The following is a 70,530-nucleotide window of genomic DNA, read 5'->3' as shown; positions in this document are numbered from 1 at the left end:
GTAACTAGGAAAATTGACAAGGGAGAGTCAGTGGATGTGGTGTACCTCGACTTTCAGAAAGCCTTCGACAAGGTCCCACATAGGAGATTAGTGGGCAAAATTAGGGCACATGGTATTGGGGGTAGGGTACTGACATGGATAGAAAATTGGTTGACAGACAGAAAGCAAAGAGTGGGGATAAATGGGTCCCTTTCGGAATGGCAGGCAGTGACCAGTGGGGTACCGCAAGGTTCGGTGCTGGGACCCCAGCTATTTACGATATACATTAATGACTTAGACGAAGGGATTAAAAGTACCATTAGCAAATTTGCAGATGATACTAAGTTGGGGGGTAGTGTGAATTGTGAGGAAGATGCAATAAGGCTGCAGGGTGACTTGGACAGGTTGTGTGAGTGGGCGGATACATGGCAGATGCAGTTTAATGTAGATAAGTGTGAGGTTATTCACTTTGGAAGTAAGAATAGAAAGGCAGATTATTATCTGAATGGTGTCAAGTTAGGAGGAGGGGGAGTTCAACGAGATCTGGGTGTCCTAGTGCATCAGTCAATGAAAGGAAGCATGCAGGTACAGCAGGCAGTGAAGAAAGCCAATGGAATGTTGGCCTTCGTAACAAGAGGAGTTGAGTATAGGAGCAAAGAGGTCCTTCTACAGTTGTACCGGGCCCTGGTGAGACCGCACCTGGAGTACTGTGTGCAGTTTTGGTCTCCAAATTTGAGGAAGGATATTCTTGCTATGGAGGGCGTGCAGCGTAGGTTCACTAGGTTAATTCCCGGAATGGCGGGACTGTCGTATGTTGAAAGGCTGGAGCGATTGGGCTTGTATACACTGGAATTTAGAAGGATGAGGGGGGATCTTATTGAAACATATAAGATAATTAGGGGATTGGACACATTAGAGGCAGATAACATGTTCCCAATGTTAGGGGAGTCCAGAACAAGGGGCCACAGTTTGAGAATAAGGGGTAGGCCATTTAGAACGGAGATGAGGAAGAACTTTTTCAGTCAGAGGGTGGTGAAGGTGTGGAATTCTCTGCCTCAGAAGGCAGTGGAGGCCAGTTCGTTGGATGCTTTCAAGAGAGAGCTGGATAGAGCTCTTGAGGATAGCGGAGTGAGGGGGTATGGGGAGAAGGCAGGAACGGGGGTACTGATTGAGTGATCAGCCATGATCGCATTGAATGGCGGTGCTGGCTCGAAGGGCTGAATGGCCTACTCCTGCACCTATTGTCTATTGTCTATTGTCTATTGTCTATAAATGGCCTACCCCTTATTCTTAAACTGTGGCCCCTTGTTCTGGACTCCCCCAACATTGGGAACATGTTTCCTGCCTCTAACGTGTCCAACTCCTTAATAATCTTATACGTTTCGATAAGATCTCCTCTCATCCTTCTAAATTCCAGTGTATACAAGCCTAGTCGCTCCAGCCTTTCAACATACGACAGTCAATAGACAATAGACAATAGACAATAGGTGCAGGAGTAGGCCATTCAGCCCTTCGAGCCAGCACCGCCATTCAATGCGATCATGGCTGATCACTATCAATCAGTACCCCGTTCCTGCCTTCTCCCCATACCCCCTCACTCCGCTATCCTTAAGAGCTCTATCCAGCTCTCTCTTGAAAGCATCCAACGAACTGGCCTCCACTGCCTTCTGAGGCAGAGAATTCCACACCTTCACCACCCTCTGACTGAAAAAGTTCTTCCTCATCTCCGTTCTAAATGGCCTACCCCTTATTCTCAAACTGTGGCCCCTTGTTCTGGACTCCCCCAACATTGGGAACATGTTATCTGCCTCTAATGTGTCCAATCCCCTAATTATCTTATATGTTTCAATAAGATCCCCCCTCATCCTTCTAAATTCCAGTGTATACAAGCCCAATCGCTCCAGCCTTTCAACATACGACAGTCCCGCCATTCCGGGAATTAATCTAGTGAACCTACGCTGCACGCCCTCCATAGCAAGAATATCCTTCCTCAAATTTGGAGACCAAAACTGCACACAGTACTCCAGGTGCGGTCTCACCAGGGCCCGGTACAACTGTAGAAGGACCTCTTTGCTCCTATACTCAACTCCTCTTGTTACGAAGGCCAACATTCCATTGGCTTTCTTCACTGCCTGCTGAACCTGCATGCTTCCTTTCATTGACTGATGCACTAGGACACCCAGATCTCGTTGAACTCCCCCTCCTCCTAACTTGACACCATTCAGATAATAATCTGCCTTTCTATTCTTACTTCCAAAGTGAATAACCTCACACTTATCTACATTAAACTGCATCTGCCATGTATCCGCCCACTCACACAACCTGTCCAGGTCACCCTGCAGCCTTATTGCATCTTCCTCACAATTCACACTACCCCCCAACTTAGTATCATCTGCAAATTTGCTAATGGTACTTTTAATCCCTTCGTCTAAGTCATTAATGACAGTCCCGGCATTCCGGGAATTAACCTAGTAAACCTACGCTGCACGCCCTCAATAGCAAGAATGTCCTTCCTCAAATTTGGAGACCAAAACTGCACACAGTACTCCAGGTGCGGTCTCACTAGGGCCCTGTACAACTGCTGAATGTTCCTTCAGACCGAGAGTCAGGGGAGGAGGGAGACGAGAGATACTGTATAGACAGGGAGTGGAGAGAGAGACAGAGAACAAAGGGATGAACAAGTAACAATGGTAAGGGAGACAGGCCATTGTTCCCTCTGTGGTCAAGGTGAAAACGAGTCACAGACAACGAGACTCAACAGGACGACTTTGAAGGTAGCGTGACGACTTGGGTGGGCGAGGGATGGAGAGAGAGAGAGGGGATGCAGGGGTTACCTGAAGTCAGAGTAATCAATATTCATACCACTGGCTTGTAAGCTGCCTTTTAAAGTTTTATCGTAGTATGCATCTCCCAGAAGATAAGTCTAATACGGGACAAAGGGTGACGTCACCGCCCCGCGCCCCATGTGACCTCACCCAGCCAGCGGCCACGTGCTCCCGCTCCACCAATGGCGGCCGCTGGTTGGGCGAGGTCACGTAGGGCGCGGGGCAGTGACGTCACCCTTTGTCCCTTATTTGGGAGTGAGGAAGTTGGCAACCCTACTGATACGGGACAAGGGGAACGAACCAATTCAGCCCAAAATACCGGATGTCCCGGCTAATACGGAGCAGTTGGAAAACCCTAAATCACACCCGCCAACAGACTCCATTGCCAGGACAATATCAGGAATGACAAAGTTCACATCGAAAGCCAGAACCGATTTGGTTTAATTTTTTTTAAAATTGTTTGTGAAACCAGTTTAAGAATGGGATATTGTTCGATGGGATGGTTCAGATAATTGTTCAGATCGGGTAGATGCACAGAGAAGGTGAATCGAGGACCAGAGGACATCAGTTCAAGGTGAAGGGGGAAAGATTTAACAGGAATCCGAGGGGTAACTTTTCCACACAAAGGGTGGTGGGTGTATGGAACGAGCTGCCGGAGGGGGTAGTGGAGGCAGGGACTATCGCAACATTTAAGAGACAGTTAGACAGGTACATGGATAGGACAGGTTTGGAGGGATATGGACCAAACGCAGGCAGGTGGGACTAGTGTAGCTGGGACATTGTTGGCCGGTGTGGGCAAGTTGGGCCGAAGGGCCTGTTTCCACACTGTATCGCTCTTTGACTCTAACTGCAAAAGGAGAATTGTTTTAACAGTGTTGGAATCTTTACAGTTTGGTAACTTTTATTGTTATGGTATGCAGCATGGTAATCTTGAGCTGAATGTCCATTTTGCGCTGTGCCTTGTTTTGCTCATCAATTGTAATGGGAGACCATCTTTACATTGATCGTTGTATGCCACTGGACAAGATTCAATTGGCTCACAACTTAATTTCTACAGCTAGCATGAAATGAAAGGGACACAAAATGCTGGGGTCACTCAGCGGGTCAGGCAGCATCTCGGGAGACGAGGAATGGGTGACTTTCCGGGCCTCGCGAGACCTTCAGACCTTCAGATTGGCTCTATGCAGCTTTATAGGATCATGATTAGGCCAAATTTGGAGTATTCCCTCTAGTTCTGGTCGCCTCGTTACAGGAAGGGTGTGGAGGCTTTGGAGAGGGCGAAGAAGGTTGCCGAGACCCTTCTTCTGAACAAAGGTGTCAGCCATTCCTTCTCTCCAGAGATGCTGCCTGTCCCGCTGAGTTACTCCACCATTTTGTGTCTACCTATCGTGTGCAAATCAAATCATATAATACACCATTACTATCAAGTCATACGCAAGTACAACGGATTGTGCAAAGTGCTAAATACAGTGCAGAATATAGTGTTACAGCATTGCAGTGTGACTTTCCCAGAGGAAAAAGTGCAAGGTCTGCAATGTGGTAGGTTGGAAGATTGGGACTACACCCTAGCTTATGGGTTTTTTCAGTAGTTCACTAGTCTATTAACAGAGGGGAAATAGCTGGAGAGGGGAATGTTATCTATTGTGACCCAGTTGATGCATTTTGAACCTTGAAAAGATCTTTGTTATTTGAAATTCTGATCGAAGAAACCAAGGTCAGAGTTCCCATATTATGAAGATGGACACAAAATGCTGGAGTTACTCAGCGGGTCGGGCAGCATCTCGGGAGACGAGGAATGGGTGACTTTCCGGGCCGAGACCCTTCTTCGGACCGATGTCAGGGGAGGGGGCGGGACAAAGATAGGATGTAGTCGGAGACAGGAAGACTAGTGGGAGAACTGGGAATGGGGAGGGGATGGAGAGGGAGAAGTCAATGTTCATACCGCTGGGGTGTAAGCTGCCCAAGCGAAATATGAGGTGCTGTTCCTCTAATTTGCGCTGGGCCTCACTCTGGCAGTGGAGGAGGACAGAAAGGTCAGACTGGGAGTGGGAGGGGGGAGTTGAAGTGCTGAGCCACCGGGAGATCAGGCTGGTTATTGATTTAACCAGCATCTGCAGTTTCTTGCTACACGTGATATGGAAAGGGCTGCTTACTGTGGGGCATGGACTCGATGGGCCGAAGGGCCTGTATCTCTAAAGTAAACCCCTTTGAGCAGTTGTGAAGTGTCCACCAGCATAACGATCATCCCTAATCTTTCTAAAATCCAGGGGGTATTCCTGAAGCCAGTCGGCAGCTGACAACCTTAAATACGATCCAAATAACATAGCTAGTATCCCCTTACTTAACTTCATTATCATGTTTCAAATGCCTGGATAACAGAACGCCTTCAGGGGCCTTTGTGCTCATTAGTGCTATAAATATGTATTGGCTTCAGGGGATAGACACAGAACGTTGGAGTAACTCAGAGGGTCAGGCAGCATCTCTGGAGAAAAAGGAATAGGTGACTGGAATTTAGAAGGATGAGGGGGGGATCTTATTGAAACATATAAGATAATTAGGGGATTGGACACATTAGAGGCAGGAAACATGTTCCCAATGTTGGGGGAGTCCAGAACAAGGGGCCACAGTTTAAGAATAAGGGGTAGGCCATTTAGAACGGAGATGAGGAAGAACTTTTTCAGTCAGAGAGTGGTGAAGGTGTGGAATTCTCTGCCTCAGAAGGCAGTGGAGGCCAGTTCGTTGGATGCTTTCAAGAGAGAGCTGGATAGAGCTCTTAAGGATAGTGGAGTGAGGGGGTATGGGGAGAAGGCAGGAAGGGGTACTGATTGAGAGTGATCAGCCATGATCGCATTGAATGGCGGTGCTGGCTCGAAGGGCTGAATGGCCTACTCCTGCACCTATTGTCTATTGTCTATTGTGACGTTTCGGGTCGAGACCCTTCCTCAGACTGTAGAGTTTGTCTTGTTGCAGGTGTAGGAAGGAACTGCAGATGCTGGTTTCAATCGAAGGTAGTTGCAAAAGGTAGGTCTGAGGAAGGATCTCGCTTGAAAGTAGGCATGCAGGTGCAGCAGGCAGTGAAGAAAGCGAATGGTATGTTAGCATTCATAGCGAGAGGATTTGAGTATAGGAGCAGGGAGGTTCTGCTGCAGTTGTACAGGGCCTTGGTGAGACCGCACCTGGAGTATTGTGTACAGTTTTGGTCTCCTAATCTGAGGAAAGACATCCTAGCCTTAGAGGGAGTACAGAGAAGGTTCACCAGATTGATCCCTGGGATGGCAGGACTTTCATATGAAGAAAGACTGGATAGACTCGGCTTATACTCGCTGGAATTTAGAAGACTGAGGGGGGATCTTATTGAAACGTATAAAATTCTTAAGGGGTTGGAGAGGCTAGATGCGGGAAGATTGTTCCCGATGTTGGGAAAGTCCAGAACCAGGGGTCACAGCTTAAGGATAAGGGGGAAGTCTTTTAGGACCGAGATGAGAAAACATTTCTTCACACAGAGAGTGGTGAGTCTGTGGAATTCTCTGCCACAGAAGGTAGTTGAGGCCAGTTCATTGGCTATATTTAAGAGGGAGTTAGATGTGGCCCTTGTGGCTAAAGGGATCAGGGGGTATGGAGAGAAGGCAGGTACAGGTTACTGAGCTGGATGATCAGCCATGATCATATTGAATGGCGGTGCAGGCTCGAAGGGCCGAATGGCCTACTCCTGCACCTATTTTCTATGTTTCTATGTTTCTATGAAACGTCACCCATTCCTTCTCTCCAGAGATGCTACCTGACCCGCTGAGTCCCTCCAGCACTTTGTGTCTATCTTGTCATGTTTAACTTCTGCCGTTGGGCACCAAGCTAACCTAATGTAGGAGAATGGAGTAATGCAGCGGGACAGGCAGCATCTCCGGAGAGAAAGGATAGACAATAGACAATAGGTGCAGGAGGAAGCCATTCGGCCCTACGAGCCAGCACCGCCATTCAATGTGATCATGGCTGATCATTCTCAATCAGTACCCCGTTCCTGCCTTCTCCCCATACCCCCTGACTCCACTATCCTTAAGAGCTCTATCCAGCTCTCTCTTGAATGCATTCAGAGAATCGGCCTCCGCTGCCTTCTGAGGCAGAGAATTCCACAGATTCACAACTCTCTGACTGAAAAAGTTTTTCCTCATCTCAGTTCTAAACGGCCGACCCCTTATTCTTAAACTGTGGCCCCTTGTTCTGGACTTCCCCCAACATTGGGAACATGTTTCCCAATGGGTGATGTTTCGGGTCGGGACACCCTTCCTCAGACTGAAAGTAGAGGGGAGGGGACTGGAGGTAGGAAAAGGCCGGAATGTAGCAGGGCCGGCAACAGATGACCAAGGGAGGGTGGAGCCCACAATGGCCCATTGTTGGCAGGGGAAGTGGGTGATAACAAAGGGAAACCATCCTTTGTGTAGCAAGGAACTGCAGATGCTGGTTTACACCAAAGACAGACGCAAAATGCTGGAGTGACCCAGCAGGACAGGCAGGAGAGAATCTCTGGAGAGAAGGAATGGGTGACGTTTTGGGTCAAGACCCTTCAGATTGGCTCTATGCAGCTTTATAGGATCTTGATTAGGCCAAATTTGGAGTATACCCTCTAGTTCTGGTCGCCCCGTTACAGGAAGGGTGTGGAGGCTTTGGAGAGGGTGAAGAAGGTTGCCGAGACCCTTCTTCTGACGAAAGGTGTCAGCCATTCCTTCTCTCCAGAGATGCTGCCTGTCCCGCTGAGTTACTCCACCATTTTGTGTCTACCTATCGTGTGCAAATCAAATCATATAATACACCATTACTATCAAGTCATACGCAAGTACAACGGATTGTGCAAAGTGCTAAATACAGTGCAGAATATAGTGTTACAGCATTGCAGCGTGACTTTCCCAGAGGAAAAAGTGCAAGGTCGGCAATGTGGTAGGTTGGAAGATTGGGACTACACCCTAGCTTATGGGTTTTTTCAGTAGTTCAGTAGTCTATTAACAGAGGGGAAATAGCTGGAGAGGGAAATGATATCTATTGTGACCCAGTTGATGCACCTTGAACCTTGAAAACTTCTTTGTTATTTGGAATTCTGATCCAAGAAACCAAGGTCAGAGTTCCCATATTATGAAGATGGACACAAAATGCTGGAGTTACTCAGCGGGTCGGGCAGCATCTCAGCAGAAAGTGGAGAGGCGATGTTCTGGGTTGGGACCCTTCTTTAGACTGAGGAACTGAAGAAGGGCCTCGACCCAAAACGTCACCCATTCCTTCTCTCCAGAGATGCTGCCCGTCCCACTGAGTTACTCCAGCATTTTGTGTCTATCATTGGTGAAAGCCAGCATCTGCAGTTCCTGCCCACACATTTTGTGTGCTGGGTAGTAAAACTGCCCAAGCAAAATATGAGGTGCAGTTCATAATATGATATAATTTATGTAGTATGTAATTATTTATAATAATATACTATATATTAGAAATGAATATATTATTATATTATAAATTATTATTATAATTATAATATTATAAATTATTATAAAATATTATATATCATTGTATATTAATATATATTAATATTAATTGTATATTAATATATATTATATGTTATATACGGTCTATCTACACACATATATTATATATTATACGTTATATGTTATATGTTATATGGTATGTGGCACGGTAGCGCAGCGGTAGAGTTGCTGCTTTACAGCGAATGCAGCGCCGGAGACTCAGGTTCGATCCTGACTACGGGTGCTGCACTGTAAGGAGTTTGTACGTTCTCCCCGTGACCTGCGTGGGTTTTCTCCGAGATCTTCGGTTTCCTCCCACACTCCAAAGACGTACAGGTATGTAGGTTAATTGGCTGGGTAAATGTAAAAATTGTCCCCAGTGGGTGTAGGATAGTGTTAATGTACGGGGATCGCTGGGCGGCACGGACTTGGAGGGCCGAAAAGGCCTGTTTCCGGCTGTATATATATGATGATATGATTATATGGTGTATAGTATATATACACACACACACACACACACAAACACACACATATCTATATATATATATATATATATATGTTTGTGTGTGTGTGTGTATATATATATATATATACTATACATCATATAATATATGCCACATACCATATAACATATAACATATAACGTAATAATAATGTATAATATAATAATATATTCGTTTCTAATATATAATATATTATTATAAATAATTACATACTACATAAATGATATCATATATATATATATATACACACACACACACACACACATATATATATATATGTATATGTATATTATATATTATATATTAAAATATAATTTAGAAGGATGAGAGCGGGGGATCTCATAGAAACGTATAAAATTATAAAAGGCCTGGACAAGCTAGATGCAGGAAAAATGTTCCTAATTTTGGGCGAGTCCAGAACCAGGGGCCACACAGTCTAAGAACAAAGGGGAGGCCATTTAAAACTGAGGTGAGAAAAAACATTTTCCACCCAGAGGGTTGTGAATTTGTGGAGTTCTCTGCCACAGAGGGCAGTGGAGACCAATTCACTGGATGGATTTCAAAGAGAGTTAGATAGAGCTCTAGGGGCTAGCGGGATCAAGGGATATGGGGAGAAGGCAGGCACGGGTTACTGATTGTGGATGATCAGCCGTGATCACAATGAATGGCGGTGCTGGCTCGAAGGGCCGAATGGCCTCCTCCTGCACCTATTTTCTCTGTTTCTATGTTTACATCATTGTGTTTTATAGATGTTCTTTATAATAATATAATGTTTAACATACGGGAGGCCAACGTGAGTTTGCGCGCGGCCTCGTGCTGGCAATGGAGGAGGCTCTGGACAGAGAGGTCAGTGTGTAGGGGTGGGGGAACTTGGCGCGTCCCCTGCCAACATCCACTCGTTCCGCGAGTCACGGCGCCAGGCGGAAGAGGGCTCTGCCCGAGTCGGCCGCCTGCCGCTTTTCCGGGGTTACGTCCGTCCGCGCCCGGTTGGCGTTGGAGAGGGACCGCGCGCTGACCACGGGGGGGGGTTTCCGTGACCGCTGGGCACCGCGTGGGATTTTGGATGCACCCTGGACAGGGATTGTAACAGAGTTGTATAGTATGTTTGTTTGTTGTGTATTCTGGTGGTCGGTTCCGTTGTGTTTTATTGCATTTGTAAATATTGCTTTTAAATAATCGAATACGTTTTTTGATAAAGAACCCCCCCCCCCCCACACGTCCACTTGTGTCGCCGTGTGCAGCTGTTGTGGACGTGGCTGTGGTATTCACCAAATGCTTCGGAGGCTGGCATTAGGCCCAGTAATCTCCTGACAAAGCCAGAGTAACAAGGCAGCGCAATTAAACATCGCAACGACCCGAAACGCCAGCCATTCCTTCTCTCCAGAGATGCTGCCTGTCCCGCTGAGTTACTCCAGCATTCTGTGACTATCTTTGGTTTAAACCAGCGTCTGCAGTTCCTTTCTACAACATGCTGCCTGCCCCGCTGAGTTACCCCAGCTTTTTGTGTCCAACTTCACACTAATTTCCACATAGAAATTGCTTAATATATATATAGTGTTTAATTATATCAATATATATATATAATACTAGACCAAGTGGACCCATTGGGCCCTAACCTCTCCCACATTGGCACAGCACCCTCTCCTCCCTTCCTCCCCCTCCCCCTCCTCCTCCCTCCCCCTCCCTCCCCATCCCCATCCCCCCTCCCCTCCCTCACTCCTCCTTTCCCCCTCCCTTCCCCTCCCTCACCCTCCCCACCCCTTCCTCCCCTTCCCTCTCCCCTTCCCCTCTCCCTCCTCCCCCCCTCCCTACCCCTCCCCCTCCCCCTCCCTCCCCCTCCCCACCCTTCCTCCCCTTCCCTCTCCCCTTCCCCTCTCCCTCCTCCCCCTCCCTACCCCTCCCCCTCCCCCTCCCTCCACCCCCCACCCCTCCCTCCACCTCCCTCCTCCCCCTCCCATCCCCCCCAACCCCCCATATCCTCCCCCTCCCTCCACCCCCTCCCCCATCCCCCCCACCCCTCCCCTCCCTCCCCCTCCCTCCACCCCTCCCCTCCCTCCACCTCCCCCCACCCCCTCCCCCTTCCCCTCCCCCCATTCCATCCCCCTCAACCCCCCTTATCCTCCCCCCCCTCCCTCCCCCTCCCTCCCCCTTCCCCACCCTCCACCCCTCCCCTCACCCCCACCCACTCCCCGCATTCCATCCCCCTCAACCCCCCCTCCCTCCCCCCCTCCCTCCCCCTTCCCCACCCTCCACCCCCCACCCCCTCCCCCTCCCCACCCCCCCCATTCCATCCCCCTCAACCCCCCCTCAACCCCCCCTCAGGAGAGAAGGAATGGGTGACGTTTCGGGTCGAGACCCTTCTTCAGACTGATGATGTATCATATCATCATATCATATATATACAGCCGGAAACAGGCCTTTTCGGCCCTCCAAGTCCGTGCCGCCCAGTGATCCCCGTACATTAACATTATCCTACACCCACTAGGGACAATTTTTACATTTACCCAGCCAATTAACCTACATACCTGTACGTCTTTGGATATATATTAATATCCGCTTAAAATCTGATATTAATCTGATATCCTGCACCATATTAATTTCTGGTATTAATCCTATCCATCAACAGCCCCCAAGATGCATATGACAGATGTACTTGCTGCTGAAGACATCAAAAAAGCCCTCAATGCTTTCCAGGGTGAGTTCAGCTCGTGATTCATTGATTCAAGGGATGTGAACAAACAGTGACAGGCAAGGAGAGGACGACAATGTTTCACGGCAGGCCATACCTGTGAAGGAGGAGATACAGGGTTATCCGTGGAGCGCAGGAGGATGAGGGGTGATCTCATTAGAGCTGTACAAGATCTTGAGAGGAATAGACAATAGACAATAGGTGCAGGAGTAGCCATTCGATCCTTCGAGCCAGCACCGCCATTCAATGTGATCATGGCTGATCATTCTCAATCAGTACCCCGTTCCTGCCTTCTCCCCATACCCCCTGACTCCGCTATCTTTAAGAGCTCTATCCAGCTCTCTCTTGAAAGCATTCAGAGAATTGGCCTCCACTGCCTTCTGAGGCAGAGAATTCCACAGATTCACAACTCTCTGACTGAAAAGGTTTTTCCTCATCTCCGTTCTAAATGGCCTACCCCGTATTCTTAAACTGTGGCACCTGGTTCTGAACCCTGGATCTACCGAACAGATCGGGTAGACGCACAGAGTCTTTTACCCAGAGTATGGGTATCGAGAACCAAGGGACGTACGTTCAAGGTGAGGGGCGAAAGATTGAATAGGAAACGGAACGGTGTAACTTTTTCCACACAGAGGGTGGTGGGTGTGTGGAACGAGCTGCCAGAGGAGGTAGTTGAGGCAGGGACTATTGCAACGTTTAAGAAACATTTAGACAGGTACATGGATAGGACAGGTTTGGATGGATTTGGGGCCAAATGCAGGCCGGTGGGACTAGTGTAGCTGGGGCATGTTGGTCGGCGTGGGCAAGTTGGGCCGAAGGGCCTGTTTCCATGCTGTATCACTCAATGACTTTTGCATTGGCACATGGATATGCAGAGAAAGAAGGGATATGGATTATGTGCATGAAGAGGAAGGAACTGCAGATGCTGATTTACACTGAAAAGAGACACAAAATGCTGGAGTAACTCAGCGGTACAGGCAGAGAGAAGGAAAGGGTGACGTTTCGGATCAGAAGAAGGGTCTTGACCGGAAACGTCACCCGTTCCTTCTCTCCAGAGATGCTGCCCGTCCCACTGAGTCACTCCACCATTTTCTATGTTCTCTGTGCCCTGTGTTCTATGTTCCATCTTGTTCCATCTTGCTGGAGCGATTGGGCTTGTATACACTGGAATTTAGAAGGATGAGGGGGGATCTTATTGAAACATATAAGATAATTAGGGGATTGGACACATTAGAGGCAGGAAACATGTTCCCAATGTTGGGGGAGTCCAGAACAAGGGGCCACAGTTTAAGAATAAGGGGTAGGCCATTTAGAACGGAGATGAGGAAGAACTTTTTCAGTCAGAGAGTGGTGAAGGTGTGGAATTCTCTGCCTCAGAAGGCAGTGGAGGCCAGTTCGTTGGATGCTTTCAAGAGAGAGCTGGATAGAGCTCTTAAGGATAGCGGAGTGAGGGGGTATGGGGAGAAGGCAGGAACGGGGTACTGATTGAGAGTGATCAGCCATGATCGCATTGAATGGCGGTGCTGGCTCGAAGGGCTGAATGGCCTCCTCCTGCACCTATTGTCTATTGTCTATTGTCTATTGTTCAACGCAAAGTTTGCAAGTGTAGTTATTGGCCTCACGACGCCACCTCTTTCACTCACTGTCCAGATCCCGGCAGCTTCAACCATAAGAAGTTCTTCGCGATGGTAGGCTTAAAGAAGAAGACTGAAAAAGAGATGGAACAAGTCTTCCATATTCTCGACCAAGATCAGAGCGGCTTCATTGAAGAGGATGAGCTCAAGTAAGACCCAGCATCACAAGACACACAACTGGACCAGGGGGTTCAGTATTGAAGCATTTTAGTTCAGTTTAGAGATACAGCGTGGAAACAGGCCCTTCGGCCCACCGGGTTCTTGCCGACCAGCGATCCCCACACACGAACACTACCCTACACACGCTAGGGACAATTTTTTTTTAAATTGCCATTTAACAGCGCCGTAGACCCGGGTTCGATCCTGACCACGGGTGCTGTCTGTACGGAGTTTGTACGTTCTCCCCGTGACCTGCGTGGGTTTTCTCCGGGTGTTCCGGTTTCCGCCCACACTCCAATGACGTGCGGGTTTGTGGGTTAATTGGCTTCCGTACACAGTCCCTAGTGAGCGGAATAGAACTAATCTGCAGGGATCGCTGGTCGGCATGGACTGGGAGGGCCGAAGGGCCTGTTTCCACGCAGAAGAAGGGTCTCGACATGAAACGTCACCAATTCCTTCTCCCCAGAGATGCTGCCCGTCCCGCTGAGTTAAGTTTAGTTTAGCTTAGAGATGCAGCGCAGAAACAGGCCCTTCGGCCCGCCGGGTCCGCGCCGACCAGCGATCCCCGCACACTAACGCCATCCTACGCCCACTAGGGACAATTTTTACATTTGCCATGCCAATTAACCTACAAACCCGCACGTCTTTGGAGTGTGGGAGGAAGCCGAAGATCTCGGAGAAAACCCACGCAGGTCACGGGGAGAACGTACAAACTCCGTACAGGCAGCGCCCGTGGTCGGGATGGAACCCGGGTCTCCGGCGCTGCATTCGCTGTAAGGCAGCAGCTCTACCGCTGCGCCACCGTGACCGCCCAACGTTACTCCAGCATTGTGGGTCGATCTTCGGTGGTAAACCAGCATCGGCAGTTCCTTCCTGAACTGAACTATTGCTCTCCTTTCCACAGATTTCTATTAAAGGGCTTTGCAGCAGAGGGCAGGGACTTGTCTGATAGTGAAACCAAGGCAATGCTTGAGGCTGGAGATGAGGATCACGATGGCAAGATCGGAAAATCAGGTTAGTGTCTTTTTAGTTCAGTTTAGTTTAGTTTAGTTTGGAGATACAGCCCGGAAACAGGCCCCTTCGGCCCACCGAGTCCGCACCGACCAGCGATCCCCGCACACTAACACTATCCCACACGCACAAGGGACAATTTACACAGTCACCAAGCCAATTGACCGACAAACCTGAGATAGACACAAAATGATGGAGTAACTCAGACAACATCTCTGGAGAGAAGGAATGGGTGACGTTTCGGGTCGAGACCCTTCTTCAGACCCTTCTCAGTCTCGTGCTGAAACGTCACCCATTCCTTCTCTCCAGAGATGCCGCCTGTCCCGCGGAGTTACTCCAGCATGTTATGTCCTTCTTCGGTGTAAACTAGCACTTGCACTTCCTTCCTCCACAGGTTTGCAGGTTAATTGGCTTCGGTAAAAAAAGCTGTCAATTGTTCCTAGTGTGTGTGTGTGTGTGTGTGTGTGTGTGTGTGTGTGTGTGTGTGTGTGTGTGTGTGTGTGTGTGTGTGTGGTGTGTGTGTGTGTGTGTGTGTGTGTGTGTGTGTGTGTGTGTGTGTGTGTGTGTGTGTGTGTGAGTGTGTGTGTGTAGGACAGTGCTAGTATACGGGGTGATCGCTGGGCAGTGCGGACTCGGGGGGCCGAAGGGCCTGTTTCCGCGCTGTGTCTCGAAACTAAACTCTAAATGTAAGCAGATTCTCGACCCGAAACGTCACCCATCCCTTCTCTCCAGAGATGCTGCCCGCCCCGCTGAGTTACTCCAGCATTTTGTGTCTCTCTTAAGCGAAACTGAGGTTGGGTTTAGGAGGCAGAATGTGGATTAATCGAGGTAAAACCGGCAGGTTTTCCGAGTCTGTGTCCGGTAACGAAGGAGGCATGGGAGGACCGCCGTGGTGGGGGGGGGGGGAAGAACGAAGGTGGACCTGGAGCGGAATACTTTGCAAATCTGTCAGCGCCCTTTATGTGGTGACCGTTTGCATACCTTGGGTGTGCAAGCAAAGAATTGTCACAGAGAGCTAAAGCGTGATACAGTGTTGAAACAGGCCCTTCGGCCCAACTTACCCACACCGGCCAACATGTCCCAGCTACACTAGTCCCACCTGCCTGCGCTTGGTCCATAACCCTCCAAACCTGTCCTATCCATGTGCCTGTCTGACTGTTTCTTAAACTACCTCAACTACCTCCTCCGGCAGCTCGTTCCACACACCACACCCCCCCCCCCCCCACCGCTTCGTGTGGGAAAAGTGACCCCCTCAGATTCCTACGAAATCTTTTCCCCTTCGCCTTGAACCTATGTCCTCTGGTCCTCGATTCGCCTACTCTGGGCAAGAGACTCTGTGCGTCTAACATTGTCACGGTGCGGCAACAGAGTATTCGTCCATTCATTCATTCGTCTGAAAACATCACTGCGCCGACTGACTGCGTTTAATCGCCTCTGTTCTACCCCCGTTTGTAGAGTTTACCAATCTCGTGAGACAAACTTGAAAGGCCTAAATCACTCCAACAGTTCACTGGGCCTCATCGCCCGGTCAAGAATAGCGCCCCCCGCTGGGGAACACCGCAGATGCCGACATGTCCGCCTCTAGCCCCTTTTATTTATTTGTAGATTTTATACTTGTGTGTTGTGCCAGAAGATGCTGTCAAACAAATAAATGTCAAAGGATAATTTGGTCCCACAAAACGTGGGCCTCTGTGTTGTTTAAGTTTATTTTTACGATACTTCTTGGTTACATCAGTGGGTCAAATGTACCGTACACCCTTTCTACCAAGTAGACAAGTTTAGTTTAGGGATATAGCGCGGAAGCAGGCCCTTCGGCCCACCGAATCCGTGCCGGCCAGCGATCCCCGCACATTAACACTATCCTACACACACTAGGGACAATTTTACACATGTACCAAGCCAATGAACCGACATACCTGCACGTCTTTGGAGGGTGGGAGGAAACCGAAGATCTCGGAGAAAACCCACGCGGGTCACGGGGAGAACGTACAAACTCCGTACAGACGGCGCCCGTAGTCAGGATCGAACCTGCGTCTCAGGTGCTGCATTCGCTGTAAGGCAGCAACTCTACCGCTGCGCCACCGTGCCGTATTCTTAAACTGTGGCCCCCTGGTTCTGGACTCCCCCAACATTGGGAACATGTTTCCTGCCTCTAACGTGTCCAACCCCTTAATAATCTTATATGTTTCAACAACAGTTCAACAGTTCAACAGAGCTTTATTTGTCATTCGGTACCAAGGTACCGAACGAAACTACATGGCAGTCACACAAAAAAGAACTCAAGACACATGACCCCAACACAAACGTCCATCACAGTGACTCCAAACACCCCCTCACTGTGATGGAGGCAACAAAACTTCCACTCTCTTCCCCACGCCCACGGACAGACAGCTCGTCCCCGACCGACCCGCACAGTCCCCGCAAGGGGATGGAAGTCCCCGCGGCCGAGTCGCACCGGGCGCTGAGACGTCTCGCGGCCAAACCGGGCTATGGAAGGCCCCGCGACCGAGCCGTGCGCAGCTAAGTCCCGCGGCCGAGCCGCGCCGGGCGATGTTAGGTCCCGCGGCCGAGCCGCACCGGGCGATGGAAGGCCCCGCGGCCGAGCCGCACCCCGCGCCGTGAGGAAGAGGCCTAAAAGAGAAAGGTTTCCCCCGTCCCCCCACCCACACCACCACCCCCCACACACACCACCACCCCCCACACATACACAACCAAAAAAAACAAAAAAACATCCAACACCGACACACAACAAAAAAAAAAGGAAAAAAGACGAACAGACTGCTAGCGAGCCGCTGCCGTTAGGCGCCGCCACTTCCGCTTTATCGATAAGATCCCCTCTCATCCTTCTAAATTCCAGTGTATTATTCCAGTCCAGTCGCTCCAGTCTTTCAACATATGACGTGCGGGTTTGCAGGGTAATTCGCTTGGTGTAAATGTAACATTGTCCCGAGTGTGTTAGAGTGTGGGGATCGCTGGTCGGCACGGACTCAGTGGGCCGAAGGGCCTGTTTCCGCGCTGTGTCTCTAAACTAAACGAAAAAAACTAAAACCTCCGTATAAAAAACAACTTCCACGGCACATCTCCTTTCAACTTTGCCCCTCTCACCTTAAAGCTCTGACCTTTTAGTATTTGATATCTGCATCCTGGGAAATAGATTCTGGTTGTCCACCCCTATCTGCGCCTCTCATCATTTGATCTACTTCTGTCAGGGCTTCCCACAATCTCCAGCGCCCCAGAGAAAACTATTCAAGGCTAGTCCAACCTCTCCCCACAGCGAATACACCGATCAGCCAAAACATTATGACCACCTGCCTAACATGCTGTTGGTCCTCCGTGTGCAGCCCCATACGCAGCAGGGTGCGATGCGCTGTGTATTGTGACACATTCCTCCCGTGACCACCATTAACATTTTTCTGTGACTTGTGCCACAGTCGACCTTCTGTCGGTTCGGACCAGACGGGATTGCCTTTGTTGCCCTCGCGCATCGATGAGCCTTGGGCGCCCAACACCCTGACTGTCGCCGGTTTGTGGTTTGTCCCTCCTCGGACCACTGTCGGTCGGTACTCACCACTGCTGACCGGGAGCACCCCACAAGCCTTGCCGTCTCAGAGATGCTCTGACCCAGTCGTCTGGCCATAACAATTTGGCCCCTTGTCAAAGTCGCTCAGGTCTTTACTCCTGCCCATGCCTCCTGCATCCAACACGTCAACTTCAAGAACTGACTGTTCACTTGATGCCTAATATATCCCACCCCTTGACAGGTGCCATTGTAACAAGATGACCAATGCTATTCACTTCGCCTGTCAGTGGTCGTAATGTTTTGGCTGATCGGTGTATAATCCAGGTACCATTGCGGTAAAGCTAAACGGAGGCTCAACAGGTGAAAGCTCCCGGTCACACGGCCAATGCGCATCTCTGGTGTACGAGACTCTCACCTCCCAGGCACGTGTCTCACCTTGCGGTAGAGGTCGGGGATGGAGCCAAGGAACAGCCAGGGTGAAGGGCCGGGGAGGCCGAGCTCCTTGAAGGTGCTGTAGGCCAGTAGGCGTGCCTGTACCGAGAGGTCGGCAATGCTTCACGTTAGGGGCGGCGCGGCGCGGCGGTAGAGATGCTGCCTCGCGGCGCCAGAAACACGGGTTCCATCCCCACTACGGGTGCTGTCCGTACGGAGTTCGCACATTCTCCCCGTGACCCACCTGAGTGTTTTCTCCGAGACTTCCCCCACACACTCCAAACACGTGCAGGTTTGTAGGTTAATTGGCTTGGTGCAATGTGTTAATTGGCCCTAGCATGTGCAGGGCAGTGTTAGTGCGCGGGGATCGCTGGTCGGCGCGGACACGGTGGGCCGAAGGGCCTGTGAACGCGTGGTATCTCTAAGCTAAACTAAAGAGGTATTGGAACAGGGGGCTGCAGCCTCACACACTTCCAGCAGTGGCAGGCGGCTGGCAGGTCTGTGAACCGTGAGAGGAACAGGGATTGCTGGTTGGCATGGACTAGGGATCACAGCGCCAGAGACCCGGGTTCAATTCGGACTACGGGTGCTGTCTGTACGGAGTTTACACGTTCTCCCCGTGACCTGCGTGGGTTTTCTCCGGGTGCTCCGGTTTCCTCCCACACTCCAAAGACGTCCATGTTTGTAGGTTAATTGGCTTCTGTGAAAATTGTAAATTATTCCTTGTGCGTGTGGGATAGTGTAAGTGTGTGGGGATCGCTGGTCAGCATGGACCCGGTGGGCCGAAGGGCCTGTTTCCACTCTGTATCTCTAAACTAAACTAAATAAACGTACAAAAGATATGGATCAAGCTAGAGTAACTTAGCAGGTCAAACAGCATCCCTTCAGTCTGAAGAAGGGTCTTGACCCAAAACGTCACCCATTCCTTCTCTCCAGAGATGCTGCCTGTCCTGCTGAGTTACTCCAGCACTTTGTGTCTATCCTCGGTTTAAACCAGCATCTGCAGTTCCTTCCTACACAAATAAACATACATACATACATGTTGTTATTTAATTGCAAAATACACTGTACATTAACACATGTTTCAATAGCCAAACATTTATTCTAAGTGGTGGATGTAAATGTAAATCCAAGCCCGGTAGGAATGGTATTTTTGATGAGACATTCTTTGTATTACTGCAAGTTCCTAATCACATAATATCATAATTAATAATTGGTAGCCAGTTCCATCGATGACTGTGGGTTCTGAGGTGCAGCCCGGTGGTGTGGCTGGTCGAGCCACTGCCTCACAGCACCAGAGATCCCGGTTCAATCCTGACCATCAACTCTAGCGCGAGGAAACTTTAGACTGTACGGGGAGCACGTACAAACTCCCTACAGACAGCACCCGTGGTCAGGATCGAACCGGGGTCTCTGGCGCTGTAAGGCAGCAACTCCCCATGTTCCTAGTAAACCTTTCCCCTCTCGCCTGAACCTATGTCCTCTGGTTCTTGATTTCCACTTCCGTGGGTAAAAGACTCTGGGCATCCACTTATCGATTCCTCTCATGATCTTACACGCTCCTGGCAACTATTTGATAGTGGGCGGCACGGTGGCGCAGCGGTAGAGTCGCTACCTCACGGCGCCAGACACCCAGGTCCCGGGTTCGATCCCGACTATGGGAGCTTGTCTGTACGGAGTTTGTACGTTCTCCCCGTGACCCACGTGGGTTTTCTCCAGGTGCTCCGGTTTCCTCCCACACTCCAAAAACGTGCGGGTTTGTAGGTGAATTGGTTTGGTATATTTCATTTAATGTTAAATTGTCCCTACTGTGTGTAGGATCGGGATAGTGCGCGGGGACCGCTGGTCGGTATGGACTTGGTGGGCCGAAGGGCCTGTTTGCTATCTTCAATTGGACTTTATCTTGCACTCAGTATCTGAGCACTGTGGGCAGCTTGATTGTAATCATGTATAGTCTTTTCGCTGAAGTCTTAATTCACAACCTCGCCAACCTGAGAATTTGATTTATTTCATTGATTGATTGATTGAAAGACACAGCATGGAAACAGGCCCTTCAGCCCGCCAAGTCCACGATCACCCGTTCACACTAGTTTCGATGTTACCTCTCAATTTCACATCCACTCCTGACACATTGGGGGTCAATTTACAGAGAGGACAATTGACCCACAAACCCGCACGTCTTTGGGATGTGTGAGGAAACCGGAGCGCCCGGAGGAAACCCACGCTGTCCCAGGGTGGACGTGCAAACTCCACACCGACAGTCAGGATGGAACCCGGGTGGGTCTCTGGCGCCGTGAGGCAGCAACTCTACCGCTGCGCCACCGTGATTGGATCTTTGAGATCCAAATACAACATTACTCCCAGAAATCGGTAAAAGGAAATACGATACCGATCACGGAGACAACAGGAACCGAAGACGACGGAATCTCAAACAAAAAACGCAAAGTGCTGGAGGAACTCGGCAGCATCTGCGGGGGGGGGGGGGGGGTGGACAGACGGCGTTTCGGGTCGGGACGCCCATCCTTTCCCTCCACAGACGCTGCCTGACCCGCTGAGTTCCTCCAGCACCGTGTGTGATATGGGTCGCGCTCTCTCCCCCTCTCCCCATGGGCGTGGGGTGCAGCAGGATTAGCGCCCGGTCCTATCGGCAGCCCCCGCTCTGACGGATATGCGGGGTCGAGCGATCGTTGGTAACGGTTGGCCTCAGTTTCACAGTGGCAAAAGGATTGGTTCCCCTAAACGACATAAAACAGAACAACAGAGAATTAATGACCACTCCCGTCCGTCCCTCCCTCCCTCCCTCCCTCTCTCCCTTCCTCCCTCCCTCCCTCCCTCTCTCCCTCTCTTCCTCCCTCCATCTCTCCCTCCCTCCCTCCCTCTCTCCCTTCCTCCCTCCCTCCCTCTCTCCCTTCCTCCCTCCCTCCCTCTCTCCCTCTCTTCCTCCCTCCATCTCTCCCTCCCTCTCTCCCTCTCTTCCTCCCTCCATCTCTCCCTCCCTCTCTCCCTCTCTCTCCCTCCCCGTCCGAGGAGTCCATATCACTGTCACGTTAGAGTTGCCGCCTCACAGCGCCAGAGACCCGGGTTCCATCCCGACTACGGGCGCTGTCTGTACGGAGTTTGAACGTTCTCCCCGTGGGTTTTCTCCGAGATCTTCGGTTTCCTCCCGCAGGTTTGTAGGTTAAGTGGCTTGGTAAATGTAACAATTGTCCCTAGTGTGTGTGGGATAGTGTTAATGTGCGGATCCGGTGGGCCGAAGGGCCTGTTTCTGCCCTGTATCCCTAAACTAAACCTTCATAAATGATGGGAGCAGAATTAAGCCATTCGGCCCATCATGTCTCAGAGAGTTGTGAATCTGTGGAATTCTCTGCCTCAGAAGGCAGTGGAGGGCAATTCTCTGGATGCTCTCAAGAGAGAGTTAGATGGAGCTCTTAACGATAGCAGAGACAGGGGGTATGGAGAGAAGGCAGGAACGGGGCACTGACTGTGAATGATCAGCCATGATCACATTGAATGGCGGTGCTGGCTCGAAGGGCCGAATGGCCTCCTCCTGCGTCTATTGTCCATTGTCTACTCCGCCCTCCTAAACCCATTCACCCGTAGTCAGGATCGAACCGGGTCTCTGGCGCTGTGAGGCAGCAACTCTACCGCTACGCCAATGTGCTGGTGATGGTGTGTCGGACTTAGTTCAACCCTCTTTGCCTCCTTGCTCTGCTGAAAGGCGTTGTCTGCTCTTTCCTCGGCCCCTCATTTGGACTTTGGTTCCAGCACCGTAAACAGCCGAAGGTCCCACAAGGTCATACGTGATAGGAGCAGAATTAGGCCATTCGGCCCATCGAGTCTACTCCGCCATTCAATCGTGGCTGACCTATCTCTCCCTCCCAACCCCATTCTCCTGCCTTCTCCCCGTAACCCCTGACACCCGCACTGATCAAGAATCTATCTATCTCCGCCTTAAATACATCCACTGACTTGGCCTCCACAGCCGTCTGTGGCAAAGAATTCCACAGATTCACCGCCCTCTGACTAAAGAAATTCCTCCCCTTCTCCTTCCTAAAGGAACGTCCTTTAATTCTGAGGCTGTGCCCTCTGGTCCGAGACTCTCCCACTAGGGGAAACATCCTCTCGACGTCCATTTCTCTATTCGGTAAGTTTCAACTTGTCCTGGACTCACCCCTATTGAAGCAATGGCCAGGAAAGCCCTCCAACGTGTCTGTTTCCTTAGAAGGAAGTTCGGCATGACCACAACAACTCTCACCAACTTCTACAGATGCGCCGCAGAAAGCACGGTCTGGGAACAGCTCCATCCAAGAGCCGCGAGAGATTGCAGCTAATTGTGGAGTATTGCGTACAGTAACCTGAGGAAAGACATTCTTGCCATAGAGGGAGTACAGAGAAGGTTCACCAGATTGATCCCTGGGATGGCAGGACTTTCATATGAAGAAAGACTGGATAGACTCGGCTTATACTCACTGGAATTTAGAAGATTGAGGGGGGATCTTATAGAAACTTACAAAATTCTTAAGGGATTTATTCCATTCACAATGGATGTCCAGTCACTTGACACTTCCATCCCCCACAAGGATGGTCTTGAAGCCCTCCGTTTCTTCCTCGACCGTAGAAACAGCCAATCCCCATCCATGCTCTCTTATAAAATTCTTAAGGGGTTGGACAGGCTCGATGCAGGAAGATTGTTCCCGATGTTGGGGAAGTCCAGAACAAGGGGTCACAGTTTAAGGATAAGGGGGAAGTCTTTTAGGACCGAGATGAGAAAGTTTTGTTTTTTTTCACACAGAGAGTGGTGAATCTGTGGAATTCTCTGCCACAGAAGGTAGTTGAGGCCAGTTCATTGCCGATATTTAAGAGGGAGCTAGATGTGGCCCTTGTGGCTAAAGGGATCAGGGGGTATGGAGAGAAGGCAGGTACGGGATACTGAGTTGGATGATCAGCCATGATCATATTGAATGGCGGTGCAGGCTCGAAGGGCCGAATGGCCTACTCCTGCACCTATTTTCTATGTTTCTATGTAATTGTGGACGCAGCCCGGACGATCACACAAACTAATCCAGCTGTTATCAGGCAACTGAACCATCCGACCAACTACTAGAGACCAGCCCTGAGCTACTATCTACCTCATTGGAGACCCTTGGACTATCTTTGATCAGACTTTACTGGACTTTCTCTGGCACTAAACCTTATTCATGTTATTCCCTTTACCGTGTGTCTGTACACTGTGGACGGCTCGATTGTAATCATGCATTGTCTTATAGACAATAGACAATAGACAATAGGTGCAGGAGTAGGCCATTCAGCCCTTCGAGCCAGCACCGCCATTCAATGCGATCATGGCTGATCACTCTCAATCAGTACCCCGTTCCTGCCTTCTCCCCATACCCCCTCACTCCGCTATCCTTAAGAGCTCTATCCAGCTCTCTCTTGAAAGCATCCAACGAACTGGCCTCCACTGCCTTCTGAGGCAGAGAATTCCACACCTTCACCACCATCTGACTGAAAAAGTTCTTCCTCATCTCCGTTCTAAATGGCCTACCCCTTATTCTTAAACTGTGGCCCCTTGTTCTGGACTCCCCCAACATTGGGAACATGTTATCTGCCTCTAATGTGTCCAATCCCCTAATTATCTTATATGTTTCAATAAGATCCCCCCTCATCCTTCTAAATTCCAGTGTATACAAGCCCAATCGCTCCAGCCTTTCAACATACGACAGTCCCGCCATTCCGGGAATTAACCTAGTGAACCTACGCTGCACGCCCTCCATAGTAAGAATATCCTTCCTCAAATTTGGAGACCAAAACTGCACACAGTACTCCAGGTGCGGTCTCACCAGGGCCCGGTACAACTGTAGAAGGACCTCTTTGCTCCTATACTCAACTCCTCTTGTTACGAAGGCCAACATTCCATTGGCTTTCTTCACTGCCTGCTGTACCTGCATGCTTCCTTTCATTGACTGATGCACTAGGACACCCAGATCTCGTTGAACTCCCCCGGTGACCGGTTAGCACACAACAAGAGCTCGGTACACGAGACAATAAACTAAACTGAACTAAACCTAGCTGACTTCATCAAACATTATATTCCTGCACATCTTGTCAAGTTGTCTGAGTAAAAAAAATACCTTACCTTGGAAAAAGCTCAAGCTGGTTTTCTGTCCCACCAAAGATCTAAAAATAAAAGAAGATATTGAACGCTCAATTTTGTTTCCGGACGATAAAAGTTCGAGGGAACTCTGCCACAGGATAGTGTGTCTTTCCACACCCAAGTGTGCCTTGACTTTCATCTGCCTCATGAGAAAACCCCAAAGGCATTTAAATCAAGGGGTAGACACACAAAATGCTGGAGTAACTCAGCGGGTCAGGCAGCATCTCTGGAGAGAAGGAATGGGTGACGTTTCGGGTTGACCCGAAACGTCACCCATTCCTTCTCTCCAGAGATGCTGCCTGACCCGCTGAGTTACTCCAGCATTTTGTGTGTCTACCTTCGATTTAAACCAGCATCTGCAGTTTTTTTTCTGTGCGTAAATCAAGGGGTGATTGGAGATGAACGGTAAATGTTGACAGAGTCAATGAGTATATACTTAGATACTTACGAAACATACCATTGTTCTTGAGTCGGTAGGAAGTGCAGATGCTGGTTTAAACCATATCACCCCCGTCCTTTACAAACTCCACTGGCTCCCCATCCCCCAGAGAATCCAGTACAAAATCCTCCTCATAACCTATAAAGCCCTCCATAACCTGGCCCCATCCTACCTGACCGACCTCCTCCACAGGCACACTCCCACCTGCACCCTCCGCTCTGCCGCTGCCAATCTCCTATCCCCCCACATCCGGACCAAACTCAGATCCTGGGGGGACAGGGCTTTCTCCATCGCTGCTCCCACCCTATGGAACTCACTACCCCAAACCGTCAGAGACTCCTCCACACTCACCACATTCAAAACATCGCTGAAGTCTCACCTGTTCAGCACTGCCTTCAACCACTGAAGGTCACCTCACCTTCTGTCTCCTTTCTCTGTTCGTTTACTTATTTATTTATTTATCTATTTATTCATTTCCCTATGTTCTCTAAATCTCTGTAAAGCGTCTTTAAGTGTATGAAAAGCGCTATATAAATGTAATGCATTATTATTATTATTATTATTATTAAACCGAAGATAGACACAAAATGCCAGAGTGATTCAGCCGGACAGAACAAGGGTCCTTCGTTTCCTCCAGCTGAACCAACAGTAGGTGTCTTGGTGAACGAACGCCTTGGCTCAGTCCACCTTGGCCCACCCCACCTCCCAGTTGCCAGACACTTTAACTCCTCCTCCCACTCCCACACCGACCTCTCCGTCCTGGGCCTCCTCCGTTGTCAGAGTGAGGCCCAGCGCAAATTGGAGGAACAGCACCTCATATTTCACTTGGGCAGCTCACACCCCAGCGGTATGAACATTGACTTCTCTAACTTCAAGTAGCCCTTGCATTCCCCTCTCTCTCGGTCCCTCCCCCACCCTAGTCTTCTTGCTAATTTCACCGTTTGTACCCCTTTCGTTATCACCTCGTCCCCAGCCCAACAATGGACCATTGTGGGCTCCGCCTTCCCCGAGTCACCGGTGCAGGCCGTGCTTTGTTCCGTACCTTCCCCCCACCTCTAGTTTCCCCCCTCCCCGACTCTCGGTCTGAAGAAGGGTCTCGACCAGAAGCGTCACCTATCCCTTTTCTCCAGAGATGCTGCCTCACCCGCTGAGGCATTTTGTTTCTATCTTCAGGGTAAACCAGCATCTGCAGTTCCTTCCTACACAGTAGGAACACCCTGCTGGGGAACAAGTTACTACCCAGTGCAATAGCATCATCTGCTGCTATTTCATACGAAATTCAAAAGAGATTACAGCCTTGAAATTAGTTTGCTTTACTTTCGAGATACAGCATGGAAACATGCCCTTCTGCCCACTGAGGCCGTGCCGGCCAGCAATCACACTAGTTCTACGTTATCCCACTTTCTCATCCACTCCCTGCACACCAGGGTCCATTTACAGAGGACCAATTAACCTACAAACCCGAAGGTAGACGCAAAATGCTGGAGTAACTCAGCGGGACAGGCAGCATCTCAGGAGAGAAGGGATGGGTGACGTTTCGGGTCGAGACCCTTCTTCAGACTGATGTCAGGGGAGAGGGAGGCGGGACAAAGATAGGATGTAGTGGGAGGCAGGGAGACTAGTGGGAGAGCTGGGAAGAGGTATGGGGAAAGAGGAACTATCTGAAGTTGGAGAAATCAACGTTCATACCGCTCGACCCATTCCTTCTCTCCCGAGACGTTGCCTGACCCGCTGAGTTCCTCCGGCATTTTGTGTCTACGATTCTGTGTCTGCCAGCATCTGCGGTTATTTTCCTACGCGACCTACAAACCCGCACGTCTTTCAGATTTGGGATGAAAATAATCGGAGCTCCCGGAGGAAACCCACGCGCACACAGGAAGAACGTGCAAACTCCACGCAGCTGTGACCGGAGGTCAGGATCGAACCAAGACCGCTGGGGTTGCGATGCAGGATTCTACCAGTGACAACAGCATTGCCGGCCATTCTCAGCAGGGCTCACGATTAACTAAAGATATACATGTAGAAAACTCAAAGGGCTGGGGAAGGCACAAGGAACTGCAGATGCTGGAATCTTGAGTAAAATACAAAGCGCTGGAGGAACTGATTGATGAAAGAATGGGTCGACTGGGCTTGTACTCACTGGAATTTAGAAGGATGAGAGGGGATCTTATAGAAACATATAAAATTCTGAAGAGACTGGACAGGCTAGATGCAGGAAAAATGTTCCCCATGTTGGGGGGAGTCCAGAACCAGAGGTCACAGTTTAAGAATAAGGGGTAGGCCATTTAGGACTGAGATGAGGAAAAACTTTTTCACCCAGAGAGTTGTGAATCTGTGGAGTTTTCTGCCACAGAAGGCAATGGAGGCCAATTCACTGGATGTTTTAAAGAGAGAGTTGGAATTAGCTCTTTGGGCTAACGGAATCAAGGGAAAAAGCAGGAACGGGGTACTGATTTTGGATGATCAGCCATGATCATTTTGAATGGCGGCGCTGGCTCGAAGGGCCGAATGGCCTGCTCCTGCACCTATTTTCTGTGTTTCTATGTTTGTATCTCTGCGGGTCAGTCAGCATCTATACAGGAAAATGGACAGACAACGTCTCGGCTCCTCGGTCCATTCCCTCCGCAAACGCTGCCTCTCCTGCCGAGTTCCTCCAGCACGTTGTGTCTTTTTGCTCAAGATTCTTGCGTCTGCAGTTCCTTGCGTGCAGAGATGCCACACTTCAAACGCTCGAACCAAACTCAGTAAAACACTTGGCCTAGGAAGGAACTGCAGAGGCTGATTTTATATCAAAGAGAGCCTCAAAACACTGGAGTAACTCAGCGGGTCAGGCAGCATCTCTGGAGAAAAAGGAATATGTGGCGTTTTGGGTCAAAACCTTTCTTCACTGTTTTTGTCATTTGTTCATCAGACAATGGTCCGAAGAGCTGTTCCGACCCCGAAACGTCTCGGATTCCTTTACTTCAGAGGTGCTGCCTGACCTGCTGAGGTCCACTGGCATTTTAGTTTAGTTTCGAGATTCAGCGCGGAAACAGGCCCAACAGCCCACCCAGTCCGCGCCGACCAGCGATCCCCGCACACTAACACTATCCTACACACACTAGGGACAATTTACAATTTTTACCGAGGCCAATTAACCTACAAACCTGCACGTCTTTGGAGTGTGGGAGGAAACCGGAGCACCCGGAGAAAACCCACGCAGGTCAGGGGGAGAACGCGCAAACTCCGTACAGACAGCGCCCGTAGTCGGGATCGAACCCGGGTCCCTGGCGCTGCGAGGCAGCAACTCTACCGCTGCGCCACCGTGACGATTTTCTGTGTCTATCTTCAGTAAAACACTTTTACCTTTAAGATGAACAACACACAGAGAAGAGGCGAACACATGAGAGACTGCAGATGATGGGATCTTGAGCTAAACACTAAGGCACTGGAGGAGTGAGGGGGGGGGTCAGGCACGAAGGAATCACAGGTAAAGTTTCGGGTCGGGTACGAAGAAGGGACTTGACCCGAAACGTCGCCTTGTTCATTCACTCCGCAGATGCTGCCTGACCCGCTGAGTTCCACCAGCACCTTGTGTTGTAATTCAAGAGTAAGAGAATATTACATCTACCAGAGACAGACACGAAAAGCTGGAGTAACTCAGCGGGACAGGTAGCATCCCTGGAGAGAAGGAATGGGTGACGTTTCGGGTCAGTCTGAAGAAAGGTCTCGACCCGAAACGTCACCCATTCCTTCTCTCCAGAGATGCTGCCCGGCCCGCTGAGTTACTCCAGCACTTTGTTTCTATCTTCGGTTTAAACCGGCATCTGCAGTTCCTTGCCTGCACATTACATCTACCAGATCTGGTCACCAGTGGAACGATCTACAATCTATTGGGCGGCACGGTGGCGCAGCGGTAGAGTTGCTGCCTTACGGCGAATGCAGCGCCGGAGACCCGGGTTCGATCCTGACCACGGGCGCCGTCTGTACGGAGTTTGTACGTTCTCCCCGTGACCTGCGCGGGTTTCCTCCGAGATCTTCGGTTTCCTCCCACACCCCAAAGACGTGCAGGTTTGTAGGTTAATTGGTTTGGTAAACGTAAATAATGTCCCTAGTGGGTGTAGGATAGTGTTAGTGTGCGGGGATCGCTGGGCGGCACGGACCCGGTGGGCCGAAGGGCCTGTTTCCGCGCTGTATCTCTAAAACTAAACTAAACTAATCATGCAAAGCAGCAAAAGCAATCCAACCGATAAAACACTTGCGATTAACCCTCTCACACTTCACCATTGCTCCAAGCTCTGTGGGTTTTATGCTTTATATATTTGATCTTCCAAAATCCGTGATGAGATATTCAGGGCATGTTGATGCCACTGCTCTGAGCTATCGAACACGTGCAGAAGGCACTTGGTTGGCACGGTGCCACAGTGGGTAGTGTTGCTGCCTCTCAGCACCCATCTATATGCCATCTACCTCTTTGGTGACCCTCGGACTATCCTTGATCGGACTTTGCTGGCTTTACCTTGCACTAAACGTTATTCCCTGATCATGTATCTGTTCACTGTGGACGGCTCGATTGTAATCGTGCATTGTCTTTCCGCTGGCTGGTTAGCACGCAACAAAAGCTTCTCACTGTACCTCGGCACACGTGACAATAAACTAAACTGAACTCAGCTAAACGCCAGCGACAATCCAGACCAAGGATGCTAACTGTGTGGCGTTCGCACGCTCTCCCCGTGACCTGCGTGGGTTTCCTCCGGGTGCTCCGGTTTCCTCCCGCATCCCAAAGAAGTGCGGGTTTGTAGGTTAATCGGCCCCTCTGTAAATTGCCCCATAGCGCGTATGGAGTGGATGTGAAAGTGGGATCACACAGAACTAGTGCGAACAGGTGATCGATGGTTCATCGCCAGAGACCTGGTTCGATCCTGACTACGGGCGCTGTCTGTACCGAGTTAGCACGTTCTCCCCGTGACCTGCGTGGGTTTTCTCCGGGTGCTTCGGTTTCCTCCCACACTCCAAAGACGTTCAGGTTTGTAAGTTAACTGGCTTTGGTATAATTGTAAATTGTCTCTATCTAGTATAGGATAGAAACATAGAAAATAGGTGCAGGAGTAGGCCATTCGGCCCTTCGAGCCTGCACCGCCATTCAATATGATCATGGCTGATCATCCAGCTCAGTAACCTGTACCTGCCTTCTCTCCATACCCCCTGATCCCTTTAACCACAAGGGCCACATCTAACTCCCTCTTAAATATAGCCAATGAACTGGCCTCAACTACCTTCTGTGGCAGAGAATTCCACAGACTCACCACTCTCTGTGTGAAGAAATGTTTTCTCATCTCGGTCCTAAAAGACTTCCCCCTTATCCTTAAGCTGTGACCCTTTGTTCTGGACTTCCCCAACATCGGGAACAATCTTCCCGCATCTAGCCTCTCCAACCCCTTAAGAATTTTATATGTTTCTATAAGATCCCCCCTCAGTCTTCTAAATTCCAGCGAGTATAAGCCGAGTCTATCCAGTCTTTCTTCATATGAAAGTCCTGCCATCCCAGGGATCAATCTGGTGAACCTTCTCTGTACTCCCTCTAAGGCTAGAATGTCTTTCCTCAGGTTAGGAGACCAAAACTGTACACAATACTCCAGGTGCGGTCTCACCAAGGCCCTGTACAACTGCAGCAGAACCTCCCTGCTCCTATACTCAAATCCTCTTGCTATGAATGCCAACATACCATTCGCTTTCTTCACTGCCTGCTGCACCTGCACGCTTGCTTTCAATGACTGGTGCACCATGACACCCAGCATCTCCCCTTTTCCTAATTGGCCACCATTCAGGTAATACTCTGCTTTCCTGTTCTTGCCGCCAAAGTGGATAACCTCACATAGGATGTGCGGGGATCGCTGGTTGGCATGACCTCGGTGGGCTGAAGGGCCTGTTTCCACACTGTATATTTCTATCAAAAACATAGCATGCATTTACCCAGTTATCACCATCTCAAGAGGGTTATTCTGTGGAGAACAGTCTCTACCAGGGATAGTGAGCACTGGGGACAATTCTAAAAGGTAACACCAATTGGCGTTGAGCAGAGAGGAGAGATTTCAATAACAGGTACAATTAAAGATTTTGTGGGTTTAACTGCAAAGGAGCGGGAGTGTAGAAGTAGGGATACGTTGCTACTGTTGTACAGGACATTTTAGCTTAGTTTAGCTTAGAGATACAGCGCGGAAACAGGCCCTTCGGCCCACCGGGTCCGCGCCGACCAGCGATCCCCGCACACTAACACTATCCTGCACCCAGTAGGGACAATGTTACACTTATACCAAGCCAATTAAGCTACAAAACCTGTACGTCTTTGGATTGTGGGAGGAAACTGAAGATCTCGGAACTGAAACTGAAAACCCACACAGGTCACGGGGAGAACGTACAAACTCCGTACAGACGGCACCCGTGGTCAGGATGGAACCCGGGACTCTGGCGCTGTGAGGCAGCAACTCTACCGCTGCACCACCGTACCGCCAAATGATGTTGATGAGATCAAACCTACTCTACTGCGTACAGGTGCTCACGGGTACCGACCTCCCAACCATTGCTGTACTGGGGCTGACACTGCCTGGTAACGAAAGCAATTACCATCAGAGACCCACACCACCCTGGCCAGCCTCTCCTGCCATCAGGACAGCGGTACAGAACCCTGAGAACCCAAGGACACCTTCTTCACAACAACCATCAGGCTCTTGAACACCACGTGACACTAACCCCCAACTTTAAACTTGGACTACCTTTGGATGCAACTATTAATGACACGACTTTAGACAGTTCATAAGTGCATAACTTTGGAATGAATGAATAGGTTCATCGGCCAAGTGTGTGCATATATATAAGGAATGGGCCTTGGTGGAGCAAGAGCACGTGGCCGCTGGCTGGGCGCGGTCACGTGGTGGTGGCGAGGGGTGGTGATGTCATCCTCTGTCCCGTGTTTGGGAGCGAGGAAGTCGGCTTGAAGTAGGGGGAGACAGCGGGGACAATGGGCATTCGTGCCGTGGAGTGGGAGAGGGTTAAACGTCCCGAGAGGTGGAAGCGAGAGTGAAGCCATCTTACGGGTTCTAGCAGAATGAGCTGTTCCCTTGAAGCCACCAGAAATCTGGCTGTGACGTTGTGTCCAAGAGAATCGAGGCAAACTTGGCCAGCTAGCGAGAGGGGATGAAACCACATCACACAACTCCGATTACATAGAAACAAAGAAAATAGGAGCACGAGGAGGCCATTCAGCCCTTCGAGCCAGCACCGCCATTCATTGTGATCATAGACAATAGATGCAGGAGTAGGCCATTCGGCCCTTCGAGCCAGCACCGCCATTCATTGTGATCATAAACAATAGATGCAGGAGTAGGCCATTCGGCCCTTCGAGCCAGCACCGCCATTCATTGTGATCACGGCTGATCGTCCACAATCAGCAACCCGTGCCTGCCTTCTCCCCATATCCCTTGATTCCACCAGCCCCTAGAGCTCTATCTAACTCTCTCTTAAATCCATCCAGTGATTTGGCCACCACTGCCCTCTGCGGCAGAGAATTCCACAAATTCACAACTCTCTGGGTGAAAAAGTTCCTTCTCGCCTCAGTTTTAAATGGCCTCCCCTTTATTCTTAGACTGTGTGGCCCCTGGTTCTGGACTCCCCCAACATTGGGAACATTTTTCCTGCATCTAGCTTGTCCAGTCCTTTTATAATTTTATACGTCCCTATAAAGATCCCCTCTCATCCTTCTAAACTCCAGTGAATACAAGCCTAGTCTTTTCAATCTTTCCTCATATGTCAGTCCCGCCATCCCAATTACATGCTGATTACCTTACACAAAACGTTATTCCCTTAATCCTGTATCACAAAATGCTGGAGTAACTCAGCGGGACAGGCAGCATCTCTGGAGAGAAGGAATGGGTGACGTTTCGGGTCGAGACACATTCCTTCTCTCCACAGATGCTGCCTGACCCGCTGAGTTACTCCAGCATTTTGTGTCTACCTTCGATTTAAACCAGCATCTGCAGTTTTCTTTCCCATGCATCAGACCTACCTGGACTTCATCTTTCACTAAACATTATTCCTTTTATCCTATATACACCGATCGGCCAAACATTATGACCCTGATGAGCCAAAACATTATGACCACCTGCCTAACATGCTGTTGGTCCTCCGTGTGCAGCCCCATACGCAGCAGGGTGAGATGCGCTGTGTATTGTGACACATTCCTCCCGTGACCACCATTAAAATTTCCTGTGACTTGTGCCACAGTCGACCTTCTGTCGGTTCGGACCAGACGGGATAGCCTTCGTTGCCCTCGCGCATCGATGAGCCTTGGGCGCCCAACACCCTGTCTGTCGCCGGTTTGTGGATTGTCCCTCCTCGGACCACTGTCGGTCGGTACTCACCACTGCTGACCGGGAGCACCCCACAAGCCTTGCCGTCTCAGAGATGCTCTGACCCAGTCGTCTGGCCAGAACAATTTGCCCCTTGTCAAAGTCGCTCGGGTCTTTACTCCTGCCCATATCTCCTGCATCCAACGCGTCAACTTCAAGAACTAACCGTTCACTAACCCACCCCTTGACAAAGGTGCCATTGTAACAAGATAATCAATGTTATTCACTTCGCCTGTCAGCGGTCATAATGTTTTGGCTGATCGTTGTATGTACCCTGTGGACGACTAGATAGTAACCATGCACCGGACTTTACTGGCTTTGTCTTGCATTAAACGTTATTCACGTTATTCCCTTTATTGTGTATCTGTACACTGCGGACGGTTCGATTGCGATCATTTATTGTCTTTCCGCTGACTGGTTGGCACGCAACGAAAAAGCTTTTCACCCGACCATCAGGACTATATTGAAAACATTTGTTACTTAGTTGGCACCCGTTGCAAACTTGTGCATGGCATTCAAAACAAAGAATTTCACTGCACAAAGTACACGCGACAATAAAGTAATCAATCAATATTGAAACGTGGAAAATAGGTGCAGGAATAGGCCACTCGGCCCTTCGATATGATCATGGCCGGTCATCCAAAATCAGCGCCCCGTTCCTGCTTTCTCCCCAAATCCCTTGATTCCGTTAGCCCTAAGACGCAGGTTTAAACCACAGGTAGACACATAGTGCTGGAGTAACTCAGCGGGACAGGCAGCATCTCTGGAGAGAAGGAATGGGTGACGTCCCTTGTCGGAACCCTTCTTGTGACTCAAGAGCACTGGAAGAGGCTACATTTCAAAACTGGGTCCTAGTCTGAGGAAGGGTCTCGACCCGAAATGTCAGCCATTCCTTCTCTCCAGAGATGCTGCCTGTCCCGCTGAGTTACTCCAGCATTTTGTGTCTTTCTTCCGAGCTGTAGTTCATCTTAAAGTGTTTCACTGGAGATGGGCAGAACATTTTTCACCCGGAGAGTTGTGAATCTGTGGGATTCTCTGCCACAGAAGGCAGTGGAGGCCAATTCACTGGCGAGATCATCTTTCAGGAGAGAGAGTTTGATGTAGCTCTTCGGGCTAATGGAATCAAGGGATACTGAGAGAAAGCAGGAACGGGGTAGGTACTGATTGTGGATGATCAGCCGAGATCATATTGATTGGCGGTGCTGGCTCGAAGGGCCGAGTGGCCTACTACTGCACCTACTTTCTATGTTTCTGCAGCTGGTGGGGTGTGGGAGGGAGTGTGGGAGGGGGTGTGGGAGGGGGTGTGGGAGGGAGTGTGGGAGGATGGTGTGGGAGGATGGTGTGGGAGGGGGGTGTGGGAGGGGGGTGTGGGAGGGGGGTGTGGGAGGGGGGGTGGGTGTGGGAGGGGGTGTGGGAGGGGGTGTGGGAGGGGGTGTGGGAGGGGGTGTGGGAGGGGGTGTGGGAGGGAGTGTGGGAGGATGGTGTGGGAGGGGGTGTGGGAGGGGGTGTGGGAGGGGGTGTGGGAGGGGGTGTGGGAGGGGGTGTGTGAGGGGGTGTGGGCTGCCCACTGTGTGTGAGGGGGTGTGGGCTGCCCACTGTGTGTGAGGGGGTGGGCCACCCACTGTCCATACTCACCCTGCTCTGTCCGCTCTCTGACACGGCCAGACTGATGGTGCTGCCCCGCCTGCTCCTGAGGTCTGGTGGGGTGGGGCTCTGACTCCTGGAGGTTCCATGGGGCAGCGGTGGCGGGTGGGGGGGCACGCCGGCCGACGGGTTCCTGTAGTCCACCGACGGCAACATGTAGTCCTTGGGGTCCAGCAGGTTCTCCGTGCTGCGCCCACTCCTCGCCATAAACGGCCTGCGTGAGGGAGAGCACAGGATGGGGCGGGGCGGGCCGAAGGTAGGGGATGCCAACTATCTCACTCCCAAATAAGGGACAAGGTGACGTCACCGCCCCGCGCCCCACATGACCTCACCCAGCCAGCGGCCACGTGCTCCCGCTCCACCAATGGCGGCCGCCTGGGCCGGGAGGCGGGTTGCTACGCAACCTCTGTCCGGGCCCACACTGTCCGGGCCCACACTGTCCGGGCCCACACTGTCCGGGCCCACACTGTCCGGGCCCACACTGTCCGGGCCCACACTGTCCGGGCCCACACTGTCCGGGCCCACACTGTCCGGGCCCACACTGTCTGGGCCCACACTGTCCGGGCCCACACTGTCCGGGCCTACAACACCACCCCCCGGGCCTAATACGGGACAAGGGCGGACCCGTACGGGACAAATCTATTCAGCCCAAAATACGGGATGTCCCGGCTAATACGGGGCAGTTGGCAACACTAGCTGAAGGGCCTGTTTCCACACTGTATCACTCAATGAGAGACATTGGTTGAGGTTTACAGCTCAGACTGCAACTTCTCTGATGGAGGTGACTGTAAAACACAGATGCATGTTAGTTTAATTTAGAGATACAGCGCGGAAACAGGCCCTTCGGCCCACCGAGTCCGTGCCGACCAGCGATCCCCGCACACCAGCACTATCCCACACACACTAGGGACAATTTACAATTTTTACCGAAGCCAATTAACCTACAAACCTGCACGTCTTTGGAGTGTGGGAGGAAACCAGAGATCCCGTGCCAATTCTGTGTCCATAACCCCTCTCACGTTGCCCCAAACTCTTCCACCCAAAGAAGTGCGGGTTTGTAGGTTAATTGACTTTGGTATAAGTGTAAATTGTCCCTAGTGTGTGCACAATAGCGTTAGTGTGCGGGGATCGCTGGCCGGCACGGACTCGGTAGGCCGAAGCCATGCTTCCATGCTGTGTTTCTAAACTAAACTGCGGCACGGTAGCGCAGCGGTAGAGTTGCTGCTTTACAGCGAATGCAGCGCCGGAGACACAGGTTCGATCCTGACTACGGGCGCTGCACTGTAAGGAGTTTGTACGTTCTCCCCGTGACCTGCGTGGGTTTTCTCCGAGATCTTCGGTTTCCTCCCACACTCCAAAGACGTACAGGTATGTAGGTTAATTGGCTGGGTAAATGTAAAAATTGTCCCTAGTGGGTGTAGGATAGTGTTAATGTGCGGGGATCACTGGGCGGCACGGACTTGGAGGGCCGAAAAGGCCTGTTTCCGGCTGTAGATATATGATATGATATGATGATAAACCAAACCAAACTAAACCATGAAATCAAAGGGGAACCTGGTACATGATCTCAGAAACAAGGATCTCACAATGATTAAGGGCGGCACGGTGGCGCAGCGGTAGAGTTGCTGCCTCACAGCGCCAGGGACACGGGTTCGATCCTGACCACGGCTGCTTGTCTGTACGGAGTTTGTACGTTCTCCCCGTGACCTGTGGTATCACCTGCTTCCTCCCACACTCCAAAGACGTACATGGTTGCAGGTTATTTGGCTTCGGTGAAAATGATAAATTGCCCCTTGGGTGTGCAGGATAGTGTTAGTGTGTGGGGATCGCTGGGCGGCACGGACTCGGTAGGCCGAAGGGCCTGTTTCTGTGCACTATCTCTGAACTAAACTAAAAAACTAAACTGAAGGGTCTCGACCCGAAACGTCACCTATTCGTTCTCCCCAGAGATGCTGCCAGTCCCGCTGAGTTGCCCCAGCATTTTGTGTCTATCTTCAAACTAAACATCCATCTGTGTTTTACAGCCACGTCCATCAGGCAAGTTGCAGACTGAGCTGTAAACGACAACCAACTCCCTCTTCTCCCCTCTCCCATCGGGCAAGAGGTACAGAAGTGTGAAAACGCACACCTCCAGATTCAGGGAGAGTTTCTTCCCGGCTGTTATCAGGCAACTGAACCATCCCACCACAACCAGAGAGCAGTGCTGAACTACTATCCACCTCATTGGTGACCCACGGACTATCTTTGATCGGACTTTGTTGGCTTCACCTTGCACTAAACGTTATTCCCTTATCATGTATCTATCTGTACACTGTGGACGGCTCGATTGTAATCGTGTGTTGTCTTTCCGCTGACCGGTTGGCACGCAACAAAAGCTTTTCACTGTACCTCGGTACACGTGACAATAAACTAAACTGAACAAGTGGGGCGTTCAAACCAACACCCGACCCGCCAAATACCCAATGACACAAATACCTGAGTGTCTGGACCTCTTCTTGTAAAGGTTGCACGAATGAATGTGGGAACCAGCCCTGCCTGTGGGAACAAAGACCATGAAGGTGTCAACATTCAACGAAGCCGAAATTAGAAGCATCTTCACCTCTGACAGGGTGGCACAGCGGTAGAGTTGCTGCCTCACAGCGCCGGAGACCCGGGTTCAATCCTGACTGCGGGTGCTGTCTGTACGGAGTTTGCACGTTCTCCCCGTGACCCAGTGCTCCGGTTTCCTCCCACAGACGTGCAGGTTTGTAGGTTGTGTAGGGGAAGAAAAAACTCCAGATGCTGGTTTAAATCGAAGGTAGACATGAAATGCTGGAGTCACTCAGCGGGTCAGGCAGCATCTCTGGAGAGAAGGAATGGGTGACGTTGCGGGTTGAGACCCTTCTTCAGAGGAAACGTCACCCATTCCTTCTCTCCAGAGATGCTGCCTGACCCGCTGAGTGACTCCAGCATTTGGTGTCTACCCCAAGTTTGTAGGTTAATTGGCTTGGTATACATGTAAATTGTCCCCAGTGTGTGTAGGATAGTGGTAGTGAGCGGGGATCGCCGGTCGGCGCGGAACCGGTGGGCCGAAGGACCTGTTTCCGCGCGCCGGCCTCTCGAAACCAAAACCCAAGTATCGATCTACGGGGGACGACGTACTTCGCTGACCCTTCCAGCTTTCCGAACAGCCAGCCGTTCTTGGTCTCCGGAACCAGGATGGTGACGATGTCTCCTTTCTCGAAGTTGAGCATGCTTTGGTTTCGCACGGCGGCGTGGGAGATGACAGCCTGGACGCGAGCGCCGGTCAGCGCGCCGACTCGGTCCCCCCTCGGCCCCGGCGACTGGCCCCCAAACGAGCCCGGTCCTGGGGGGGGAGATGGAACCAACGTTACAACCGGTAAACAGAACGCAGGCTCGCCAAATTCCTGGGTCATCGTGCGTATTTCCGAAGATCTTTCCTGGACCCAGCAAGCTGAAGCAATTACAAATAGTACACATCAATGCCTTTACCAAAGATACTAGAGGAGCAAGATGGACCACTCCATTGAAATCGCCTATACTGAGTAGTACGCAAAGGAGCGTAACGGCCGCCATTTTAGTAAGCAAAACCCGCCAAGACCAAGTTCACTCTGCCTCTCGCAGTGTAATCAGTGTTTTGGGAGAACAGTATGTGTGATGATACCATAAAAATGCAGAATATATCTCATCTATCCACTCACAGATTTTTATTATTTTTCTTTTTAAATGTTTCTGCAAGTTTCCGCTTACTAAAATGGCGGCTTGTCGTGCTACGGTTTTTAGGGTCGAGTGGTTTATCTTGCTCCTCTAGTATCTTTGGTCTGAAGAAGGGTCTCGTTAATAATATGATAATAAGAAGTGTTTTGGGGGAACTGTATGTGTGATGATACCAATAAAATGCAGGTATTTATTCACAAAATGCTGGAGTAACTCAGCAGGTCAGGCAGCTTCTCAGGAGAGAAGCATAGAAACATAGAAAATAGGTGCAGGAGTAGGCCATTCGGCCCTTCGAGCCTGTACGCACCGCCATTCAATATGATCATGGCTGATCATCCAGCTCAGTATCCCGTACCTGCCTTCTCTCCATACCCCCTGACCCCTTTAGCCACAAGGGCCACATCTAACTCCCTCTTAAATATAGCCAATGAACTGGCCTCAACTACCCTCTGTGGCAGAGAATTCCACAGGAATGGGTGACGTTTCGGGTCGGGACCCTTCTTCAGACAGACTTCATTTCCAATAAAATGCAGAATATATCCCATCTATCAACTCACAGATTTTGGTTATTTTTCTTCTTAAACGACCCAACGGGTTCACTTGGTCTCGTATGACAATGAAACACTCTTGACTCTTGGGGGCGTGAGCTGCAGGGAGAGGTTGAGCAGGCTGGGAACCTGGGGCAGGCTGGCTGGCTCGGAACAAACCAGAGCCGGCAGAGATGACCAGGAAAACACAAGATCCTTGCCAGGACTCGAGGGCCTGAGCTTTTGGGAGGGGTCGAGCAGGCTGGGACTCCATTCCCTGGAGCGCAGGAGGATGAGGGATAATCTTATTGAGGTGTATAAAATCATGAGAGGAATAGATCGGGTATTCGGGCTATAAAATATTGGAGTCCCAGCCAATATTTTGTACGGCAGAACTTTGGAGTGGGATTTCACGTCTTGCGATCTGTGCATTCCTGCCTAATCTGAAAACAAGACGTTTTTGTCTGGGGTAATTTATGCAACGGTGGTTGTGTAATTAAGAAACCTGTCTCTGCATTTGATGAAAGAAGCAATCAATATCTGTGTGGGGCTGATACAGGGAGAGGTTGAGCAGTCTCTATTCCTTGGAGCGCAGGAGGATGAGGGGTGATCTGGTCGTAGGTGTGTAAAATCATGGGAGGAATAGATCGGGTAGATGCACAGAGTCTCTTGCCCAGAGTAGGGGAATCGAGGACCGGAGGACACAGGTTCACAACTCTCTGGGTGAAAACGTTTTTTCTCGTCTCAGTTTTAAATGGCCTCCCCTTTATTCTTAGACTGTGTGTGGCCCCTGGTTCTGGACTCCCCCCGACATTGGGAACATTTTTCCTGCGTCTAGCTTGTCCAGTCCTTTTATAATTTTATATGTCTCTATAAGATCCCCTCTCATCCTTCTAAATTCCGGTGAATACAAGCCCAGTCTTTCCTCGCGTGACCGTCCCGCCATCCCGGAGGGTTAAAGTGTCTCACTCATTGAGGGGCTCCTGTCTCCTGGTCTGCTCGGCTCGGAGTTTGTGAATGGTAACAGGCCACCTCCATTCATCTCATGCCGGGAAGGCTGAGGGCTTGGGAGAAAACTGCGCCTGGAAACGGTGTCGATGTTGGCGGCCTCGGTCTGTGGGGGGGGGGGGGGGAGAGGGGGGGGGAGAGGAGGGGGGAGAGAGGAGGGGGGGAGAGAGGAGGGGGGAGAGAGGAGGGGGGAGAGAGGGGAGGGGAGAGAGGAGGGGGAGAGAGGAGGGGGAGAGAGGAGGGGGAGAGAGGAGGGGGAGAGAGGAGGGGGAGAGAGGAGGGGAGAGAGGAGGGGGAGAGAGGAGGGGGAGAGAGGAGGGGAAGAGAGGAGGGGGGAGAGAGGAGGGGGGAGAGAGGAGGAGGGGAGAGAGGAGGGGGAGAGAGGAGGGGGAGAGAGGAGGGGGAGAGGGGGGAGAGGAGGGGGAGAGGGGGGAGAGAGGAGGGGGGAGAGAGGAGGGGGGAGAGAGGAGGGGGGAGAGAGGAGGGGGGAGAGAGGAGGGGGAGAGAGGAGGGGGAGAGAGGAGGGGGGAGAGGAGGGGAGAGGAGGGGAGAGAGGAGGGGAGAGAGGGGGAGAGAGGGGGAGAGAGGAGGGGAGAGAGGGGGGAGAGAGGAGGGGGGAGAGGAGGGGGGAGAGGGGGAGAGAGGGGGAGAGAGGAGGGGGAGAGAGGAGGGGGGAGAGAGGAGGGGGAGAGAGGAGGGGGAGAGGAGGGGGGAGAGGAGGGGAGAGGAGGGGAGAGAGGGGGGAGAGGGGGGAGAGAGGGGGTGAGAGAGGGGGGGAGAGATAGGAGGGGGGAGAGAGGAGGGGGAGAGAGGAGGGGAGAGAGGGGGGGAGAGAGGAGGGGAGAGAGGAGGGAGGAGAGGAGGGGGGAGAGGAGGGGAGAGAGGAGGGGAGAGAGGAGGGGAGAGCGGGGGGAGAGGAAGGGGGAGAGGAGGGGGAGAGGAGGGGGGAGAGGAGGGGGGAGAGGAGGGGGAGAGAGGAGGGGGAGAGAGGAGGGGGAGAGAGGAGGGGGAGAGAGGAGGGGGAGAGGAGGGGAGAGAGGAGGGGAGAGAGGGGGAGAGAGGAGGGGAGAGAGGGGGGAGAGAGGAGGGGGGAGAGGAGGGGGAGAGAGGGGGAGAGAGGAGGGGGAGAGAGGAGGGGGGAGAGAGGAGGGGGAGAGAGGAGGGGGAGAGGGGGGAGAGAGGGGGGGGAGAGAGGAGGGGGAGAGAGGAGGGAGGAGAGAGGAGGGGGAGAGAGGAGGGGGAGAGAGGAGGGGGGAGAGAGGAGGAGGGGAGAGAGGAGGGGGAGAGAGGAGGGGGGAGAGGAGGGGGGAGAGGAGGGGGAGAGAGGAGGGGGAGAGAGGAGGGGAGAGAGGGGGGAGAGAGGAGGGGAGAGAGGGGGGAGAGAGGAGGGGGGAGAGGAGGGGGGAGAGAGGGGGAGAGAGGGGGAGAGAGGAGGGGGAGAGAGGAGGGGGAGAGAGGAGGGGGGGAGAGAGGAGGGGGAGAGAGGAGGGGGAGAGGGGGGAGAGAGGAGGGGGGGAGAGAGGAGGGGAGAGAGGAGGGGGAGAGGAGGGGGAGAGGAGGGGGAGAGGAGGGGGGAGAGAGGAGGGGGGAGAGGAGGGGGAGAGAGGGGGGAGAGAGGAGGGGGGGAGAGGAGGGGGGAGAGAGGAGGGGGAGAGAGGAGGGGGGGAGAGGAGGGGGGGAGAGGAGGAGGAGAGGAGGGGGGAGAGAGGAGGGGGAGAGAGGAGGGGGGGAGAGTGGAAGGGGGAGAGTGGAGGGGGGGAGAGTGGAGGGGGGAGTGAGGAGGAGGGGAGAGAGGAGGGGGGAGAGGAAGGGGGAGAGGAAGGGGGAGAGGAGGGGGGAGAGGAGGGAGGGGGGAGAGGAGGGGGGAGAGAGGAGGGGGGAGAGGAGGAGGAGAGGAGGGGGGAGCGATGGGGAGAGAGACGGGGAGAGAGGAGGGGGAGAGGGAAGAGAAAATCTGTCAATTTGCAGGATTCTTGGCTCGCAATCCACTTGTTTTCAGCAGTGAATTGTTACGTGACAATCGATCGAAGCACCATCATGATCAATCGAAGCGATCAATCAATAATTCAATCAATCAAATCAATTGCAATCAAATCAAATCCAATCAATCCAATCCAATCATTCAATCAATTCCAATCTATTAATCATATCAATCATATCAAACGGTCAGGCAATCAATCAATCAGTTTGGGTCGAGACCCTGAAAAAGGGTCTCGACCTGAAACGTCACCCATTCCTTCTCTCCAGAGATGCTGCCTGACCTGCTGGGTTACTCCAGCATTTTGTGTCTACAATCAATCAGTTAGTCGGTCAGTCGGTCAATCAATCAATCACAGGCAATCAAATCAAATTAATCAAGTCAGTCAGTCAATGAGTTGTCCAGGTTCAGGGGCAGCTTCTTCCCAGCAACCATCAGGCCATTGAACACTACACGGCACGGTGGCGCAGCGGTAGAGTTGCTGCTTTACAGCGAATGCAGCGCCGGAGACTCAGGTTCGATCCTGACTACGGGTGCTGCACTGTAAGGAGTTTGTACGTTCTCCCCGTGACCTGCGTGGGTTTTCTCCGAGATCTTCGGTTTCCTCCCACACTCCAAATACGTACAGGTATGTAGGTTAATTGGCTGGGTAAATGTAAAAATTGTCCCTAGTGGGTGTAGGATAGTGTTAATGTACGGGGATCGCTGGGCGGCACGGACTTGGTGGGCCGAAAAGGCCTGTTTCCGGCTGTGTATATATGATGATATGATATACAAACGCCAACTAACTGCGTGGGTTTTCTCCGGGTGCTCTGGTTTCCTCCCACACCCCAAAGATGTGCAGGTTTGCAGGTTAATTGGTTCTGGTAAAGTTGTGAATGTCCCTAGTGTGTGTAGGATAGTGCTAACGTGTACAGATCGCTGATCAGCGCGGACTTGATGGGCCAAAGGGCCTGTTTCCACGCTGTATTTCTAAAGTCTAAAGTCCAAAATAGACACAAAATGCTGGAGTAACTCAGCGGGTCAGGCAGCATCTCTGGGGAAGGAGGAATGGGTGACGTTTCAGGTCGAGACCCTTCTTCAGACTGAGAGTCAGGGGAGAGAGAAACTAGAGGTATGAAAAGGTTCAGGACAAATCAGAGCCCGCACCGATGAGCAAGAAAACACAAGATCATGGCCAGGACTCGAGGGTCTGAGGTTTTGGGAGAGGTCGAGCAGGCTGAGACTCTATTCCCTGGAGCACATGAGGATGAGGGGGGGTCTTATAGAGGTGTACAAAAACCATAACAGGAATAGATCGGGTAGACGCACAGAGGCTCTTGCCCAGTGTAGGGGAATCGAAAACCAGAGGACACAGGTTTCAGGTGAAGGGGAAAAGATGTAATAGGAGCCTTCTTTACACAAAAGGTGGTGGGTGTATGGAACGGGAGGCAGTTGAGGCAGGGACTATCGGAACTTTTAAGAAACAGTTAGACAGGTACATGGATAGGACAGGTTTGGAGGGATATGGGCCAAACGCAGGCAGGTGGGAGTGGCGTCGATGGGGCATGTTGGGCGGTGTGGGCAAGTTGGGCCTGTCTCCACGCTGTATCACTCTATGACTCTATCATTGGTGTGGGAGTGACACTGGCCTGGCAGATCATGGGGTGACACTGGCCTGGCAGATCATGGGGTGACACTGGCCTGGCAGATCATGGGGTGACACTGGCCTGGCAGATCATGGGGTGACACTGGCCTGGGGGAGCAGGGATCGATAGCCTTTCCAATTCTGCCGTTACCAAGTCGGTTGGTGCGCCCATGCTGGGCGGGCGCGGGCGCGGGCTGGACCTGCCCGAGGCAGTGCCATCGGCCGCAATGCTAGTGTGTTCTTTCCACCCCGGCACCTTGTTGTGAAGGGCCTCTCGAGCCTGCAGCAGACCAGAAGAATTATTATTATTTTTTTTTTTTTTTAATTCAAAATATACTTTATTCGAGAAATAATTATCTACAAAACATATTCGTTACAAAACTCGATAGACAATAGACAATAGATGCAGGAGGAGGCCATTTGGCCCTTCGAGCCTGTACGCAGCGCCATTCAATGTGATCATGGCTGATCATTCTCAATCAGTACCCCGTTCCTGCCTTCTCCCCATATCCCCTGACTCCGCTATCCTTAAGAGCTCTATCCAGCTCTCTCTTGAATGCATTCAGAGAATTGGCCCCCACTGCCTTCTGAGGCAGAGAATTCCACAGATTCACAACTCTCTGACTGAAAAAGTTTTTCCTCATCTCAGTTCTAAATGGCCTACCCCTTATTCTTAAACTGTGGCCCCTGGTTCTGGACTCCCCCAACATTGGGAACATGTTTCCTGCCTCTAACATGTCCAACCCCTTAATAATCTTATACGTTTCGATAAGATCTCCTCTCATCCTTCTAAATTCCAACTCCACCCGACATTTTCGGAGACTTTATATACACACAGGGCATTCAGAAAATATTTAGACCCGTTCCCTTTTTCCACATTTTGCTTCGTTACAGCCTTATTTTAAAATGGATTAAATTCTTCTTTTTTTTTTAAATCATCAATCTACACACAACACCCCACACTAAAAAGCGAAAACAGGCGTTTAGAAATGTTTGCAAAGTAATTTAAAAGAAATAACTGAAATATCACATTGACGTAGAAGGACAAAATACTGGAGTAACTCAGCGGGTCAGGCAGCATCTCAGGAGAGAGGGAATGGGTCAGTCTGAAGAAGGGTCTCGACCCATTCCTTCTCTCCCGAGATGCTGCCTGACCCGCTGAGTTACTCCAGCATTTTGTGAATAAATACCTTCGATTTGAACCAGCATCTGCAGTTATTTTTCCTATCACATTTACATAAGTATTCAGACCAAATCACCAAAAACGTGATTCGCAAAAATTTCTGAACACCTTTTTTCGCTTTTTTATATTATGGGGTGTCGTGTGTAGATTGATGGTTAAAAAAAAAAGAATTTAATCCATTTTAAGACAAGGCTGCAACGTAACAAAATGTGGAAAAAGTGAAGGGGCCTGAATACTTTCTGAATGCACTGTGCATTCAATACACCAATTACACATAATTACCCCCCACCCTTGCCACTCATGTGGCCCACTGGCGTGGAATCCCTTCCCTTATTTGGAGGGGCGTCTCTCTCCACCACACCCTGCCCCCCATGTCCAGCAGCGGAAGGACCCTAGACTGTGGCCCTCCCCCACAGAGCCTTGGTGTTGGCTTCAGTGCGTCCCTCAGCACGTACTTCTGCAGTCTGCAGCGGGCCAGAAGAAGAAAGGGTTAACGGCAGAATGGGCGGGAAAGGTTTAGAGGGGTATGGACCACATGGGGCGAGCTTAGATGGGGCATCTTGGTCGGCAGGGACGATTTGAGCCAAAAGGGCATTTCCACACTGGATGACTCTACGACTCTAATTTAGTTCAGTTTAGAGATGCAGCTCGGAAACAGGCCCTTCGGCCCACCGAGTCCGCGCCGACCAGCGATCCCCGTACACTAGCACTATCCTGCACGCACTAGGGACGATTTACAATTTTACCAAGCCAATTCACCTACAAACCCGCATGTCTTTTGAGTTTGGGAGGAAACCGGAGCTCCAGGAGAAAACCCACGCAGGTCACGGGGAGAACTCCGTACAGACAGTACCTGTAGTCAGGATCGAACCTGGCTCCGTGAGGCAGCCTGACCGCGTGGGTTTCCTCCGGGTGCTCCGGTTTCCTCCCACGCTCCAGAGATGTGCAGGTACATAGGTTAATTGGCTTTGGTATATTGTAAAATGTGCCTAGTGTTAGGATAGGGCTAGTGTCCAAGGGGATCGCTGGTCGGCGCAGACTCGGTGGGCCGAAGGGCCTGTTTCCGCGCTGTATCTCTAAACTAAACTAAACTGTCGTGTTCTTGTTCTATGCCGGCATGAAACTTTGCGAGTCTTCAAGTTACAACAGAAGTCTTTATTACATTAACTCAATGCTGGCAGCAAGACAACTAAAATGGCTGCAACCCCACAATCTGACTCGCACACTGTGTACAGACAGAGATAACCATGTACAAAACATCTCCCTTCGTCCTGTGCAGCGCCACCTGCTGCATGGGAGGAGCCACCCCACCCCCACCCCACCCCACTCAGTCCATCAAACATCATATATACAAAAGGTTTCCACGTGGCAATAACACTAAACTGAAACTGGAACTAAGAATGTGTCTCTCGGAGGTACTGATGCCAACCTTGCTGTAGAAACGGAGGAAATAGTAGGACAAGTGGAAGTGGTTCTCAACAAGAAATCGATACCGACGCCTCTCCTCGGCCACAGCCAGTGTGTAGCTGTTCTTCAGGAATGATTCCATGCCCGATTCCAGGGTACAGAGCTGATCCTGAAACAGCAAATACACCGCTGGTGAAGGAGGGAGGGAGAGGGGGAATGGTGGAGCTAGGGGAGAGGAGAGAGGCAGGGGTGGGGTGGGGGGGTGGAGAGGAGGAGAGGGAGGGGAGAGGAGCGGGAGGGGGAGGGGAGGGGGAGGTGTGGGGACGGGTGGGGAGGGGTGGAGAGGAGAGGGAGGGGAGAGGAGAGGGGGGATGGGGAGCGGGGGAATGGGGATGGGGATGGAGGGATGGGGGGGATGGGGAGGAGAAGTGGGGAGGGGAGGAGTGGAGGAGGGGGAGGGGAGAGGAGAGGGAGGGATGGGGAGGAGGGGTGTGGAGAGGGGCGGGGAGGGAGCGGGTGGGGAGGAGAGGGGAGGGGTGGAGAGGAGAGGAGCGGGAGGGGAGAGGAGAGGGGGGCTGGGGAGGGGGAGGGGGGATGGGGAGAGGAGGGGGAGGGGGGATGAGGAGAGGAGGGGGAGAGGGGATGGGGAGGGGGGGATGGGGAGAGGGATGGGAGGGGGGGATGGGGAGAGGGATGGGAGGGGGAATGGGAGAGCGGATGGGGAGGGGAGGGGAGGGGTGGAGAGGAGAGGAGCGGGAGGGGAGAGGAGAGGGGGGAGGGGGAGGGTGGGGAGGAGAGGGGAGGGGTGGAAGGGGAGAGGAGGGGGAGGGGAGAGGTGAAAGGAGGGGGAGGGGAGAGGTGAAGGAGGGTGGATGGGGGGATGGGGAGGAGAAGTGGGGAGGGGGGGGTGGAGAGGAGAGGAGGGGGAGGGGAGAAGTGAAGGGGGGGATGGGGAGAGGGGGGATGGGGAGGGGGGGATGGGGAGAGGGGGGATGGGGTGGGGAGGGGAAAGAAAGGGATGTTCTTTGCCCATCGACCCCCATTTTACCAGTGTCCACCGATTACCTACCACACTTTGTCCTGCCTCTCCTCGCTCCCCCCACCACCACAATGTCCGAAGGAGGGTCCTGACCCGAAACGCCACCCGTCCACGTTCTCCACAGATGCTGCCTGGCCTGCTGAGTTACTCCAGCACTTTGTATCCTTTTGTGTTAACCAGCATCTGCGGTTCCTTGTTTCTACCTCTCTAGCCATCGTCACTCATTGCAGCCATCAAACACTCCCTGCTCAGCTGTATCCACCTATCACTTACCAGGCTGTACACTGTGGACGGCTCGATTGTAATCGTGTGTTGTCTTTCCGCTGACTGGTGGGCACGCAACAAAAGCTTTTCACTGTACCTCGGTACACGTGACAATAAACTAGACTGAACTGGAAACTAAACTGTGCCCTAAATAGTTTTCTAATTGTTATGTGTAGAAAGGAATTGTAGATGCTGTTCTGCACCGAAGATAACACACAATGTGCTGGAGTAACTCAGCGGGCCAGGCAGCGTCTCTGGAGAGAAGGAATGGGTGACGTTTCGGGACAGGACACTTCATCAGAGGGCATGGAACTGGAGGCAAGAAAAGGCAATGAAAAGCTTTTGTTGCGTGCGAACCAGTCAGTCCACAGTGTACAGATAGATACATGATAAGGGAATAACGTTTAGTGCAAGGTGAAGCCAACAAAGTCTGATCAAAGATAGTCCGTGGGTCACCAATGAGGTAGATAGTAGTTCAGCACTGCTCTCTGGTTGTGGTGGGATGGTTCAGTTGCCTGATAACAGCCGGGAAGAAACTCTCCCTGAATCTGGAGGTGTGCGTTTCCACACTTCTGTACCTCTTGCCCAAAGGGAATGTCTGAAGAAGGGTCTCGACCCGAAACGTCACCCATTCCTTCTCTCCAGAGATGCTGCCTGACCCGCTGAGTTACTCCAGCATTTTGGTCTACCTTTAATGCCTCAAAGGGAATGTCTGAAGAAGGGTCTCGACCCGAAACGTCACCCATTCCTTCTCTCCAGAGATGCTGCCTGACCCGCTGAGTTACTCCAGCATTTTGTGTCTACACCTTAATGCCTCAATGGTACCGATATTAGTTCCACAGATACTTCCCTTCCCCCTGCTTGAAGCCAGCTGGGAAGAAACCGTCCCAATTTGCCTCAATAAATCGACAGAGACACACAAGGACAGACACACACAGTCCTCCACTTTGAACTGGGCCTCGTTCTGACAGTGGAGGAGGCCCAGGACCGAGAAAGATTCCCTCTCCCCTGACTCGCGACCCGAAACGTCACCCATTCCTTCGCTCCGCAGATGCTGCCTGACCCGCTGAGTTCCTCCAGCACTTTGTGTTTTTTCCACTCGGGATTGCAGCGCCTGCAGGTCGTCCTGCCTCCCCTCACCTGCAGGCCCCTGGTGTGTGTGTTTCTCATTCTCTGCAGCCTCTGTAGTTCTGTGTTTGTGTCGTTTAACATCTGGGTTCTCTCCTCGTGCTCCTTTTCAAAGCGGTTTTTGCTTTTCTGCAAAGGAAGAGAAACATGTTGTGGGGTGGGGGCGTGTGGGGGGGGGGGGGGGGGAGTCCAGAACCAGGGGGGGTGGTCTCAGCTTAAGAATAAGCGGTCGGCCATTTAGGACTGAGATGAGGAAATCTCAGTTTTCACCCAGGGAGTTGTGAATCTGTGGAATTTTCTGCCACAGAAGGCAGCGGAGGCCAATTCACTGGATGTTTTCAAGAGAGAGTTAGATTTATTTATTCACAAAATGCTGGAGTAACTCAGCAGGTCAGGCAGCATCTCGGGAGAGAAGGAATGGGTGACGTTTCGGGTCGAGACCCTTCTTCAGGTCGATTTGTACCAGCATCTGCAGTTATTTTCTTATACTGAGAGTTCGATTTAGCTCTATTAGGGCTAACGGAATCAAGGGGTATGGGGAGAAAGCAGGAACCGGGGTACTGATTGAGAATGATCAGCCATGATCATATTGAATGGCGGTGCTGGCTCGAAGGGCCGAATGGCCTACTCCTGCACCTATTTTTCTATGTTTCTACATTTGTGTTTGTCGCTCACAGGACTAGACCCTTACGCTGATTACGGGTGCTGTCTGTGTGGAGTTTGTACGTTCTCCCTGTGACCGCGTGGGTTTTCTCCGGGTGCCCTGGTTTCCCCCCGCACTCCAAAGACGTGCAGGTTTGTAATGGTGGACAGGCAGCATCTCTGGAGAGATGGAAATGGGTGACGTTTTGGGTCATTCCTTCTCTCCAGAGATGCTGCCAGACCCGCTGAGTTACCCCAGCAATGTGTGTCCATCTTTGGTGTAAACCAGCATCTGCAGTTCCTTCCGACACAGGTTTGTAGGTTAATTGGCTTCTGCAAATTGTCCCCAGTGTGTGTAGGATAGAGCTAGTGTACGGGGTGATCACTGGTCGACGCGGACTCAGTGGGCTGAAGGGCCTGTTTCCATGCTAAACCACATTAATCCCATTTTGTTCTCACTACATTCCCATCAACTACCTCAGTCTCTAACCCTTACCTGCACGACTTACAGTGGCCTGTTATTTACCAACCGAGTCTCGACCCAAAATGTCACCCATTCCTTCTCTCTTGAGATGCTGCCTGACCCGCTGAGTTACTCCAGCATGGTGTATTTACCAACCAACCTGTCTTTGGGCACAAGGTAGACACAGAGTGCTGGAGTATCTCAGCGGGTCAGGCAGCATCTCTGGAGAACGTGGACAGGTGACGTTTCTCTTTTTCATATTGAATCAGTCTGAAGAAGGGTCTCGACCTGAAATGTTGTCCATCCATGTTCTCGTGAGATGCTGCCTGACCCGCTGAGTTACTCCAGCACTTTGTGTCTACCTTGTGCCAAAAGACATGTGTTGAAAGACTGGAGTGACTGGGCTTGTATACACTGGAATTTAGAAGGATGAGGGGGGATCTTATCGAAACGTATAAGATTATTAAGGGGTTGGACACGTTAGAGGCAGGAAACATGTTCCCAATGTTGGGGGAGTCCAGAACAAGGGGCCACAGTTTAAGAATAAGGGGTAGGCCATTTAGAACGGAGATGAGGAAAAACCTTTTCAGTCAGAGAGTTGTGAATCTGTGGAATTCTCTGCCTCAGAAGGCAGTGGAGGCCGATTCTCTGAATGCATTCAAGAGAGAGCTGGATAGAGCTCTTAAGGATAGCGGAGTCAGGGGGTATGGGGAGAAGGCAGGAACGGGGTACTGATTGAGAATGATCAGCCATGATCACATTGAATGGCGGTGCTGGCTCGAAGGGCCGAATGGCCTCCTCCTGCACCTATTGTCTATTGTCACTCTGTGAAACGTCACTCTGTGTCCTTTTGTGCATTTATCAGTTTCTGTTTAGTTTAGTTTAGAGATGCAGCGCGAAAACAGGCCCTTCGGCCCACCGAGTCCGTGCCGACCAGTGATCACCAGCGATTTTGCAGCCACAGGGAGAACATGCAAACTCCACACAGACAGCAGCCGAAATGTGTTCTCGTTGTCTCCCGAGACTGAAGCAGACGGACGATGAACGCTGACTCACAGTTATATAATCCACGTCCAGTTGCGAATTGCGCTCCATTTCCCGTAGCAGCTCGTCGTTAAACCTTCGAAACTGTGAAATTAAACAGCGGTTTAGTTCAGAGACACAGCGCGGAAACAGGCCCTTCGGCCCACCGGGTCCGTGCCGCCCAGCGATCCCCGCACACTAGCACTGTCCTACACACACCAGGGACATTTTTTTCATTCTACATTGATACCAAGCCAATTAACCCACAAACCTGGACTTCATTTGGAGTGTGGGAGGAAACCGGAGCACCCGGAGAAAACCCACGCGGGTCACGGGGAGAACGTACAAACTCTGTACAGACAGCACCCGTGGTCAGGATCGAACCCGGGTCTCTGGCGCCGTGAGGCAGCAACTTTACCGCTGCGCCACCGTGCCACCCTAGTAACTGGAAAATCTTCCTGGGTCATGGACCTTCACTGTCCAAGGGGTGGCACGGTGGCGCAGCGGTAGAGTTGCTGCCTCACAGCGCCAGAGACCCGGGTTCAATCCTGACTACGGGTGCTGTCTGCACGGAGTTTGCACGTTCTCCCCGTGACCTGCGTGGGTTTTCTCCGGGCGCTCCGGTTTCCTCCCACACTCCAAAGCCGTGCAGGTTTGTAGGATAATTGGTCCTCTGTAAATTGCCCCTGGCGTGTGGGAAGCAAAACTGGAACTGGATTGTGCTCAAGACAAAACATTCTTCACTGCATCGCGCTCGGTACAGTATGTGTGTTAAAAAAAAGTGAACATTGAGCTGTTGAAGTATTGAAACCCATGTAGTCACTGGGAGAACATGCAAACCTCACGGAGACAGCAGCGGAGGTTAGGATTGAACCCAAGTCTCCGGAGCTGTGAGGGAACAACTTTAGGAGGCGCCACTGCGTGACAGAGTTAAGACTAGATTCATCCCAGCAAACGTGTAAGGAGTGTTTCATGTACAGATTACCCATGCTATACAGACACAAAAAACAGACAAGGTGACATCATCACCCCGCGCCCCACGTGACCTCGCCCAGCCAGCGGTCACGTGCTCCCGCTCCGCCAATGGCGACCACCCGGGCCGGGAAGTGAGTTGCTAAGCAACCTCCGTTAGGCGGCGCTCGGGCCTACACTGCCCGGGCCTACAACGCCCCCCCAGGCCTAAAATGGGACAAGGGCGGTCCCATACGGGACAAACCAATTTAGCCCAAAATATGGGATGTCAAGGCTAATACGGGACAGTTGGCAACCCTAGTTCCTTCCTACCCTCTTCACCACGTTAGAGTCAAGAAAGGCACGGTGTAAAGGCACGCTAGGCTTTTCTATTTCCGATACACGGGGAATGTTGTTCAGGGATGTAGATCCCTTTACATTGGCGAAATCCCACACAATTTCTTTAACTTCCAAGACAACAATATCCAAGAAAAGACACAGAGTGCTGGAGTAACTCAGCGGGTCAGGCAGCATCCCTGGAGAAAATGGATAGGTGACGTTTCACAGAGTGCTGGAGTAACTCAGCGGGTCAGGCAGCATCTCTGGAGAACGTGGATGGGTGACGTTTCACAGAGTGCTGGAGTATCACAGCGGGTCAGGCAGCATCTGTGGAGAATATGGATAGGTGACGTTTCACAGAGTGCTGGAGTAACACAATGGGTCAGGCAGCATCTGCGGAGAACATAGATTTGGGTCGAGACTGTTCTTCTGACTCAGACTGACGAAGGGTCCCGACCCGAAACGCCGCCATGCCATTTTCTCCAGAGGCGCTGCCTGACCCGCTTGGTTACTCCAGCGCTATGAGTCTTTTTTTTTTCTTCCTCTTTTCAGTATACCAGCACCTGCAGTTCCAAGTTTCTCCGACAATATCATGGGATATTTTTTTTCCATTTTACCAAAGACATTGATCAGTGAAGGTTGATCGGCAAATTAGCCGGCCGGGAATCGGGACAGAACGACAGGAAGGAAGTACTTACAATTAGTTCCAGGTCGTTGTTGAGCTCCCTCTGTGTGTCGGAGATCTGCAATAGGATCTGACCTGGGCAACAAGGGGTCAAAATGTCAGGTTAGACATAGGGTGGCCAACTGTCCCTTATTAGCCGGGACATCCCACATTTTGGGCTAAGTTAGTTTGTCCCGTACGGGACCGCCCTTATCATATCATATCATATCATATACATACAGCCGGAAACAGGCCTTTTCGGCCCTCCAAGTCCGTTGAAAGACTGGAGCGACTAGGCTTGTATACACTGGGATTTAGAAGGATGAGAGGAGATCTTATCGAAACGTGTATGATTATTAAGTGGTTGGACACGTTAGAGCATGTTCCCAATGTTGGGGGAGTCCAGAACAAGGGGCCACAGTTTAAGAATAAGGGGTAGGCCATTTAGAACTGAGATGAGGAAAAACTTTTTCAGTCAGAGAGTTGTGAATCTGTGGAATTCTCTGCCTCAGAAGGCAGTGGGGGCCAATTCTCTGAATGCATTCAAGAGAGAGCTGGATAGAGCTCTTAAGGATAGCGGAGTCAGGGGGTATGGGGAGAAGGCAGGAACGGGGTACTGATTGAGAATGATCAGCCATGATCATATTGAATGGCGGTGCTGGCTCGAATGGCCGAATGGCCTCCTCCTGCACCTATTGTCTATGTTTCTGATCCACGCGATTCTCAGGCTGATGGAGGGCCACTTCACCAAAAAACCTGGACCGCCGAACTCACCGTCCCCTCTCCTCCGTGCCTGCCCGCTCACCCACCCTCCCCTCCCCCTAAAAACATTCACTGACTTGGCCTCCACAGCCTTCTGTGGCAAAGAATTCCACAGATTCACCACCCTCTGACTAAAGCAATTCCTCCTCATCTCCTTTCCAAAAGAAAAACGTCCTTTAATTCTGAGGCCGTGCCCACCGGCCCGAGACTCTCTCCCACCAGTGGAAACATCGTCTCCGCGCCCACTTGATCCAGGGCTTTCGCTGTTCATGGTGAGGGTGAAGGTCACTTACCCAGTATCTGCGATGTGGTTGTCCTCAATGCCCGCTCACCGAACTTCCCGACTGCAACGAAATACGAGTTGGCTGCCAGGGTCAATGCTGGAGAGAGAGAGAGAGAGACGCATGTCAGTGTTTAGTTTCCCAGTCTGGTCTAGTTCCAGCTTGGTTTATTGTCACGTGTACCGACAACGTTTCTGAGGGAAAACTTTTTCAGTCAGAGAGTTGCGAATCGGTGGAATTCTCTGCCTCAGAAGGCAGCGGAGGCCGATTCTCTGAATGCATTCAAGAGAGAGCTAGATGGAGCTCTTAAGGATAGCGGAGTCAGGGGGTATGGGGAGAAGGCAGGGTCGGGGTACTGATTGAGAATGATCGGCCACGATCACATTGAATGGCGGTGCTGGCTCGAAGGGCCGAATGGCCTCCTCCTGCACCTATTGTCTATTGGTACAGTGAAAAGCTTTTTTGTTGCGTGCTATCACGTCAGCGGAAAGACAACACACGATTACAATCGAGCCGTTCACAGTGTATTTACAGTACAGATACGTGATTAGGGAATAGCGTTCAGTGCAAGGTAAAGCCAGCAAAGTCCGATCGTGGATAGTCCGAGGGTCACCAATGAGGTAGACAGTAGTTCAGCACTGCTCTCTGGTTGTGGTAGGACGGTTCAGTTACCTGATAACAGCCGGGAAGAAACCGTCCCTGAATCTGGAGGTGTGCGTTTGCACACTTCTACGCCTTTTGCCCGATGGGAGAGGGGAGAAGGGGGAGTTTAGAGATGCAGCGTGGAAACAGGCTTAGAGATTTGCACGTTCTCCAGTGTGACCGTGTGGGTTTTCTCCAGTGGCTCCGGTTTCCTCCCGCACTCAAGATAGACACAAAATGCTGGAGTAACTCAGCGGGTCAGGCAGCATCTCAGGAGAGAGGGAATGGGTGACGTTTCGGGTCGAGACCCTTCTTCAGACTGATGTCAGGGGGGCGTAACAAAGGAAGGATATAGGTGGAGACAGGAAGATAGAGGGAGATCTGGGAATGGGGGGGGGAAGAGAGGGACAAAGGAACTAGCTAAAGTTGGAGAAGTCAATGTTCCTACCGCTGGGCTGCAAGCTGCCCAGGCGAAATACGAGGTGCTGTTCCTCCAATTTCCGGTGGGCCTCACTATGGCACTGGAGGAGGCCCATGACAGAAAGGTCGGACTGGGAGTGGGAGGGGTAGTTGAAGTGCTCAGCCACCGGGAGATCAGGTTGGTTAAGGCGGACTGAGCGAAGGTGTTGAGCGAAGCGATCGCCGAGCCTGCGTTTGGTCTCGCCGATGTGGAGAATGATGTAGAGATGTTGGTCAGCACAGACCCGGTGGGCCGAAGGGCCTGTTTCTGCGTTGTATCTCTGAGCCAAACTAAACAATGGCATTTCTTTTTTTTAAATTTTTAATTTAAAAATTTTCAAAGCACATGTACAAATAATAATAAACGAGAAACTGGTTATAGAGTTCTTACATAGCTTCAATTTTAAATTTTTAAAGGAAAAATAAAGATGAAAAGAGACTGGAAAAAAAAGACTACAAACTAATAGAGAGAAAGCAAAGAAAAAAGAGAATTACAAACATAAAGATTATGGTGATAGATCCGGGAGTTAGTGAGTATAGTCTACTCACACACACCCCGATCCGTGACCTCATCACCCCCGTCCTTTACAAACTCCACTGGCTCCCCATCCCCCAGAGAATCCAGTACAAAATCCTCCTCATGACCTACAAAGCCCTCCATAACCTGGCCCCATCCTACCTGACCGACCTCCTCCACAGGCACACTCCCACCTGCACCCTCCGCTCTGCTGCTGCCAATCTCCTATCCCCCCCCCATCCGGACCAAACTCAGATCCTGGGGGGACAGGGCTTTCTCCATCGCTGCTCCCACCCTATGGAACTCACTACCCCAAACCGTCAGAGACTCCTCCTCACTCACCACATTCAAAACATCGCTGAAGTCTCACCTGTTCAGCACTGCCTTCAACCACTGAAGGTCACCTCACCTTCTGTCTCCTTTCTCTGTTCGTTTACTTATTTATCTATCTATTTATTCACTTCCCTACGTTCTTTAAATCCCTGTAAAGCGTCTTTGAGTGTATGAAAAGCGCTATATAAATGTAATACATTATTATTATTATTATTATAGTTGTACATCCAACCCTAAACTCAAGTTTTAACTTTAGTTTTACATTTTAGTTTTGTGACAAACCCATTCACTTTTTTAAAAATTCAATAAATGGAGACCATATTTAAAAAATAGATCTGGTTTGTCAATTAAGGCAAACCTTATTCTTTCTAAATGCAAGGTCTCGGTCATTTCCATAATCCACATTTTAATTGTGGGGGTTACTGTTTTTTTCCAAAACGTAAGTATTAATTTTTTCGCAGTTATTAAACTGTAGTCAAGAAAGTGTCTCTGGCTTAGCGTAAAGTTTGTAATGTGTTCTGATAATCCTAAAATCATTCATTTTGGATCTAAATCCAGTTGGTTATCGATAACTTTGGAAATGATTTTTTAAATATCGATCCAAAAATTTGGTATATTTGTACAAGTCACAAAAGTGTGAGTTAAATTGGCTTCTTGAAATCGACATTTATCACAAATAGGAGAGATTCTTGGGAAGATCCTGTTTAATTTTGTCTTCGAATAATGTAGTCTGTGTAATATTTTAAATTGTATTAATGAGTGTCTAGTGTTTAACGAGCATTGATGTATGTGTTGTAAACTTTCGTTCCATATGTCTTGCAGTGACAATGATCTTTGCTCCGAGCCCAAGAGTGATTTTATTGCTGGATTATGCAGCTGTGCTTGACGCGATCTTTTGATAAGCAATTCCGGCTTGTGAGGTCACAGTGACCTTGCTGCCAAGCACACTTTGATCAACCTATTTACAGACACGCAATACTGGAGTAACTCAGCGGGTCAGGCAGCATCTCTGGAGAAGTGTGGCAAGATGGCGCAGGGGTAGAGTTGCTGCCTCGCAGCGCCGGAAACCCGGGTTCGATCCCGACTGCGGGTGCTGTCTGTACAGAGTTTGTACGTTCCCCCCGTGACCCGCGTGGGTTTTCCCCGAGATCTTCGGTTTCCTCCCACACTCCAAAGACGTGCGGGTTTCCAGGTTAATTGGCTTGGTGTAAATGTAAGAGTTGTCCCCAGTGTGTGTAGGATAGTGTTAGTGTGCGGGGATCAGCCTCGGTGGGCCGAAGGGCCTGTTTCCGCGCTGTATCTCTGAGGTGAATTAAATAGAAAAGGGTGGACAAATGGTAGAGATGGACGGGCAAGAAGCCTGAGAGATGAAGCCTCCCGGCAGGGCCGAGGCCAGGGCCTCGCGGGCCGGAGCCCGGGGGCCGACGGAGTCCACGGCTGGGGCCGCGGTCGGCGCCACATGGGCGTCCGGAGAGGACCCGGCGGCGAGGTCGGTGCAGCGGCTGATAATGGCGCAGACCGACGGACGACGATGAACCAACCGCGTGGAAGTGAGGACGCCGCTGCCAGGGGAAGGAACGAAGGAAGACCCCGCGGGGGGACGGGGACGGAGGGGACCACCATGAGGGGGGGGGGGGGGGAGAACAATGAAGGACCTGGAGTGTGGGGACCGCCGAGAGGGGGAGGGGGGGAGAACAATGGAGGACCTGCGGGGGGGGGGGGGGGGGGAAGAACAATGGGGGACATGGAGTGTGGGGACCGCCGAGTGGGGGAGGGGGAGAACAATGGAGGACCTGCCGGGGGGGGGGGGAGAACAATGGAGGACCTGATGGGGGGGGGGGGGGGAGAACAATGGGGGACCTGGATTGTGGGGACCGCCGAGAGGGGGAGGGGGGGAGAACAATGGAGGACCTGATGGGGGGGGGGGGGGGGAGAACAATGGGGGACCTGGATTGTGGGGACCGCCGAGAGGGGGAGGGGAGAGAACAATGGCGACTATCTACATACCTTGGGTGTTCAAGCAAAGAATTCCGTGACACATTGTGAGAGTAAAGTATTAATATCTAGTTTTGGTTTAGAGGCACAGCGCTGAAACAGGCCCTTTCGGCCCAACGGGTCCGCGCCGACCAGCGATCCCCGCACACTAACACTATCCCACGCCCACTAGGGACAATTTTTACATTTACCGAGCCAATTTTACCTGCACACGTCTTTGGAGCGTGGGAGGAAACCGAAGATCTCGGGGAGAAAGCCCACGCAGGTCACGGGGGAGAACGTACAAACTCCGTACAGACGGCGCCCGCACTCGGGATCGGACGCGGGACTCCATTCGCTGCATTCGCTGTAAGGCAGCAAATCTACCGCCGCGCCACCGTGCTGAATTGAATTCATTCATTCAAGGATAGAAGAGTAGTGAAAATGTGAAGCTAGAGGTAGGAATATATATAAACATTTCGGTAGAAGGGATGGAGGGGGTGGGGGGAGGTAAGTAGAAATATGGTGCATTTGGGATATCCAGGTGGGGGTACTGGGACGAGGGGGGGGGGGGCAAGGAGAGATGGAAGAGGGGGAGTGTTGCACTGGTTCGGTTGCATTGTGACCTGCGAAGCTTGTCTAAACTTCAATAAATCTATTCACATTGAATGGCGGTTCTGGCTCGAAGGGCCGAATGGCCTCCTCCTGCACCTATTGTCTATTGTCTATTCAGTTACATAGAAAATAGAAACATCGAAAATAGGTGCAGGAGGAGGCCATTCGGCCCTTCGAGTCTGTACGCACCGCCATTCATTGTGATCATGGCTGATCGTCCACAATCAGTAACCCTTGCCTGCCTTCTCCCCCATATCCCTTGATTCCGCTAGCCCCTGGAGCTCTGCCTAACTCTCTTTTAAATCCATCCAGTGAATCGGCCTCCACTGCCCTCTGCGGCAGAGAATTCCACAAATTCACAACTCTCTCTGGGTGAAAAAGTTTGTTTTTTCTCACCTCAGTTTTAAAATTCGCAATTAAAGTTATCATTCACAATCCCAACAATCGTCAAAATTAAACGTTCCCAGCAAACCTCTCCTCGGTTCAATACTTACTTCGGAAGGCCTTGACAAAGTTGCTGCCGAGCACCACCAGGTTCTGCAGCCCAGGATTGAAGTGTTCCATGATATTCTGCAATCAAACACAAGGACCTGGGTTAGGCGGCCGATCTCTGCACACCTGCGATCAAACACTGGCAGGCAGCACCAGTCTGCATCCAAGCAGTGCAGCGGGTCGAGCTGCTGCCTCACAGCGCCGGAGACCCGGGTTCCATCCCGACTACGGGCGCCGTCTGTGCGGAGTCAAGTCAAGTCAAGTCACGTTTATTTGTCACGTACACACGCACGATGTGCAGTGAAATGAAAGTGGGAACGCCTGCCGATTGTGCAAAAAAAATATTTACAATTACAGCATATAAATTAAAATTAATACAGAAAAAAGTGGAGTTATAATAGTTAACAGTCCTGATGGCCTGTGGGAAGATACTCCGTCTCATCCTCTCCGTTTTCACAGCGTGACAGCGGAGGCGTTTGCCTGACCGTAGCAGCTGGAACAGTCCGTTGCTGGGGTGGTAGGGGCCCCCCATAATGTTGCTGGCTCTGGATCTGCACCTCCTGATGTATAGGTCCTGCAGGGGGGCGAGTGTAGTTCCCATGGTGCGTTCTGCCGAACGCACTACTCTCCGCAGGGCCTTCCTGTCCTGGGCAGAGCTGTTCCCAAACCAGACTGTGATGTTGCCGGACAGGATGCTCTCTACAGGCTCAGAGTAGAAGCACTGAAGGATCCTCAGAGACACTCTGAATTTCCTCAGCTGTCTGAGGTGGTAAAGGCGCTGCCTTGCCTTACCCACCAGTGCGGCAATGTGTGTTGTCCATGTCAGATCCTCTGTGATGTGGACTCCCAGTTCTCCCCCTGGCCCGCGTGGGTTTTCTCCTGGTTTCTCCGGTTTCCTCCCGCGCTCCAAAGACGTGCTGGTTCGCAGGCAAATTGGCTTGGTGTAAATGTAAATGATACCTTGTGTGGGTAGGATGGGGATTGTAAATTATCCCGTGTGTGTGTGTGTGTGTGTGTGTGTGTGTGTGTGTAGGATCGTGTTAGTCTATGGGGTGATCGCTAGTCGGCACGGACTCGGTGGGCCGAAGGGCCTGATTCCACGCTTTATTTCTCTATCTGTAAACTAAAGTAAACGCTTCAAGCCCTTTAGTGAACCCAAGCAAACTGCAATGGTGCCGTAACAAAAGGTATTTGGATTTGAGACACAAGAACGAGAACGTTATGATGTTACTAGACCAAGTAACTCGCTGGAATTTACTCGCTGGAATTTAGAAGACTGAGGGGGGATCTTATAGAAACATATAAAATTCTTAAGGGGTTGGAGAGGCTAGATGCGGGAAGATTGTTCCCGATGTTGGGGAAGTCCAGAACCAGGGGTCACAGCTTAAGGATAAGGGGGAAGTCTTTTAGGACCGAGATGAGAAAACATTTCTTCACACAGAGAGTGGTGAGTCTGTGGAATTCTCTGCCACAGAAGGTAGTTGAGGCCAGTTCATTGGCTATATTTAAGAGGGAGTTAGATGTGGCCCTTGTGGCTAAAGGGATCAGGGGGTATGGAGAGAAGGCAGGTACGGGATACTGAGCTGGATGATCAGCCATGATCATATTGAATGGCGGTGCGTACAGGCTCGAAGGGCCGAATGGCCTACTCCTGCACCTATTTTCTATGTTTCTATGTTTCTAAGTGGACCCGTTGGGCCCAAACCTCTCCTGCATTGGTACGGCACCGTCTCCCCCCCTCTCCCTTCTTCCCCTCCCCCTCTCCCTCCCCACCTCTTCCCCCTCCACCCTCCCTCCCTGGGAGATATATTTAAACTTTAAAATGTGAATAACTTTTAAAATACAACACCGATTTCAATGAAACTTCTTCCATTAGCACCAAGGGATGACGGTGAGTAAGGTGGGCCGAAAGTTGTCACGCTATCGTGTACAGTTTTGGCTGTAGTTCAGGAACAAACAGACAAACAAACAAGAGAGTTTTAGTAGATAGATAACGATAGGCTCCCGCCCCTCCCACTGCTGCACTGCGTTTAAAAGTTCATATGTTATAGGAACAGAATTAGGCCATTCGGCAAACTCCGCACCCGTGGTCAGGATCGAACCCGAGTCTCGGGCTGTGAGGCAGCAGCTCTCCCAACTGCGCCAAGACCGCGAGAAATTGTGGGCGCAGCCCAGACCATCACACGCACAAACCAACCTCCCTTCCACCGACTCCATCTACACCTCACGCTGCCTCGGCAAGGCCAGCAGCATCATCAAGGACCAGTCTCACCCCGGCCACTTCTCCCCTCTCCCATCGGGCAAGAGGTACAGAAGTGTGAAATCCAGATTCAGGGGCAGTTTCTTCCCGGCTGTTATCAGGCAACTGAACCGTCCTACCACAACCAGAGAGCGGTGCTGAACTACTATCTACCTCAGAGTCATGAAGTCATACAGCGATACACACCGGCCAACATGCCAGTTGGGGGAGGGGGGGGGAGAGGGAGAGGGAGAGGGAGAGGGAGAGGGGAGAGGGAGAGGGAGAGGGAGAGGGAGAGGGAGAGGGAGAGGGAGAGGGAGAGGGAGAGGGAGAGGGAGAGGGAGAGGGAGAGGGAGAGGGAGAAAAAGGAGAGAAAGAGAGAGAGAAAAAGAGAGAGAAAAAGAGAGAGAGAAAAAGAGAGAGAAAAAGAGAGAGAAAAAGAGAGAGAAAAAGAGAGAGAAAAAGAGAGGGGGAAGGGGGAGGGGGAGAGAGGGAGAGAGGGGGGAGAGGGGGAGAGGGGGAGAGGGGGAGAGGGGGAGAGGGGGAGAGGGGGAGAGGGGGAGAGGGGGAGAGGGGGAGAGGGGGAGAGGGGGAGAGAGAATATGCCAGGGTTTCTTGAAGTTAGAGAAATCAATACCACTGGGCTGTCAGCTGCCCAAGCGAAATATGAGGTGCTGTTCCTCCAATTTGCGATTAGCCTCACTCTGACAATGGAGGAGGCCTTGGACAGAAAGGTCAGTGTGGGAATGGAAGGGGGAATTTAAGTGTTTGGCAACCAGGAGATCAGGTAGGTCCAGGCGGGCTGAGCGAAGGCGTTTGGCAAAACGGTCGCCCAGTCTGCGTTTGGTGTGTAAGAGTCCGTGAGGGACGCTTGATTGTGTAACCAACCGAGCAGACAAAATGGAAGGGTCACAGGTTCGCAACATGTTGGCCCAAAATGAATTAATGAGTGAAGAACAGGATCAGCACACAGCTTGGGTGGACTGTTAATAAATGATGAACTGTTAAACTGATAGGTTTGGGACGAGCAATTAACTAATGAACAGAATTTGATATTCTACCTGAATAAGGTGGCGATGCCTCGAGCAACACAAGCAAGTGGCAAGTGTCGGAAAATATCATCAAAGGTTGTAGCGGGTAAGGTTTCGACTTGTGAGGTGTGGTTTAAGGTGATGGGGAAAGTTTTAATAGGAACCTGAGGACAATTTTTTTTTTTTACACACACAAAGGGTGGTGGGCGTGTGGAACGAGCTGCCGGAGGAGGTAGTTGAGGCAGGGACTATCCCAACCTTTAAGAAACATTTAGACAGGTCCATGGATAGGACACGTTTCGAGGGATATGGGCCAAACGCAGGCTTGTATACACTGGAATTTAGAAGGATGAGAGGGGATCTTATCGAAACGTATAAGATTATTAGGGGGTTGGACACGTTAGAGGCAGGAAACATGTTCCCAATGTTGGGGGAATCCAGAACAAGGGGCCACAGTTTAAGAATAAGGGGTAGGCCATTTAGAACTGAGATGAGGAAGAACTTTTTCAGTCAGAGAGTTGTGAATCTGTGGAATTCTCTGCCTCAGAAGGCAGTGGAGGCCAATTCTCTGAATGCATTCAAAAGAGAGCTGGATAGAGCTCTTAAGGATAGCGGAGTCAGGGAGTATGGGGAGAAGGCAGGAACAGGGTACTGATTGAGAATGATCAGCCATGATCACATTGAATGGCGGTGCTGGCTCGATCGGCCGAATGGCCTCCTCCTGCACCTATTGTCTATTGTCTATTGTGGGACTAGTGTAGGTGGGGCATGTTGGTCGGCGTGGACAAGATAGAAACATAGAAAATAGGTGCAGGAGAGGGCCTTTCGGCCCTTCGAGGCAGCACCGCCATTCAATGTGATCATGGCTGAACATCCACAACCAGTAACCTGTTCCTGGCTTCTCCCCATATCTTGAAAGCATCCAGAGAATTGGCCTCCACTGCCTTCTGAGGCTGGGAATGCCACAGATAATCCACAGATGATGTATCCCAGGAGGGAAATTGATCTGCCCACAGTCATAAAAACACACAATACACGAAATATGAAATGAAAGTGGCGAATGGAAAGGATTGGGATTGTGCAAAGATTTGAGGGGGGTGGGGGGTGGGGGGATCAGTCTACCCCCTCGACAGCGGGGGAGAGGAGTTGTACAGGTACATCATGGCCTGGTACAGTAACGCAGTTCCTCGTTTCCAATTTATCTGTTATCTCATCCGTTTAGTTTATTGTCACGTGTACCGAGGTACAGTGAAAAGCTTTTGTTGCGGGCTGACCAGTCAACCGAATGACTATACATGATTACAATCGAGCCATTTACAGCGTACAGATACATGATGTGAATAGTGCAAGGTAAAGCCAGCAAAGTCCGATCAAGGATAGTCCGAGGGTCTCCAATGAGGTAGATAGTAGTTCAGCACTGCTCTCTGGTTGTGGTAGGATGGTTCAGTTGCCTGATAACAGCTGGGAAGAAACTGTCCCTGAATCTGGAGGTGTGCGTTTTCACACTTCTGTACCTTTTGCCCGATGGGAGAGGGGAGAAGAGGGAGAGGTCGGGGCGAGACTGGCCCTTGATTGTGCTGCTGGCCTTGCCGAGGCAGCGTGAGGTGCAGATGGAGTCGATGGAAGGGAGGTTGGTTTGTGTGTGTGATGGTCTGGGCTGCGTCCACAAGTCTCTGCGATTTCTTGCGGGTCGTGGATGGAGCTGTTCCTAAACCAAGCTGTGATGCATCCCGATGAAATGCTTTCTGTGGCGCATCTGTAGAAGCTGGTGAGGGTTGTAGGGGGACCTGCCGAACATCCTCAGCCTTCTGAGGAAGTCAAGGTGTTGGTGTTAGCATTCTTGGTTGTTGCTTCAATATGGGTGGTCAGGGAGAAGTTGTTGGTGATATCGACTCTGGGAATTTAAAATTTTCCAACCATCTTGACTTTGGCGCGGTCAATGCAAGCGCACTTATAACCATATAACCATATAACCATATAACAACTACAGCACGGAAACAGGCCCATTCGGCCCTACCAGTCCACGCCGACCACTCTCCCTGACCTAGTCTCATCTACCTGCTCTCAGACCATAACCCTCCAATCCCCTCCAATCCCCTCCTATCCATATACCTATCCAATTTACTCTTAAATAATAAAATCGAGCCAGCCTCCACCACTTCCACCGGAAGCCCATTCCATACAGCCACCACCCTCTGAGTAAAGAAGTTACCCCTCATGTTACCCCTAAACTTTTGTCCCTCAATTCTAAAGCTATGTCCCCTTGTTGGAATCTTCCCCACTCTCAAAGGGAAAAGCCTACCCACGTCAACTCTGTCCGTCCCTCTCAAAATTTTAAAAACCTCTATCAAGTCCCCCCTCAACCTTCTACGCTCCAAAGAATAAAGACCCAACCTGTTCAACCTCTCTCTGTAGCTTAAGTGCTGAAACCCAGGCAACATTCTAGTAAATCTCCTCTGTACCCTCTCCATTTTGTCGACATCCTTCCTATAATTTGGCGACCAGAACTGCACACCATACTCCAGATTCGGCCTCACCAATGCCCTGTACAATTTCAACATTACATCCCAACTTCTATACTCGATGCTCTGATTTATAAAGGCAAGCATACCAAACGCCTTCTTCACCACCCTATCCACATGAGATTCCACCTTCAGGGAACAATGCACAGTTATTCCCAGATCCCTCTGTTCCACTGCATTCCTCAATTCCCTACCATTTACCCTGTACGTCCTATTTTGATTTGTTATGAGGAAACTTTTTCTGGGAAACTCTAACGTCACTCCGACTACAACTGTCTTTTATTTAGTGGACAGCGTGGGTCTCCGAAAATTGAAAGCCCCCTTTAAACAGGAGTGCGCAGAGTTTTACAATGTCTTGCACCCAGTTAGCACAGGTTGGAGGAGATAGTTCGGTCTGAAGAAGGGTCTCGACCCGAAACGTCACCCATTCCTTCTCTCCTGAGATGCTGCCCGACCTGCTGAGTTACTCCAGCATTTTGTGAATAAATACCTCAGGTTGAAGGAGGTATCGTTCAATGATTCATAGAAACATAGAAACATAGAAAATAGGTGCAGGAGTAGGTCATTTGGCCCTTCGAGCCTGCACCGCCATTCAATATGATCATGGCTGATCATCCAACTCAGTATCCCGTACCTGCCTTCTCTCCATACCCCCTGATCCCTTTAGCCACAAGGGCCACATCTAACTCCCTCTTAAATATAGCCAATGAACTGGCCTCAACTACCTTCTGTGGCAGAGAATTCCACAGATTCACCACTCTCTGTGTGAAAAAAAACTTTCTCATCTCGGTCCTAAAAGACTTCCCCCTTATCCTTAAACTGTGACCCCTTGTTCTGGACTTCCCCAACATCGGGAACAGTCTTCCTGCATCTAGCCTGTCCAACCCCTTAAGAATTTTGTAAGTTTCTATAAGATCCCCTCTCAATCATCTAAATTCCAGCGAGTACAAGCCGAGTCTATCCAGTCTTTCTTCATATGAAAGTCCTGCCATCCCAGGAATTCAATTATACTTTATTGCCACATGTCCCCAGTTACAGTGAACTGCTTTAGTTTTGCAGACAACCCGGTAAAGTCACATAGCAGACTTCACCTAGGCAGTAAACCAGAGCCGCCATGTTTTGACACCAGCAAAGTTGCAAAAGTTCCCTCTCCACGCTGGGTTTTGCATTTAGAAACAGCGCGGAAACAGGCCCTTCTGCCCACCGAGTCCGCGCCGACCAGCGATCCCCGCACACTAACACTATCCTACACACACACACACACACACACACACACACACACACACACACACACACACACACACACACACACACACACACACACACACACACACACACACACACACACACACACACACACACACACACACACACACACACACACACACACACTAGGGGACAATTTACGATTTTTACCAAAGCCAAACTAGCCTACAAAAAACCCCCACGCCTTTGGAGTGCGGGAGGAAAACGGCGCACCCGGGGAAACCCCACGCAGGTCACGGGGAGAACGTACAAACTCCGGGCAGGCAGCGCCCGTAGTCGGGATGGAACCCGGGTCCCTGGCGCCGCGAGGCACCGACTTTACCGCCGTGCCGCCCGTCCCTTACCTGGTAGGTGTCCAGAGTTGAGTAGTAGACTTGGTCGGTCGAGTGGGCCATGGTCCAGAGAGGGGCAGAAAGAAATGTCAGGAGCGATCTTGCCAAATGTGCCTCTCCTCCCACTGTGCGCTCGAAGGTTGAGACTGGAACAGTCCAGATGTACAGATCAGATTGTTAATTATTTATCAGACTGTGACTAACCTGATCCTCCCTCCCTCCTCTCAGGACAATCCGGATCACTTACCTGTGTGACGAGCCAGAATCAAATATACATACACAAGGAACTGCAGATGCTGGTTTGCAAAAAAAGGCACAGAGTGCTGAGATAACTCAGCGGGTCAGGCAGCATCGCTGGAGAACTTGGATAAGCAACGTTTTGGACTGGGATCCATCTTTAGGTCGTTCTACAGACTAAAAAGATTTGCTGGGACTGCAAAGGATGTTAAATAATTAGCAGCTGTTTTATTTGTGGGATCCAAAGGTTTTTTTTCCCCCTTAACTTTTTCCCCTCTCTCTCCTCCCCTCTCCCTCCCTCTCCGTCTCTCTCTCTCAGCCCCCCTCTCTCTCTCTCTCTGCCCCATCTCTCTCTCTGCCCCCCTCTCTCTCTCCTCTACCCGTCTCTCTCTCTGCCCCCTCTCTCTCTCTCTGCCCCCTCTCTCTCTCTCTCTGCCCCCTCTCACTCTCTCTGCCCCCTCTCTCTCTCTCTGCCCCATCTCTCTCTCTGCCCCCTCTCTCTCTCTCTGCCCCCCCTCTCTCTCTCTGCCCCCTCTCTCTCTCTCTCTCTGCCCCCTCTCTCTCTCTCTGCCCCATCTCTCTCTCTGCCCCCTCTCTCTCTCTCTGCCCCATCTCTCTCTCTGCCCCCTCTCTCTCTCTCTGCCCCCCCTCTCTCTCTCTGCCCCCTCTCTCTCTCTCTGCCCCATCTCTCTCTCTGCCCCCTCTCTCTCTCTCTGCCCCCTCTCTCTCTCTCTGCCCCATCTCACTCTCTCTGCCCCCTCTCTCTCTCTGCCCCCTCTCTCTCTCTCTGCCCCCTCTCTCTCTCTGCCCCCTCTCACTCTCTCTGCCCGTCTCTCTCTCTCTGCCCGTCTCTCTCTCTCTGCCCCCTCTCACTCTCTCTACCCCCTCTCACTCTCTGCCCGTCTCTCTCTCTGCCCCCTCTCTCTCTCTCTCTGCCCCCCTCTCTCTCTCTCTGCCCCTCTCACTCTCTCTACCCGTCTCTCTCTCTCTGCCCCCTCTCACTCTCTCTACCCGTCTCTCTCTCTCTGCCCCCTCTCACTCTCTCTACCCGTCTCTCTCTCTCTGACCCCTCTCTCTCTCTCTGCCCCCTCTCACTCTCTCTACCCGTCTCTCTCTCTCTGCCCCCTCTCACTCTCTCTACCCGTCTCTCTCTCTCTGACCCCTCTCACTCTCTCTGCCCCATCTCTCTCTCTGCCCCATCTCTCTCTCTGCCCCCTCTCACTCTCTCTGCCCCCTCTCACTCTCTCTGCCCGTCTCTCTCTCTCTGCCGTCTCTCTCTCTCTGCCCCCTCTCACTCTCTCTGCCCGTCTCTCTCTCTCTGCCCCCTCTCTCTCTCTCTGCCCCCTCTCTCTCTCTCTGCCCCCTCTCTCTCTCTCTGCCCCATCTCTCTCTCTGCCCCCCTCTCACTCTCTCTGCCCCATCTCTCTCTCTGCCCCCTCTCACTCTCTCTGCCCCATCTCTCTCTCTGCCCCCTCTCTCTCTCTGCCCCCTCTCACTCTCTCTGCCCGTCTCTCTCTCTCTGCCGTCTCTCTCTCTCTGCCCCCTCTCACCCTCTCTACCTTGTATCTCTCTCTCTCTCTCTGACCCCTTCTCTCTCTGCTCCTCCTCTCCCTGTCCCCGTCTCTCTCTCTCTCTCTCTCTCTCTCCCCCCATCTCTCTCTTTCTCTCTCCTGTGACTGTTCACAGTTCACAGCAAGTACCGATATACTGTAACTTGTCACCGTGTGGTGTTTAGGTGTTGGCAGTGGATGCTACAAAACCTGCACACCTCGTCAGTCTCAGCTGCCAGCTGTCTAGCAAAACTCCACGAACAAGCACCTTGTTCTTAGTTTAGAGATACAGCACAGAAACAGGCCCTTCGGCCCACCGGGTCCACGCTGACCAGCGATCCCCGCACATTAACACTATCCTACACCCACTAGGGACAATTTTTTTTACATTTACCAAGCCAATTAACCTACATACCTGTACGTCTTTGGAATAAGTTCAAGAATAAGGGGTAGGCCATTTAGAACGGAGATGAGGAAAAACCTTTTTCAGTCAGAGAGTTGTGAATCTGTGGAATTCCTCTGCCTCAGAAGGCAGTGGAGGCCAATTCTCTGAATGCATTCAAGAGAGAGCTAGATTAGAGCTCTTAAGGATAGCGGAGTCAGGGGGTGTGGGGAGAAGGCAGGAACGGGGTACTGATTGAGAATGATCAGCCATGATCACATTGAATGGCGGTGCGTACAGGCTCGAAGGCCGATTGGCCTCCTCCTGCACCTATTGTCTATTGAGTTTGGGAGGAAACCGAAGATCTCGGAGAAAAACCCGCGCAGGTCACGGGGAGAACGTACAAACTCCGTACAGGCAGCGCCCGTAGTCGGGATCGAACCCGGGTCTCCGGCGCTGCATTCGCTGTAAGGCAGCAACTCTACCGCTGCGCCACCGTGCCGCCCAGTTTTTATAGAGACAAGTTTTAAGGGTTCTGTTTCAGACTCTAACTCTGTGATACGCATTCACGCCTGTAACCCAACAAGAAATAACCTGCTGTTACACACACACACTCTCTTCAAAAAACGGACTCAGCCACTGAATTCCAGAAAAAGATTATTCTATTTCCATACAGCACAGATGGTGACCCTTCGAGCCAGCACCGCCATTCAATATGATGATAGAAACATAGAAAATAGGTGCAGGAGTAGGCCATTCGGTCCTTTGAGCCTGCACCGCCATTCAATATGATCATGGCTGATCATCCAACTCAGTATCCCGTACCTGCCTTCTCTCCATACCCCCTGATCCCTTTAGCCACAAGGGCCACATCTAACTCCCTCTTAAATATAGCCAATGAACTGGCCTCAACTACCTTCTGTGGCAGAGAATTCCACAGATTCACCACTCTCTGTGTGAAAAAAAACTTTCTCATCTCGGTCCTAAAAGACTTATCCTAAAACTGTGACCCCTTGTTCTGGACTTCCCCAACATCGGGAACAATCTTCCTGCATCTAGCCTGTCCAACCCCTTAAGAATTTTGTAAGTTTCTATAAGATCCCCCCTCAATCTTCTAAATTCCAGCAAGTACAAGCCGAGTCCATCCAGTCTTTCTTCATATGAAAGTCCTGCCATCCCAGGAATCAATCTGGTGAACCTTCTCTGTACTCCCTCTATGGCAAGAATGTCTTTCCTCAGATTAGGAGACCAAAACTGTACGCAATACTCCAGGTGTGGTCTCACCAATGCCCTGTACATGGCTGATCATCCACAATCAGTACCCCGTTCCTGCTTTCTCCCCATAACCTTTGATTCCGTCTGCTCGCTATCTAACTCATCCACCTCATTATCAGCTGGCAATAACAGTGGAATTTGTCCTGGAAAGCCATAAAGTGTAGCTTGCAGAATAATAAACTTTGCTTCCTTCACGATTGCCTTCTGAATGAGTTTACTTTAGATGACAAGCCAAGGTTCACCTCTACTTAGAAGGATAGTTAGCTGTCAATTGCGGGCGGCACGGTGGCTCAGCGGTAGAGTTGCTGCCTCACAGCGCCAGAGACCCGGGTTCGATCCTCCCGACTACGGGCGCTGTCTGTACGGAGTTTGTACGTTCTCCCCGTGACCTGCGTGGGTTTTCTCCGGGTGCTCCGGTTTCCTCCCACACTCCAAAGACGTAAAGGTTTTTTTAGTTTAGTTTAGTTTGGAAATACAGAGCGGAAACAGGCCCTTCGGCCCATCGAGTCCGTGCCGACCAGCGATCACCCCATATTAACACTATCCTACACACACACTCTAGGGACATTTTTTTACATTTACATTTACAAGCCAATGAACCTACGAACCTGCACGTCTTTGGAGTGTGGGAGGAAACCGAAGATCTCGGCGAAAACCCACGCAGGTCACGGGGAGAACGTGCAAACTCCGTACAGACGGCGCCCATAGTCGGGATCGAACCCGGGTCTCTGGCGCTGTGAGGCAGCAACTCTACCGCTGCGCCACCGTGCCGCACTTTGTATGTTAA

The 70,530-nt window shown here is 51.2% G+C and overlaps 2 protein-coding genes across 2 annotated transcripts; one reads left to right on the top strand and one right to left on the bottom strand.

Annotated features, from left to right (window-relative positions):
- Positions 1–11,442: 11,442 nt before the first annotated feature.
- Positions 11,443–15,785, top strand: LOC144611588 (parvalbumin, muscle-like). The gene is made up of 4 exons (XM_078430785.1): positions 11,443–11,503; positions 13,148–13,280; positions 14,195–14,304; positions 15,757–15,785. The coding sequence occupies exons 1-4, from the start codon at positions 11,443–11,445 to the stop codon at positions 15,783–15,785; spliced, it is 333 nt and encodes a 110-aa protein (XP_078286911.1).
- Positions 15,786–20,796: 5,011 nt separating this feature from the next.
- LOC144611545 (BAR/IMD domain-containing adapter protein 2-like 2) lies at positions 20,797–66,693 on the bottom strand. Its single transcript, XM_078430692.1, has 15 exons — positions 66,547–66,693; positions 66,312–66,445; positions 58,912–58,987; positions 53,890–53,976; positions 52,869–52,930; positions 50,914–50,985; positions 48,765–48,881; positions 46,344–46,490; positions 43,883–44,011; positions 40,088–40,232; positions 38,016–38,220; positions 37,354–37,409; positions 34,866–35,104; positions 24,390–24,430; positions 20,797–20,988 (listed from the first exon to the last, which is right to left on the bottom strand). Exons 2-15 carry the CDS (start codon positions 66,360–66,362, stop codon positions 20,895–20,897), a joined length of 1,521 nt encoding a protein of 506 aa, XP_078286818.1. The 5' UTR covers positions 66,363–66,445; positions 66,547–66,693; the 3' UTR covers positions 20,797–20,894.
- Between the last annotated feature and the right edge of the window lie 3,837 nt (positions 66,694–70,530).

This window comes from Rhinoraja longicauda, chromosome 40, assembly GCF_053455715.1.
Source record: "Rhinoraja longicauda isolate Sanriku21f chromosome 40, sRhiLon1.1, whole genome shotgun sequence".
Lineage (NCBI taxonomy): Eukaryota > Metazoa > Chordata > Chondrichthyes > Rajiformes > Arhynchobatidae > Rhinoraja > Rhinoraja longicauda.
The sequence above is the reverse complement of the archived record's forward strand: the minus strand, read 5'-3'. Positions and strand labels throughout refer to the sequence as shown.

Bases quoted from the DNA above. Each gene is read 5' to 3' on its own strand.
- LOC144611588 (XM_078430785.1), top strand. From the start codon at position 11,443: ATGCATATGACAGATGTACTTGCTGCTGAAGACATCAAAAAAGCCCTC. The intron at 13,281-14,194 runs GTAAGACCCAGC...TCCTTTCCACAG, and splicing joins ATTGAAGAGGATGAGCTCAA to ATTTCTATTAAAGGGCTTTG. The intron at 14,305-15,756 runs GTTAGTGTCTTT...CCCCGTTTGTAG, and splicing joins TGGCAAGATCGGAAAATCAG to AGTTTACCAATCTCGTGAGA.
- LOC144611545 (XM_078430692.1), bottom strand. From the start codon at position 66,362: ATGGCCCACTCGACCGACCAAGTCTACTACTCAACTCTGGACACCTAC. The intron at 53,977-58,911 runs GTAAGTATTGAA...CTCTCTCTCCAG, and splicing joins CTTTGTCAAGGCCTTCCGAA to CATTGACCCTGGCAGCCAAC. The intron at 24,431-34,865 runs GTGAGTATGGAC...TTTTATTTTTAG, and splicing joins CAGAGAGCGGACAGAGCAGG to ATCTTTGGTGGGACAGAAAA.